The sequence below is a fragment of the Anolis carolinensis genome, chromosome 3 (assembly GCF_035594765.1).
Source record: "Anolis carolinensis isolate JA03-04 chromosome 3, rAnoCar3.1.pri, whole genome shotgun sequence".
In the NCBI taxonomy this organism is placed as follows: Eukaryota; Metazoa; Chordata; class Lepidosauria; order Squamata; family Dactyloidae; genus Anolis; species Anolis carolinensis.
In genome coordinates, this window is record NC_085843.1 from 154,208,545 (window position 1) to 154,280,633 (window position 72,089).

The 72,089-nt window shown below is 40.2% G+C and overlaps 1 protein-coding gene across 1 annotated transcript; it reads right to left on the bottom strand.

The window, feature by feature from the left end:
* Nucleotides 1–7,293: 7,293 nt before the first annotated feature.
* olfm4 (olfactomedin 4) lies at nt 7,294–52,363 on the bottom strand. The gene is made up of 6 exons (XM_003218641.4): nt 52,239–52,363; nt 48,661–48,723; nt 39,627–39,779; nt 32,837–33,049; nt 30,909–31,059; nt 7,294–8,638 (listed from the first exon to the last, which is right to left on the bottom strand). The coding sequence occupies exons 1-6, from the start codon at nt 52,332–52,334 to the stop codon at nt 7,836–7,838; spliced, it is 1,479 nt and encodes a 492-aa protein (XP_003218689.2). The 5' UTR covers nt 52,335–52,363; the 3' UTR covers nt 7,294–7,835.
* Between the last annotated feature and the right edge of the window lie 19,726 nt (nt 52,364–72,089).

The window sequence follows — 72,089 nt, forward strand, 5'->3', positions numbered from 1 at the left end:
AATATCTCAACAGAAATTAAAGAATGTACTTGTTTTGAAAAATACTACTGTGATTCTCTAGAGTGCAAACATTATGTTAAAGAACTGGTTGTACTGAGAATTCAAAATGCCTACTATGTTTAGCTTATCCAGTGCCAAGTGAGCAAAACACAAACTATGGGATCCAGCCATTGCAATCCAGAACAAAACAAAGGGTGTTTCAATCAATTGAAATGCATGTGTTTAAGACCTCATTTTCCATTGCATACCGGATTAGATCATGATGACATTCACAAAATGAATGACAGGAAAGTGGTTAAAAAAGGGTTAATGTACTAACCATTAATAATTAGTTAACCGTTAATGAACTACAAAATCAAATCCAATTGCATTTACTTAAGAGGATTAATTAGCTATTATCTGTATGTCAAACTGCCATTAAGATTTAAGTTAAATGCCTGAATACCAGAATTAATTTAAATTTAAATTAAGTCCCTGCTTCCCAGAATTAAACAAAAAAAAACACCACTCATGATTTTACTCTCTACCTCCTTTGCCTCTTTCTTTTCTCATCCTTCCCATCACAAATTACCTTGCTTTTTCCTTTCTTCCTCTCTTATAGCTCCATATGCCCACCTTTCATTGAGTTTACTGATTCCCAGATGGATCTCAGCAAAAGCCCAAGGGTGAATTTTCACCTTGAATTACTGGTATTAATGAGAAATCTATGTGTAGAATGTGAAGGACCATCCAGATACAAAGAAGCCAACCCCTTCCCAACATACCTTACAACTTCTTGGTTTGGTCTAAGTCAATGGTTCTCAAACTGTGGGTCCCCAGATGTTTTGGCCTTCAACTAACACCGGTAAACTGGCTGGGATTTCTGGGAATTGTAGGCCAAAACACCTACAACACCTACAACAATCCACAAGTTGAGAACCACCAGTCTAAGTTAATAGTTCTTATCATGAACCTGATCAGATACTGTAACACCAAAAGTGGGATTCTTCAACACTGGGGGAGTCTCAGAAAGCAAGATGACCAAAAGCAAAATGAGATAAAGCAGAAATTTGGGGTGAGGAGAATGGAGGCTCAAAGAGAATTAGCTTTTGGCTTAAAAATAGTTGGGGAAATAGCTCTTTAGCTCTGTCTGCCATTTAATTAATTAATCACATATTTATGGGATCAAATTAATTGTGACATTCCAACTTAGGTCAATCATTTTAATTTTTAAAAATGAACTTTTAGTTAGAAAATTTCCAACATAATTGATAACATCATCGATTTTAGCTTGTCAGTTTCTGCCTGCACAAGAGACTTTTCAGACAGAAAAGCTTACGAATCAGAATCATTTATCAGAAGAGATATTTTCATCTATCAGAAAAGATATTGATCCACTTCATCTATAAATGTAGCCATGGCTTTTACACCGCCTTTGGCTTTTACATTAATGACAAAATAAAATGAGTTGGGGAGGGGAAGGAGAGACCTTTTTGTGTAATGACATATCTCTGATTATACTTTGTGGACGGAAAGGTCTGAAGAAGCCCTGTGGAAATGTGACCCCCATTCGTTTCTCTGTGTATTTTTATGTAGCTCCCATTTTATTTCAGTGGTGCTTTTACAGGAAGGTTTCTGTGAAATGTTCACTAAAGATGCTTGTGGGAGGTGATGCTTTGCTACTTCTTAAATTACCATTTTGTAAGATATTTAATTCAACACATTTAGAAAGTACCATGTTGTGGGAAACAAACGTTACAAAAAGAGCCCATTTGAAGGAACCAATAATAAAATCAGCTATGGGGGCAACAGTGAAAACCAAGCATGGTTTCATGTCTGTCCTCAGTTCTGACTGTCCTATCTATATATATAAAAATGTTCCGACCATTTCTAACTTAAAGTAAACAGTGAAACTAAACACCCAAAACCCACGAAACATGGCCACAAAAGACATGGTCATCCTCGCTGTGTTTAGACATTTTAAAAAAAGAAAAATAAAGTCCTAATTAGAGGGAGAGGAATAATTGTTTGTCTCCTAGCAACCCACTCAGCTATTTAATGGCACCCAGAGCCACTTCAATCAGGCCTCTTCCACACTGCCTATAAAATACAGATTCTCTGATTTGAACTGGATTATGTGGCAGTGTAGACTCAAGGCCCTTCCACACAGCTATATTACCCATTTATAATCTTATATTATCTGCTTTGAACCGGATTATCTTGAGTCCACACTGCCATATAATCCACTTCAGTGTGCATTTTGTACAGCTGTGTAGAAGGAGCCTCGTATAATCCAGTTCTAAGCAGATAATATAAGATTATAAATATACAGTAGAGTCTCACTTATCCAACATAAACACCCCGGCAGAACATTGGATAAGCGAATATGTTGGATAACAAGAAGGGATTAAGGAAAAGTCTATTAAATGTCAAATTACGTTATGATTTTACAAATTAAGCACCAAAACATCATGTTATAAAACAAATTTGACAGAAAAAGTAGTTCAATGTGCGGTAATGCTATGTAGTAATTACTGTATTTACGATTTTACATCACAATGTATTGAAAACATTGACTACAAAAACATTGACTACTAAAAAGCTGACTGTGTTGGATATTCCAGAACACTGGATAAGCGAATGTTGGATAAGTGAGACTCTACTGCAGGGGTCCCCAAACTAAGGCCCGGGGGCCGGATGCGGCCCTCCGAGGTCATTTACCTGGCCCCCGCCCTCAGTTTTATAATATAATATATTGTATATACATATAATATTGATAATAATATTATAATGTAATACAATATAACACTAATAATAATACCATATAATAATATTAATTCTATATTCTATATTACATATAATATTACTAATAAAATTAAAGTATAGTGGTATAGTTCAATATAGTAATAAATAATACTAATATTGTGCTATGCTAATAATATAATATATTGTATGTACATATAATTTGTAAGCCACTCTGAGTCCCCTTTGGGGTGAGAAGGGTGTGATACAAATGTAGTAAATAAATGCAGTAAATAAATAATAAATAAATTTTAGACTTAGGCTCACCCAAAGTCTGAAATGATCTCATTGGCCAGAAGCAGGACCACACTTCCCATTGAAATCCTGATAAATGTATGTTGGCTAAAATTGTTTTTATTTTTAAATATTTTATTGTTCTTTCATTGTTCTTGTTGTTGTTGTTTTTGCACTACAAATAAGACATATGCAGTGTGCATCGGAATTCGTTTGTATTTTTTAAAAATGATAATCCAGCCCCTCAACAGTCTGAAGGATTGTGGACCGGCCCTCGGCTTAAAAAGTTTGAGGACCCCTGCTCTACTGTAATATGAAATAATTACTGTGGTATAATAATACAGAACAATATAATCTCTAAAACCGGGACAGTAAATAAGGAGCAACACTCTGAAAACAGGGAAATTGGGAATTCCAGAAAGGAAACAATCAGGGCCAGCTAACACTTCCCAACAAAGTATTCTCGCAGGCAGGAAGCAAACAGGCTTTGAAGATGCAAGGCCATTAAATGCTAATCAAGGTGGCTAATTGCTGCATTCATACCTGCCACATTGAGACTATTAATTGCTCTTCAAACTGGCCAACCAAGGATTCCGCAAAGTAGAGAGCACCCAGACTTGCAAGCAGCAAGGCTATTCAGTGCTATTCAACCTGTCCAACCAAGATTTCCCCTACATAGAAAACCCCAAGCTCTGTAGCCACGAGGCTACTCCGTCTCATTCAACCTGGCCTAGCAAGGATGCCCGACGTAGAAAGCGGCCAGGCTTTTAAGCTGCAAGACTATTCAGTGCAGTTCAAGCTGACCAAATAATGATTCCCCTACAAAGGAAGTAGTCAGGCTTCAAAGCGGCTCTTTGATTGAGGGTGCTACTCCAGCTACTCCAGAAAACGGCCAGGCTTTGAGGCTGCAAGGCTATTCATTGCTATTCCACCTGATCAACAAATGATTCCCATAAGCCACAGCAACGCATGGCCAGGCAAAGCTTGTGTGTGTATGTATATGTATGTATATGTGTGTGTGTGTGTGTGTGTGTGTATATATATGTATATATATAGTTCTGGCACAATGTAATGTAGGTGTGCACCATTACAGTATCTAATGTCAGGACTTGGGACAAAGCCTCTGAAAAGAGGGTGATTGTGCTTTCAACATTTCAGAAACTTTGTAACGCTTGTGTTTAAAAGCACATCATGCGGCAGGGTGAAGGCTCCTCTTGTGACTGTAGCCATCATCTCATTATTGGAACTCCGCCTCACTATTTTCATAGCATATCCTTCAGCATTTCAAAGATTAAAGAGTGAGCCATATGGGTCTAATTAGGAAAAAATCAGAGACTGTTAAGAAGACGAAGACATGATGTGGCAGAATTAATCAAGACCAGAACAGGACTTGAATGGTTAAGGTATGCTATAAAAAGGATGATGGGGACCAGAAGATGGAAATCTGCAATGTGTCAACAAATAGAAATCACTGCAGGCCTTAAACAAAGTTGCAATAGACCTGTAAATTTTCTGCAACTTTTCTGAGACCTCTGTTTTCCTAGGGATTATCAGGTGTTGCTCCAGTAGTCAGTATGACTGTCCAGGTGTTTTTACCTAGTCCCCCAGTCTTTCACCAATGAGCCAATTCTTTTAATTTTATGGTCAATTCACAGCCTTGGGCTTCTCTTACAGAGCTTTGGGGTGAGGCCCATTCAATAAGCTCTTTTCCTTTTTTTTTTCTTCCTATAGCTATATAACAGCCAAACACTATGAGTAGTGGCTTAGGTAGCTGGGTATGATAAGACTGGAGAAGAGAAGGTTGAGAGGGGACATGGTGGTCATGATAAAATATTTGAAAAGATATATTGAGGAAGGGTCAAGCTTGTTTTCAGCTGTTCTAAAGATTAAGACATGGAGCAATGGATTCAAACTGCAGGAAAAGATATTCAACTTGAATATCCTGATAGTAAGAGCTGTTTGACAGTGCAATATGTTTCCTTGGAAGGTGGTGGAGTCTCCTTCTTTGGAAGTTTAAAACAAAGGCTGGATGGCCATCTGTCGGGGATGCTTTGATTCTGTATTCCTGCATAGCAGGGGGTTGGACAGGATGGGCCTTTAAGACTCTCCCACATCTATGATTCTGTTTCTGTATCCTAACTGCCTGCATATCCTTTGGGCTCAACAAGATTTTATCATTTTGGAGGAGTTCAAGTTTTGCCTGCAAAAGATCCTGGGCTTTGTGATGTGTATTGTGATATTGCCATTCGTTGTCTGCAGCCTGTATGTTATGATCCCTTTAAGAGGACATGGTAGGAAGAAAGAGAAAGAAAAGATCCTTTTGTACAAGGGCTTCAGACTCCCCCCTCCCCTTTCATCACAGGATAAGGAGAAGCTTGATATGATGGTCATTTGTATTGTATTTTATGAATATTTATTTTAATTATATATGCTGTTATTGTGTTCTGTTTTTATCTGTAGATTCATGAGCTCGGTCCTCATGTGAATCACTCTGAGTCCCCTCGGGGAGATGGAGGCAGGTTATAAATAAAGTTTTACTATTATTGACACAAAGACATAGTATGGCACAGCAAACGAGATCTATATGCTGGATTTCATATCATAAAATCAGAAGTCAAACACATCCCAAGTGTTTAGGACTGTGTGATGTATTTCCGGATGATGCGTGCAGATCCAAGTAAGGTGAGCTTTTGCAGTTGACAGATCGTAATTTTGTCAATGTTTGTTTCCAAATGCCGGCTGAGATCTATTGGCACAGCACCCAGTGTGCCGATCACCACCGGGACCACCTGTGCTGGTTTATGCCAGAGCCTTTGCAGGTCGATCTTGAGGTCCTGATAATGGTTGAATTTTTCCTGTCATTTTTCATCAATCCGACTTTCACCTGGTATGGCGACATCAATAATCCAAACTTTTTTATTTTCCACAACCGTGAGGTCTGGTGTATTGTGCTCCAAAACTTTGTCAGTTTGGATTTGAAAGTCCCACAGTATTTTTTGCATGCTCATTTTCCACTACCTTTGCAGGTTTGTGTTCCCACCAGTTCTTTACTGCCGGCAGGTGGTACTTGTGACATAGATTCCAATGGATCTACTACTATTTATTATTATTATTATTATTATTATTATTATTATTATTATTATTATTATATGACACAGCAAACAAGATAGACATGCTGGATTTCTTATCACAAAATCACAAGTCGAACACTTCCCAAGCGTTTAGAACTGTGTAATGTATTTTTGGATGATGTGTGCAGATCCCAGTAGGGTGGCCTTTTGCAGTTGACAGATCGTAATTTTGTCAATGTCTATTGTTTCCAAATGCCAGCTGAGATCTTTTGGCATGGCACCCAGTGTGCCCATCACTATTATTATTATTATTATTATTATTATTATTATTATTAGTCATCTGGAATCATATGAATGGGCTATGTTCTGTCAGTTTTCAGAGGGTGCCAACTAGGAAGTTAAATAATGAAGAGTAATGACTAGTCTGTAAGTTCAATTTGAATGGCAACTCCTGAAGAAAACACACAGCATCTACGACATCTGTGCTTGTACTTCAGATGACTCCAATTATGAATTCCTAGAATAAGATCTGTGGTCCCCCTTCTCTATCACTCCTGATCCTTAGAATGGTGACTTTGCAGCATGTCTTTGAAGCTTACTATATTGGGGTCCATACAGAATTACTAATACTAGCCCTATTTGGCCTCTTGCTGTCCAGCAACATTTTGGGGTGGTACTTGTGGAGAATCATTTTCCACCAGAGGCAGAACTGTAGTTCTATATTTTGCTGTTATTGCATATGCGTCATCTGACCTCCCACATACCAGGCAAATTGGACCAGTTCAAAGCAAATTGCCATAAATCAGAGACAGCAAGGATAACAACAGATCATCTGATGGTCATCTAAGTTTGACTTCTCAGGGGGCACCTCGACTGTAGAATGAATGCAGTTTGATACCATTCTAATGGCTATGGCTCTGTGCTATGGAATCATTGGAATTGTAATTTTAGTCTTCTCTGTCAAAGAGTACTGGTGCCTCCCCAAACTACATCTCCCAGTATTGTACAGCTCTGAGTCATGACAATGGGATGTCAAACTGCATTCATTCCACAGTGTAAATGTACCCTCAGTCTCTCTCTTACACAAATTGAATTGCCTTGCTTTATCCATTTGCCTTTCTAGTTAATCTTAGTAATTGCTCCTAGTTGTTACTAGATACCTGGTTTGCTTTTTTCATTGATCCATTTTTCAAAACCATCCTCTGTGTGCCATTTTGGTTTGTCAACAAGCAAATTTATTTTCTCCACAATGATCATATAATTTATCATTACATTTTACATTCAATTCATATTGTGAAGCAAAACATTGATTATTTGATTGTTATGCTGAGTAAGAAGTTTACTAAATTTATTATTACACTTGATCATTAATTAACTTAATCAATGTTGACGTTTCTGTTCCATTACTAGAAATCTCTTTTGAATAAATCTTGACAGAAAAATCTAATGATTGGGTTGCACTAATCTGGAATCATCTTAAAGGCACATAACAAACAACAAAATAAAAATCCACATAGTTGCCTTCATCTCCAGAAAGACCTTGCAGTGAAACCCTCCAGTAGCACTCATTATCCAAAATCTTCAGAAATTCAGACTATAGAAACAAGCATTCCACAATTAATAGTAATTCCACATACAAAGTGACACTGTGATACTCATACACTGAAAAAATAGTATAAAAATGAATTTTATCTTTGCTTTTTCTTTTCCTCATGATGTGTTGGTTTATTTGTAAACATATATAGAAAACTATGCTGGTATAATAGGCTGGAAAGTGAGGTCATGTCGAACAAGGTATCCATCATTGTACACATACAGTCTCCGATCTATAGGACTATAGTCAGCACTCTGAATAGTTTCCATCATTTTATCAATAATGATGCTTACTCTCCCTTCTGTTCGAGTGTTTGTGTCATACGTGTAAAAAATTTCCTCTTTCCTAGTATTAACAATCCTCGTGGCATATAGCACCCCACAGACCATAAAGGCATTAGACACCGAAGGCCTGTACTGTCTCGTTTCCCATGTATCAATCACTTCAAGATTTGTTTCATTAATTTTACTGATCACAATATTCCCTGTGCTGGCTTCTGTTGAATAAATAACCCACAACCCATTCTCATCCACAGCAAAATCCAGATCTTGCCAGGAAACACCAGCATATGAGAACCGATTGTTAAAAGCAGCATTTGGGAGAGCTCTCCTCAGCACCAGGGTGTTTGTATTTAGATCTAGTTTACCAATATCTCTGGAATTGTAAACATTAAAATACATGAAATTGTTGTAAACAACAGCACCACTGCCATCACCATACTGATATCTGTATTCCTTTGAATATTTGAAGAGCAACAAATCATCGAAGGACTCATGAAGCCTGTAGTATTCTATGTATCTTGCACTTGTCAGTGGAGCAACCCAGTAGAGTTCCTTTCCAGGGGCAAGAGGAGAGGAATACCTTCCCCAGCCACCTTGTTTGAAGCCAAATCCTCTCCAGTTCAACTGAACCATGTACGGCTGACTGACGTTCACAATTCCACCATGGCTGCAGGTTCCTTTAACCAAAAGAAAAGTGAATTAAACATTTGGGAAAGGCATTCCAAAATTATAAACTTTCAGGCAGAGAAGGTTCTCAAACATCTAAACCTCAAATGCTCACCACCCACTAAACTTCTCCACCTTAAGCTGTCATCTACACATATACACAATTGTCTCTTCCAATTCTTGGCAAATTCTCACCTTCCTTGATACTCTGATTAGACCAGGTATCTGGCCAATGCATCAGTCTAAATAAAAGCTACTGCAAAATGCTGTTCATTTTCACAAATTAAAAGCAACATTCTAAGCAAAATGGAGTAGACTGTCTTCCCTGGAAAAGAAAATAGTATTTTAGAGTGTGTACTACTTCTTGTTCCTTTTGTACTGTCCAAGAGATGGGCCAATAAAGGGAAAATATGGCTGTTGTCTAATGACCCTTGCTGTAACTTCTTCGCCGTGAGAATTGTATTTTATATACAACATTTTTTATTCTGCTCCTCTGCCAAAGATGTTCCCAGAGCTGATTACACAGAATCAATAAAAACAAGCAAGCTTTGCTTACAATACAGCACAAAGGGAAACAGAAATAGGAAGCAGGGAAGGTGAGAGTAAGTGACCTTTCAGCATTGGTTCCCCACCTCATCTCTCTCATGGCAGCCGTCTCCTAACATGGCCACTGGCAGTATGTAGCTTTCATAACATGAACCAAATACCGAACAAATGTTTTTGCTTTGCAAATAAGACAAGGTTTTAAACATTATTAATTTATTATGAGGATTTATACATTGCTTTTCTATCAAATGGGCTCCTGGTGGCACAGTGTGTTAAAGCGCTGAGCTGCTGAACTTGAACCAAAAGGTGCCAGGTTCAAATCCCGGGAGTGGAATAAGCGCCCACTGTTAGCCCCAGCTCCTGCCAACCTAGCAGTTTGAAAACATGCAAATGTGAGTAGATCAATAGGTACCGCTCCAGCGGGAACGGCGCTCCATGCAGTCATGCCGGCCACATGACCTTGGAGGTGTCTACGGACAATGCTGGCTCTTCGGCTTAGAAATGGAGATGAGCACCAACCCCCAGAGTCAGTCACGACTGGACCTAGCATCAGGGGAAAACCTTTACCATACCTTTCTATCAAATATTCGTATGTCTACAGCTGGATCTACACTGATACATAATGCAATTTTAGAATACAGATTAACTTAATTGAACTGGATTATATGAGTCTGCACTGTTCAAAGCCATTGCATTCTAAAATTGCATTATATGGCAGTGTAGATTTGACCTACAGCTTCTTCTAAGTCAAAGTACTGATTGTCCTTGGCTCTTGGACAGCAACTAAGTCCTTTTCACACAAGGTTTTTTGTAGTGAAATTGAGATGAGTTAACATCAGCAAGCAAAGTAGCTTTCTTCACATAATACTGCTCCTATCATGTATTCCTCCCAATGCAGTCCCAGGGGTTTTTGCCATCAGGCATAATCCATTTCTCCACTCTCTCCAACTATCCAAATTTGGCTAGGAAAGTTCCAATTCATCTTTTACCATCCCACTTTCAAAATGTCCCAATTTTTCCATTTTCCCCATTTGTGCTTAAATTTCTGCGAACTGAGTTCAAAATGCAAAACTAGCTTGTGTTCAATTTGGCAGGAGAGAAAGGAGAGTAGGCTCAGTAAATGCAAAACGCTCCAGTCTGTCGTAGATTGTCCTTTCTTCTTCAGTAATAACTTTTGCCATGTGGACATGTGTGTGTGTGTCCTGCAATCAGTCAATCAATAAATAAATATATCAATAAATAAATATATCCCCTGCAGTGTGTGTGTGTGTGCATCCTGTTGTTTGACATCCACGCATTCCTCCCCTGAGCTGTGGCCATCAGTCCCTTTGGAAAAACATGCCTCTATATCAGCTGCACAAGCATGGCCAGAAGGTTTAATTTAGAGATTAAATTATTTAATGCCATGGGTATCTAAATTGGAGCCTGAGCTGAACTTTCATTCATCTGTCCAGCCAAGGAGGGCAAAAGTAAGCAGTCAAAGCAGATGGCTGAAATGATGCCAGGTATAATACTGCTACATTTCTCCATCTTAAAATGCCAATCAGGAGGTTAAGTTCCCACGCAGACGTTCCCCTGGCACTAGAGAAACATGTGCGGCTTTGATGTGTGTATCAAAAGGACAGGTGCATTATTGGCATTTTATTATTTCAGCAAAGGTCATAAATAAAACTGTCAGGTTTTCCCTCTGAGGATTTTAAGTCTGACATTCTACCACAATTAGGTAACAGATTTTACAGTGATCAGAATCAACAGTTGAGAAAAACAGAAATGAAACGGATCTGTACAGTCAATTGCTTTCGGTGTACACAAATGAACAGCCCACTGCAGCTGTCTAGCCAGTCTGGATTGGTCCCTGTTGTTAGGCACAATAGCCAACAGGTAAAATACCAAAAGAGTTGTCATGGGAAAGTTATCAGTAAATTGCAGTATTAGCTTCAGGGCTTTCTTCGTTTCCAGTATGAGTCAGGTCACTTCACTTCGCACTTGTTAACAGATACCTGTCTTGTCTTATTCGTAGCAAATGCAATTGCAGAAATATTTGTGACAGGTCACACAAAAAGTGTGAGGTATAATCTGGACCAGCCTATCCCAACCTCATTAATATGCAGAAAGCTAGGAATAATTTTCAGGGCTCAGGGAACCCCTGCATAAAAAAATATATCTACAGCTCAACATGGTGATTTCAGTCATGGTGATGTTTTGTGGAAACTTAGGGTACATCTATATATAGAATGAATGTAAATTGACACTTTTTAAATGCCTTGGCTCAATGTAATGGAATCATGGAAATTATAGTTCTGCAAGGTGTTTAGCCTTCTATGCCAAAAAGTGCTCACCAAGCTACAACTCACATGATTCTATAGCACTGAGTCATGGCACTTAAAGTGGTATCAGCCTTCATTAATTCTGCAATGTAGAAGCATCGCTAGGGTTCTAGATAACCCTGGTTAAGATACTCTGATCTAGACCATGAGTAGGCAACCATCCAGAACTTGGGACCCACTTTGCCCCTCTTGAGGAATCTGGACTAATCCTCCTACTGACACTGTGTGGGGGCAATCTTGCCTTATTTTCAGCACTGCCGGGGCATTTTAGCATATTCTCCAAGATTTCACAGGGACCCATATGACCAAACAATGTTAAAGTGAAGTCAATACTTGTCCTTCCTCTCCTGCCACCAACTAGTTAAGGGAATACAAGCTACAGTAGAGTCTCACTTATCCAAGCCTCGCTTATCCAAGCCTCTGGATTATCCAAGCCATTTTTGTAGTCAATGTTTTCAATATATCGTGATATTTTGATGCTAAATTCATAAATACAGTAATTACAACATAACATTACTGCATATTGAACTACTTTTTCTGTCAAATTTGTTGTTAAACATGATGTTTTGGTGCTTAATTTGTAAAATCATAACCTAATTTGATGTTTAATAGGCTTTTCCTTAATCTCTCCTTATTATCCAAGATATTTGCTTATCCAAGCTTCTGCCGGCCCGTTTAGCTTGGATAAGTGAGACTCTACTGTACTTTTATACTTTGAGCTCGGTTTAAAGATAAAGGGAAAAATGAGAAACCAGACGGATAATTTTCAAGCAACTGAAAAAGACAACCAAGGATGGATCAGGGTTGTCCCTATCAAATTGGGATAGATAGAGAATGTGGCTTAGGCTCAGTAGGTTCTCTATTTTCAATAGGAAATTACCTAGAATTCATTTTCCAAGTCACTGTAATGGCCTGGGGAAAATGGAGCAACATTGTTCCATGTGTCCGCCCCCCCCCCCAAAAAAAAAAAAATATAGGGGAAATTTGAGGGCATTTTAAGAGTGACACTTTCCTCATCCTGAGCTAGATTTAAGATGCTAAAGTATGGTAGAAGCAGTTTGAAGCCGAATCTCTACTTGTTGCATTCTGAATCTCAAACTCTACATTTAACACCTAGCTTGCAGCAATGGCTCTGCTTTTCCTTTGACTAATTAGAGGCATGGGAGGTATTTTTAAAAGATCACAGAATTAATACATGCAGGGAGGCAGCCTCAAGCCAAATCAATTCCCTCTGTCCGCAGGAGGTTTTTCATCTAAGGGAACAGTCAGAAAGAAGATTCCCCTCCACCTCCGCCTGAAGTGGTACAACCCATTCTCTAACACCTTGTTCAATTGCACATCTAGCCCACAGTTTGCAGGCATTTGTTCTGGGGAAATAAAATTAGTGTGAAACACTTCCATTACCCTTCCAAAACAGGGCTATTTTTAACACAACTTTATCAAACTCCTAGCAGACTATTCTGCATGATTAATGGGTTGCATTTACCAGTGAGTCACAACTTCTGGAGACCTGATTTACAGTCTCTTAAGGTGGAATGACAAGATGGGATTCCAGCTAGTTCCATTGTATGTCATATTCTAACCCAAGGAACATAAAGAATACATGCCATTTTTCACATGCTCACAAAGAAAGGGTGAGTTGACCTATCAAAGTGTTACTTCAAAAATGGTCAATTGCTGCAAGATGTTTCACATCTGGGCAACGTCTTGTAAAAGTTTGTTTTAAAATGTTTGTGAACAAATGAAAATGTCATAAAATGTATGGAATCCTCAAATAATGTGCAAACTCTCACAGTATGCAAAGGGTTCCTGTAGCACATAACTGAGAGAATAGTAGTAAGTTAGTACCCTGTTTCCCCTAAAATAAGACATCCCCAAAAAATAAGACCTAGTAGAAGTTTTGCTGAATTGCTAAATATAAGGCCTCCCCTGAAAGTATGACCTAGCAAAGTTTCTGTTTGGAAGCATACCCACCAAACAGAACACCAGAGCATGCAGGATCAGTAAATGTATGTACCATAGAGTATTGTACATGGAAATATTGGTAGTAATAAGAAATTCTTGATAGGATTCACAATTTGTCTGGTTATGCTGGTTTGTGATGACAACTACTGTACAGTATATAATAAATGTTCTTTTTTTTGTTCAACAATAAATGTGAAATTTTCTTCATGGAAAAATAAGACATCCCCTGAAAATAAGACCTAGCACATCTTTGGGAGCAAAAATTAATATAAGACGCTGTCTTATTTTCGGGGAAACACGGTAACATAAGCATTTGTAGATAAAGGGTGCATCTACGGTGTAGAATTAATGCAGTTTGACACCATTGACATGGCTCAATGCTATGGAATCATATGAGTTGTAGTTCTACAAAAATATTAAGCCTTTCTTCTAAAGAGTGCTAGTCCTTCACCAGACTACAGAGCCAAAAATGCCATAGCATTGAGCCATGGCAGTTAAAGCAGTATCAAACTGCATTAATCCTATGGTGTATATTCACTATTCTGCTTACTTAGATTGAGAAAATAATTTTAATCTATGGAAGCCTAAGCTACTAACATTGTTCTTTTACTATTTACGGTGCTACAAGAACACTTTGCTGATATACAGCAAGGATGGGAAAATGCAGAATTTAGCAACATCGTGCTACAAGAAATGACCGTATAGTTAACAAGTGAGAGAAAAATTGCCAAGGGGAACTTTCAGATTCCACTATCGTGTTGCACGTTATGGATTGCATTAAACTATTTCCTTCCACTCATGTGAGGACTTGCTCCAATGATGGCTTATGTAAATGGGGAAAGAGATGATTTTTCACACTTTACCCCTGCTTCCTACAATTATCCAAGCCACATCCCACTCTGTTCAAAGCAGTCCCGAAAATGCCTAGAGCAGATTTGGGAGTGGCAGGCAATAGTATACCTAGGACTGGATCCCAGGACTAAAGTTCTACACCTTTCTAGTGATCATCCAGGTCTCCTCAAACTATCAGAGCAGCAGAATATAGATTGAGTGTCCTTTTCCTGGCAATCCAAAAAATCCAAAAATCAAAACATTTTGTTGCCACCTATATCTGCCTTTAAGAAAAGGAATCTAGTTACACATCCATGTTTTTCTCAAGAAGCTGTTCATCCACCATATTCAGAAATTTGACAAATGAAAGGAAAGGAGGGGGGAGCAGATATCAGGAGAGAGAAAAGTCCAAATGCTTCAAGCTGTTACAGACTTAGGGAATGTTATGAAATTCCAGATGCCTGGCTAAATGATGCTATGCTCATGTCCCATTTCCTGGACACCTGCCCCGCCATTAACTGGACAAAAGGAAATCATGACATGGATTGGCCAGGCAGCCAGATGTGTAACTAGCCCCCATTCCCACCATCTATCATTCACTATTCCGCTTCCCGCACACACAACAACAAAAATCTGAAATATAAGAAGGCTCTGGTTCCAAACATTGTGGGTAAGGGCAGTGTATGGCCAACACTGCTTCCCCCAAATAGCAGCAGTAACATATAGAGATAGCATCAGGGCTAATACAAGACTGCAGGGCTAATACAAGACTGCAGAGCACCCTTATCTTTTACAACATCCTTATCATATTTTGCAAAAAAATATATAGCCATTGCCAACACACCTGACATTCACATGGTAACATACAAACCGGCTTTTTTCTATTTAAAGCATCTCAGCTGAGAACTGTATATTTGGAGTTGATTGGTGTAAATTGTAGGGGTGATGCAGATATTTGATCTGGTTCAGGGTCTTGATAACATCTTGTTTATTTTAACTTTGGCTGTAATGTGGGTTGTATGTGGTATGTGTTAAATGTGTTTATCAAATGTTTTGATAAGACCAGTAGGTTAATCAATAAAATGTATGTTATGTTACATGGCAACAGCTACTCGTTTTATTAATTCTATTCTTAAATAGATCACTTTCCTTCTACAACAAATGATGCCTATTTCCTATATTTTCTGGCATTACCAGTTCCAGAATGGGTATTAGCGTGACTGTTTTACTAGTTCTGGAGAACAAGAAGCATCCTGTGATAATATATTTCCATTCTTTACTCAGTCTATAAAATGGATACAAAAGTAGATCCAGGATAGTGCCAATGGACCTGGCAATCTGGAACCCATCTTCTGCAGAAATACTTGATCTTTATGCTTGCTGAATTCAGAAGGCTAGTGCAATGTGAGCTTATGGTAAAAGCAACTGTGGCTGTTCTAGTGAAGGGGATAAGCAAAAGAGGTTCTCTATTCTTGGTTCCAGGAGCTTCTAAAACTGACTAACCAAAGAAATTAAGCTGAACATAAGGACTTTCTTCCTTGAAGCAAAAGAGGGTTGCTAGGACAGGATTCTCATTTCTAGATTCAGCAATGCATTTCCTCATCCAGAAATGGATAGTAGTGCAATAGTTACTATTTCTATCACATGTTAGAGAAAAATACTACAGTGGGACCCACATATACATGGGGAAGCATTCCAAGCTCCCCCCCCCTTCCAGTGTATACCTGAAACTGTGGATAATAATGAAGCCTCTATTTTGCCTAAACTTAGGCTAGAAGGATATCATAGAATTGTAGAAGGATATCATAGAATTGTACATAGAGGGTCCCATAAACATTTCCAAGGGGAAATATTTTTGGAGCGTTAATAAATAAAACCATGGATATTGAATTTGTGGATGAGGGGGTCATACCGCATATACAAATCTTGGTCTAAATCTAATTGGTCATATCTGGTCATTTAAAATACAGGCATACTTTAGTTAACAAAGCTTCTGACCGCTCAAATCCTTTAAATATGGATATTTTATACCTGCCCACCCTAGATCTCTAGGTCTTTGAGCTCCATTTCCATGTGCTTGGAAACAGAGCACCACGGAGTCCCACCGGAAGTCCCTTACTACATCTGATGGCCTCTGAGGTATTCCCGTGGGACTCAAGTGCAGGGAAACGGAGCCCGAAGACCATCTGATAAAACTCTTAATTGGCATTGGGAGGGTAGTAAAGGAAACATGAAAAAAACACAGACCTTTGGTGTCAGGTTGCAGCAGCATATCTGCAGTAAGCATGCAACAAACAAAGCTCAAGATGGGAAAGCATAGAATTCAGTTCTCTCTTCCCATAACTATGTGTGCCTAGCTACAACAGGCAAGATGAATAGCAGCTGCTTCCAGAATCCCTTACTAAGCATGCATGAACAGCAAAATGAAGGGGAGGAGAAACCAGATAAATCTGCATCACTAGCTAAACCTAGCATGTAAAAGTGTTATATAGCTCCAATCATATTTCCTCCATTGGGAAGTATTATTCGTGATACAACTTTTTGAACATGCCCAGATCCTTTCCTGGTATGTTTTGTTCTCTTTATTTTTTATCATCCTTATTACCCTTCTCCTAAACAGGTCCAGCTTTTCTTTATCTTACAAATCTGTATCTGGTGCCCTGAACTGAAAGCTTTGCTCCAGTTTTGGCCTGGATATAGAAGGACTATTACTTTGAATTGTTTGACTATTAATTTGAACTGGAAACTTTCCAACTTGCTGTTCACATTGTGAATCACTATATAATCAGAATTATCTCAGCCCTTGGCATATATATACTTTTGTACTTAGAGTTTTATATATACCATGATCAGTACAATAAAAAGAAAACCAACACTGATTGTAATGGTTTTATGAGTCAGGTTTACTGCTAAATGCCTTGCAGCTCACCAGCTCTCTCAATCAATGGGAGCTCTTTATAGATGAGAGATGTTGCCATTGTAATTTACAGTTCATCCCTAACTGTCAACACATTGATGGAATTAGTACACTCAAATCAGTAATGTTATCTTCAAATTAAATGCTTATTAATGGCTTGCATAAATCTTCACTATTTTGTTTTTTAAAAATAAAACTATACCAAATTGTGAAGGTATTAAAGTGTCAGAGTAAGTCACACAGATTTAGCTAGAAATAATTCTTCATGTCATTAGACCAAGTACAGATGAGCTCCGAGGTTTAATAATTCATGTGTTGTTTCATAAATAAAAAAATGTGTATTCCTGCCAAGAGGGGTTTTATTGTACAAAAGAAATCGGGGAAAAAAGTTCTTTTTCTTAAAGAGTTCAGTCTCCCGAACACTTGTTTGTCTTTTATTTATGAAATAATGCATGAATTATTAAAGTTAGAAGTGGATTTGGCTTAATAAAATAAAAAACGGTCTCAAGTTCAATATTCCATATAAGCTTTTCTCTTTTTTATAAAAAAAATCAAATCCTTATGAATATATTTTTAAACCAAATAACAGTACAATGCTCAGCAAGGGTTATCTGTATCTGGTACAAATTCTGAAGGCTGCATTGTGCTGAGACTCTTTAATACAAATATGCTGGCTACTCCCACGATGGGGTGAAGGGGAGTGAAAGAAAACAAAGCATCATCTGATTCTGTAAATATCAGAAGGCATATAAAATAACTGTGCATCAATTATTCAGACTGTACCTTCTTTTCTCTGGTTAAGTCTCTGTTTTATTGTAACCTAACCATGGCGGATATCTCGCTTGGCTCAATGCTTCATTATGAAATACACAGATCATCAATACAGGAGCCGCGGTGGCGCAATGGGTTAAACCCTTGTGCTGGCTGGACTGTTGACCTGAAGGCTGGCAGTTCGAATTTGCAAGATGGGGTGAGCTCCTGTCTGTTAGCTCTAGCTCCCCATACAGGGACATGAGAGAAGCCCCTCATAGGATGGTCCCCTGGGCAACGTCTTTGAAGACGGCCAATTCACGCACACCAGAAGCGACTTTTCTCAATTCACCTCTGACGCGATAAATAAATACACATATATGAGGAATGCCCCATGCACAATGGAATAGAAGTCTGCATGGAGGTAGCTAGGTAAAATAAGCAGTGATTTGTAAACAACTCCCTGTTGCAATAACTAAGGCATAAATATATTACAATATGATTGTCACATAGTAAGTGGAAACCTGACCCCCTTTTCAAATTTTCATTATGTTTATTTATACATGACTGTGGCCTCGGTGTGGTTTGTACCATAGGCCAGGGTTTTCTTTACATTGAGTTGTGTTTGAAAATATAAAAATTACCTATTTCAGTTACTTTTAAATGCAAGAAAATCATAGTTGCTTTTGCCAAAAAATTATACCCACACAAAAAATCCAAAAATCTACAGACCCACAAAGAAAATCCAACATATGCTACAGTCAGTGAAGGACAAGAGGGATCCTCTCTCCTCTGCATGAGTCTACCGGATACCATGCAACTGTGGACAAGTATACATAGGGACCACCAAACGCAGCACCCAAACAAGAGTCAAAGAACATAAAAGGCACTGCAGACTAATTCAACCAGAAAAATCAGCCATAGCAGAGTACTTGATGAACCAGCCTGGACACAGGATATTATTTGAGAACACAGAAATGCTGGACCACTCCAACAACTATCATGTCAGACTACACAGAGAAGCCATTGAAATCCATAAGCATGTGGACAACTTCAACAGAAAGGAAGAAACCATGAAAATGAACAAAATCTGGCTACCAGTATTAAAAAAAAACCTCTAAAATCAAAACAGTAGATGGGAACCAACACTCTGAGGGCAGAGGGCAGCTAATGACTGAACAAAGGATGCCCCCAGGCAAGAGACAAAACCTTTCCAATGCTAATTAGGGTGATAAACTGAAACATTAATGCTGGCTTCCCAGTGACAAAGGACTCTTGCCACACCCTGGACTCTACACAGATATATATTCTTTTCTTTCCTTACTTAGTTTATCCATACCTCACAACCTCTGAGGATGCCTGCCATAGATGTGGGCGAAACGTCAGGAGAGAATACTTCTGGAACATGGCCACACAGCCCGAAAGACATACAACAACCCAATGAATTATACCTATTACTATCCACATTTTTGCCCTGTAAATGTAAATAACTGCCTTTAAAAAAAATAACTTGGCGAGAACTTGTTTCTATCCTACACAAAGCCTACGTAGTCCCCTAAATATACTGAAGAATGTTCTCCTTTCCTTGTCTATAACTCAAAGGGAACCAGGGTATATCGCACCTTCCCATGGTATGCAAGTATTCAAGTAATTGGGGAAATATCAGCATGGTTGTTACATTTTCCGAGATCATTAAAAATACATTTTACTCAGTCACATACCAGGTATGTCTATACAGTAATAATGACGATTTTTATTCATACCCTGCCCTTTCCCCAAAACTAGGACTCAAACTGGCTTTCAAATTAATATGATTACATATGATATATTCAAGCCACAAAACAACAAAAATCCCCCAAATCACTTTGTAAATAGTGTTACCCCCCACCCAAAAAACATGGCAATTTCCAACTATTTTTCTGTAGCTGGATGAGCTTCAAGGATGTCAGCTGTAGAAACATCCAAAGGACACCCAAACATCTCTGATGCCTATTGCAGTACATCCAAGAAGATAGCTAGATTTCTCCCCATTCTTTTCCCTGCTCTACGCAAGCATCAAAATTTACAAGGTGCAAGGGACTGTGCTACTTATAAGGTGAGTTTTTTGGATGGTAATATATGAAGACACAGCTATGGAGCCATTGTCATATGATAGATATATAGCTCTCAGTGTAAGGTTTTGTCTATACTTAAAACAATTTAACACATGCACTTAAAAAAATAAGAGAGGAGTTAAAGTTAAATTTCAAATAATACTATGCCTTTTCAAAGCCCATAAAACCTGTCTGAATTAAAACTGGAAAGACAGCAAGGAGGGAGCTATTCCAGCCTTCTTAGAAAGGGAGTTCTAGAGCCATGGAGACACCACCAAGAAGGCTTTGTCTTCACCAACATGGCCATACAGCCCAAAACACTCACAGCAATCCAATAATGAGAATGGTTTGGATAAAGTTAAAAGTAAAGGTTTTCCCCTGACATTAAGTCTAGCCATGTCCGACTCTCAATTTCTAAGCTGAAGAACCGGCATTGTCCGTAGACACGTCCAAGGTCATGTGGCTGGCATGACTGCATGGAGTGCCGTTACCTTCCTGCTGGAGCAGTACCTATTGATCTACTCATATTTACATGTTTTCAAACTGCTGGGTTGGCATAAGCTGGGGCTAACAGCGAGAGCTTACCCTGCTCCCCGGATTCGAACCGCTGACCTTTCAAGACAGAAAGTTCAGCAGCTCAGTAGTTCGGTTTAACCTGCTGCACCACCAGGGGCTCCATGGTTTAAATACACCTATTTTAAAAAAGAAGTCTCAAAATGCATATGAATTTGGGTATAAATCACTTTCCCTCACGTGTGACAACCCACAAGATCTTAGTGTGCAAAGATCTTTTGGCAGGAAGCCTGCTTTCAATGGGGAGAATCCCTATACAGTCTGTACCTCTGCACCACCATCCCACCATCTTCATCTGCAAGGCAGAAAATATTATTCCAATACAGATGTGGGATAATTCCTGAAGCACACCACCTGAACATGTGCAACTCATGAATAAGAATGAATGCAATAGGAATAGAATTTCCCCTTTGCTATAATCAGGGACCATCTTCACGATGTTCCTTTTTATTAAGAAGATAACACCAATAATCCGTTTGTGGCATTATTACCATCATATTTATACTATATTTCCAGAAGTATTCCATGGAGATATGCAGGTCAGATACATACTTAGCACTGTTCTAAAGTGAATTAATTGTGCAGACAAGGCAAATGATTATTAGGGGCAAGGGAAGATGCATGAAACCAGTGAAAATGTCAATGAATTGCCAAAACATTCTAACAGAAAATGAGACTACATTTCGGTATCTGCCAAATGTTTTTTCTCTCTCCGAAGGAGTTCTTAGCTAGAAATGTGTAGGCAAAATGGAGGGCATATTTTGCTTTAACGTTCTACTGCAAAGTAGGCTAATCCATTCTATTGAGCACAGCCACAAGAGAAGCTTTACAAGAGTGCATCTCATGAGGTGACTTTCGAAAGCTCTGCTGTAGCCGTTAACTTTATATATTCTCATTAGATTCATAAATGGAGACAGCTCTGGGATTTCCTAGGCACTCTTCACGCCCACCACAAAATATTCAGGAAAGAAAGAGGGGGGAAAGAAAAGCACTGGAAACAGGACAAAAAATATCCCCAGTTTAATACAAACATTATAAATATAATATGAACCCAAAGCAAATGGAAGCCAAATGGGCTGGCAGCAATACAGGTGCATCGAAGGCTGCTGGGAGAATGCACTTAACTGTCTCCGCACCTGCTTTAATGGGTATAATGGGGGAGCAGTACCACTTTCCAAAGTAAGTCCCTTAGGAATTGAGGCACAAGACCTCCCCCTGTCTTCCTGTATTTCCACTGAAAAGAAATATTAATTCAGTAGTGATTTCCCAGAGAGGTTTTCAATAATAAAAGAATCAAACATGCTATCATTATTTCATGGAGGCATCATGTTGCAACACTACTATGGCTGCTTTGTGTATTGCATATTCTTTGAATTACTTCCTATCTAGCACCAAAGTTGTGCAGGGGGATACAGCAAAACAATGGCAGTAAGTGGTAGGATGGTTCACATGAGCACTTCCCCATGCTAGGATTATACAGAAGGACGCCAAGTTATACTGAGGATAAGCTCCAACATTATATTCTTTGAAGCAGGAGATGATAAAACTGTGGGCTTCTGGACAGAAACTCTAATAATCCCCCACCTTTAAGATTACACTGGCTAGTGTAGGCATGGGCAAACTAAGGCCCATGGGCCGGATGTGGCCCCCTTGGCACCTACCTCAGGCCCTCCTCATTTTTCCTGTCCTCTCAGCATAAGAACGTGGTGGCATAAGGACAGTGAAGGAAGGCACGCAGCTGAAAGCCCACTGGAGCAGTCTCAGTCACTGCATGTCTCGCCCTTCTCCTGCATAAGGACAGTGTGAGTGGTCCCATCCTAATGCTGGGAGGAGGGCCCGAGGAAGGCACACAGTAGCTGAGAGCTCTTCTGAGTGCTCGTTGCCATCGCCTGTCTTGCCCTCCTCCCGGTATAATGCTGAGAGGACAGCCTAAAGATCAGGGGAGAAGGATCAGGAAGGAAGATCGAGGCAGTTGCTGCATGTCTCGTTTTCCTCCTGACATAAGGATGATGATGATGATGATGATGATGATGATGATGATGATGATGATGATGATATTGCCCAGGAGCAAGCCATCAGAACAAATGCAATTAAGGCCAAGATCGAAAAATCAGCTGATGACACAAAATGCAGACTGTGCAAGGAAACCAATGAAACCATTGATCATATCCTCAGCTGCTGTAAGAAAATCACACAGACAGACTACAAACAGAGGCACAACTGTGTGGCCCAAATGATTCATTGGAACATATGCCTCAAGTACCACCTTCCAGCAGTAAAGAACTGGTGGGATCACAAACCTGCAAAAGTATTGGAAAATGAGCACGCAAAGATACTGTGGGACTTCAGAATCCAGACTGACAAAGTTCTGGAACACAACACACCAGACATCACAGTTGTGGGGGAAAAAAGGTTTGGATCATTGATATCACCATCCCAGGTGACAGTTGCATTGGTGAAAAACAACAGGAAAAACTCAGCCGCTATCAGGACCTCAAGATTGAACTTCAAAGACTCTGGCAGAAACCAGTGCAGGTGGTCCCGGTGGTGATCAGCACATTGGGTGCCATGCCAAAAGATCTCACCCAGTATTTGGAAACAATAGATATTGACAAAATTACGATCTGCCAACTGCAAAAGGCCACCCTACTGGGATCTGCGCGCATCATCTGAAAATACATCACACAGTCCTAGACACTTGGGAAGTGTTCGACTTGTGATTTTGTGATACAAAATCCAGCATATCTACTCAAGGTGAGCAGCCCCATCCTTATGCCAGGAAGAAAACCTGAGGATGACCCGAACCCTGCCCTGCCTCCTCCGGGCCCCACTCTCTCCCAGGCTTTCTCCCTCCTGGGCCCATCCCATCCAGCACATGCTCGGCCACCCTTCCTCCCGGCCCGGCCCTCTCAGTTTGTCCCACAATGTGGCCCCAAGGCAAAAAAGTTTGCCCATGCCTGGGCTAGTGGCTACTAGTGTTAATGAGAACACAGCCCGAATCTATCTGAAATGTCAAAGTTGCCCAAATCTGTTATGATTAAAATGCTTCTACACATGTCTACATTCAAATGCATAGGCAACTACTCTATTGTATACAGGTTGAGTTTATCTACATGACGAGGGAATCTAATCACATGTGTTTCTTTTCATCTATGTTAGCACACATAAATAACCCATCTCATGCCATTCAAACACATAAGGTCTGGGAAAGTATTTCCAATGAAGGCAGGAGGTGCCATAAAGAAGAAAAAACCTAACCTTGCACAAAAAATAATAGCAGGCAGTTAGAATAACTTCTCCAATTTGTTTGCTGCAAGGAAATATCTTCTAGCTGTCTATTCCATCAAATGTCAGAAAGCAGCTGAGGTATATAACTGGTGGGTGGGGCAATTCTTGACATTAAGGGCTATGTTGGGAGAGATGTTATTTTTTTGTAAAAGCAACTCATTCTGCAACTCATTGCAATGTCCTCTAAAAAGGAACTCAGCCCCATTAAGACTGTACATTTTTTTCTTGTGCCAATGTTTCTTTACCCCCAAAGGAACATATTAGAGGTAACACCGCTATCTGTAATGCATTACTGTCAAATTCTGGTTGAGGACCAAGTGGGAAGAACCCTGGGTGCCGGATGGAGGACTTATTTTTTCCAACCAAACCGGGGAGGGGGGAAACCATGCCATTTCAAAACCTCTCAGTAGATTGTTACTTCAAATGTCTGGTAAAGGAATCTTTGCAACCCGTTGAATGAGGATGAAGAGGGAGAACGGATTTTTTTCAAAGAGGTAGAGAGAGACAAAGAAAAAAAGGCATGGCAGAAAAAGACAGCGGGAAGAAGGTTTGCCTTTTTGTTCATTTTGCTCTGGCCCTTTTGCTGCCAAAAGCAAAAAGATTCCTCACCCCAGTGGAACTGGGTTTCCTGTTTCCCTTGTAAAGAAAGCAAAGCTTTTTTATATTTCATAGATTTCGTCATCTGCATTGTTTGTTTTGTTCTCGCGTGCAAGAACAAAAATATTCAAAACCTTCCCCACTCCCACTGTGCAAGATAATAAGAGATTTTTATGTTTCTGATCATTTTTCACATTTGGGGATGGGTTTTTTTGGTACATATGCACAATTGTTAACGCAAGGAAACATTTTCTTTCAAAAATGTGGGTCTTTTGTCTGAATTATTTTTTTCACAAAACAATCCCAGAAATGAAACAACAATCAGCTTTGCAGTACAGTAGGTATTTTGATATTTTCCCCATGTGCTGTCTTGATACGTTGAGGCACCCTTGCTTATTACGGCTGAGAACCTTTCCTAGGATTCTATGTATATGTACATGGATTGCAAAATCGTCTTGTTTTCAAACTGACTTCCTATTACAGCCAAATGAGATGTAAATGCTAGTAGTAATGCAGCTGTTATTGCTTTTTCCCATTAGTGGCAACCTTGGAACTATCACACTTCAGGAAAGGAGTAGTAGTGGGATGTTCTTCCCATTCTCCCATAGCTGTTTTTCTGTTCAATGTTATCCCTTCAGATACATTTTCTTTTTCAGATGCATTTTGATTATTCACTAGCTTGAAGGCCTGGGTTATTTGCAAAGGACCTTGTTTGTTTTTTGATGTTAGAAGATCCGTCATTGGTGGGGTTCAGAGGGCTCAAGGAATATAAGTGAACTATAACTCCCAGAGTTAAAGGTCAATCACCCCCAAAGTCCACCAGTATTCCCTGTTGGCCATGTTGAATTTGGTGCCAAGTTTAGTCCAGATCTGTCATCAGATGGGTTCAGTGTTCTCTGAATACGGTGAACTCTAACTCCTGGATGTCAAGGTATGTCAACCCTGCTAGTATGCAAATGTGACCATGTTGGGTCTGTGTGGCAAGTTAGTTCCAGGACCATCATTGGTGCAGTTCAGAGTGACCATAGATCGCAGGTAAACTATACATCCCAGTCCCTACAACTCCTATAAATCAAGATGAATTCTCCCCAAACCTCTCCAGTATGTTCAGTTTCTGGTCAATTCCTCTGTTTGCTGTGTGTCATAGGAAAGGATAGGAAATGGTTAAGGGAGAGGCAGTGGGAGGAAATAGAAATGCAAATAGAAAGAGAAAGGAACACTGCGATGTGCACACTGTAACCTGCAGTGTCCTTGGAGAGAGTGATGGTGGGAAAAAGGTTTTCACCTGACATTAAGTCCAGTCATGTCTGACTCTTGGGGTTGGTGCTCATCTCCATTTCTAAGCTGAAGAGCCGGCGTTGTCTGTAGACACCTCCAAGGTCATGTGGCCAGCATGACTGCATGGAGCGCCGTTACCTTCCCGCCAGAGCAGTACCTATTGATCTACTCACATTGGCATGTTTTCGAACTGCTAGGTTGGCAGGAGCTGGGGCTAACAGCGGCCGCTCATTCCGCTCCCGGGATTTGAACCTGGGACCTTTCGATCTGCAAGTTCAGCAGCTCAGCGCTTTAATACACTGTGCCACCACCAGGATGGTGCGAACTATAGCCTGTTTGTGGAGGCTGGATTTTCACTTTTATTATGTGTGCGGATGTCTATCTAGATATCACTACAAACAACAATTAACTGAGGTAGAGTAATTTTGAAAGGGAAAGAGGCTAGTGAGGAAAGTGCTGAATCCCACCCTGATGCTCCATGTCTCTCCATTGGTGGGTGTAGTATAAATGGGATGACCTATCCACTTTAAATTTTAATCTGAATTTTTAAATGAGCTACTCAAAAGTGATGAGCTTGTTTAAGGACAGGGTTTAGGACCCTGGATTGCTCCATTACAGTTCAGAAGCCTAACGTAGATTCACAGTCCCCCAGAAATGGAAGGCAATAGCTGTGCCTACAGGTCTCTTCCATCCAAAATGGCAGCCTTCTAAAGTGCTTTTCATTAACCTACCTGGGCCACCTCACACACATTTGCATTTAACATATAGTTCATGAAAGAGACCTGACATCTCTCCCTGTTTCTCGTCTTGTCCCCTCCCCCACTTCATTCCTGATACTAATACTAAAGTTTAAGTACTTTCAAAACGGAAGGAGATACTTCAGACAGAATCAAAGGTCTCTTTTGGCACACTGTCACCCACAATAAATCAAAAGGTAGCTTTCAAGTGTATTTTCAAACTCTTTAAGTATTCTAGAAAGAGTTCAATGCCCTTTAAACCCTTTAAAGGTTTAGAGGTGTTGTTTCTGGTCTTGTGGATTTTTAATGCTTTTTTTTTTCTTCCCCACCTGACCTGACAGACAAAAGGTTTCTCATCTTCCAGACAGAAAATATAGCAGCTGCTACCAAGACAAGAAAGTTCAAAAAGGTATTAGGAAAAAAAGGAAACTTCATTTTCTGCTGCTATTTACCTAGACTCCCAGAAGGCTTTTGACAATCAGCTCTTGCAAACTACACAACTGTAGTACTACAACACAACTTTTAATTCATATGGCTGCATCTTATGTAATCCTGGGATTTGTAGTTTAGTGAGGCACTAGAGAAGCTCTCTAATCATTCTAAATATCCTTCTATGAATTGTACACCTCAGGATTCTATAGAATGTTGTCATGGCAGCTGAAGTGAAATCATAGTGATATAACAGTGTAGTGTGAAAGGGCGATTTCTTAAAAGCCTTTTGCAAGTAAACAGTATTAACTGCCTCTGTGATAATGGGTTAGATCAGGGGTCCCCAAACTAAGGCCCGGGGGCCGGATGCGGCCCTCCAAGGTCATTTACCTGGCCCCCACCCTCAGTTTTATAATATAATATTTTTATATCAGTGTTAATAATATAATATATTGTATATACATATAATATTGATAATAATCTTATGTTATACAATATAATACTAATAGTAATACCATATAATAATATTAATTATATATTAGATATTATATAATAGTATAGTGGTATAGTTTAATATAGTAATATATAATATTGTGTTATGCTAATAATATAATATATTGTATGTATATACAGCTGCTCTGAGTCCCCTTCGAGGTGAGAAGGGTGGGATATAAATGTAGTAAATAAATGCAGTAAATAAATAATTAATTTTAGACTTAGGCTCGGCCAAAGTCTGACATGACTTGAAGGCACACAACAACAACAACAACAACAACAACAATCCTAATTAACTTGACTATCTCATTGGCCAGTAGCAGGCCCACACTTTCCATTGAAATCCTAATAGGTTTATGTTGGTTAAAATTGTTTTCATTTTTAAATATTGTATTTGTATTGTTCTTTCGTTGTTGTTGTTGCACTACAAATAAGACATGTGCAGAATGCACAGGAATTTGTTTGTATTTTTTTTCCAAATAATAATTCGGCCCCTCAACAGTCTGAAGGATTGTGGACCGGCCCTCTGCTTAAAAAGTTTGGGGACCCCTGGGTTAGATAATGGGTTAAAGGAAGAGGAAGCAGAGAGTTACGACTTCATCAGATGGGCTGGTTTGCCCTTCATACACTGCTTTCACTATGGAGCCCATTACATGTTGTCTTTGGAGCAATATGGGAAGCCAGGCAGGGGACACTGCCCCCATGGGATGGGGCAAGCGGTGTGTTGGGCAATGTGGTGCATGGGGTGATGGGTTCTCCACGCGCCCCACCAGGACTCCATGGATTCACCACAATGCATACCGAATCTAATACTCCATCTGATAAGGTCCTAAGAATGAACTGACAATTATCTCAGTGGAGAAATAGGGGCCCTGTGTCTTGACCATGTAAACAGTGGTCAAGAAACAACAAACTCGCAGAACTTGGAGAATAAATAGCGATAATCCCTCGGTCACCTCCAAGATTTACATAAGGACAAGTGCATAAATTATCTAGAGCTCAGAATGAGCCGTGAGATGGCCAAATTCTCTGATGACCTGATTATCCAGTGTGATGAAAACAAAGAGAGGAGAGCAAGGAGAGCTCCAAAAGGATCTTTCTGAACTAGGGAGATGGGCATAAGAATGGTAAGCATGGCTTAATATAAGCAAGCATACTGCAGTGAAGGGAAGTCATAGGGAGGAAGGAGCAAGCTAATTTTCTGCTGCTCTGGAGACTAGGATGCAGAACAATGGCTTTAAACTACAGGAAAGGAGATTCCACCTGAACATCAGGAAGAACTTCCTCACTGCGAGAGCTGTTCAGCAGTGGAACTCTCTCCCCCAGACTGTGGTGGAGGCTCCTCCTTTGGAGGCTTTTATGGTGTTATTTTATTGTTGTTGACTGGGCTTGGCCCCATGGAAGCTGCCCCGAGTCCCTTCGGGGAGATGGGGCGGGGTATAAGTATTATTATTATTATTATTATTATTATTATTATTATTATTATTATTAGCAGCAGAGGCTGGATGGCCATCTGTTGGAGGTTGGACTGGATAGCCCATGAGGTCTCTTCCAATTCAACTATTCTATGATTCTATGATTCATTCCACACAGTGAGAGGGTCTGAATTTGTGTGGCAGACCACAAAATGGTTCTAGAGATATGATTGAAAGCGCTGGTCAAGACAAAGGGCCCCTATTTTTGGTACTTAACCCCTGAAGAGCTCTGCCTTTTCTAATTATTGGTAGCCATTCAAACCAGGCTTGTAGTATTCCTATATCCCTATCCATTACTTTTGTTTCTACCGTGTTTTGCAGCTCTATCCCTAGTGTATCCACACTACACAATTACAGTGGTTTCACCCCAGTTTAACTGTCACAGTCCCATCCTATAGGGTTCTGGCATTTGAAGTTTTGTAAGGAGCCCCCGGTGGCGCAGTGGATTAAACTGCTGAGCTGCTGAACTTGCTGGCCCAAAAGGACAGCAGTTCAAATCCGGAGATTGCAACTTAGGTAAAACATGTACAAGCCAAAAGACTGCCTCTTGGGGGCAAGGAGAGAAAGAGAGCATTGTGAAAAGAAAAGAGTTGAGAGTGGAGAAGAAGAAAGATGTGAATGGATTGGTGGGAGGGAGAGAAGCAATGAAGACTTGTAGCTTCCATGGCAGTGGGGCAATAAATCCGCTCCAGAAAAGGAACTATTCAATGTGCTGAACCTATTTGGATGGTACAGTTTAGTCACTTGATTGACACCTTCAAAGGATCCCCTGGTGGCGCAATAGGTTAAACTGCTGAGATGCTGTAATTGCTGACTGAAAGGTTCGAAACCAGGGAGCAGAGTGAGCTCCTGCTGTTAGCTCCATCTTCTGCCAACCTAGCAGTTCGAAAACATGCAAATTGAGTAGATCAATAGGTAGCGCTCTGGTGGGAAGGTAATGGTGCTCCATGCAGTCATGCCGGCCACATGACCTTGGAGGCGTCTATGGACAACGCCTGCTCTTCGGCTTAGAAATGGAGATGAGCACCCACAGAGTCGGACACAACTAGACTTAATGTCAGGGGAAAACCTTTACCTTTATCTACCTTAAGGGCCCTTCCACACAGCCATATAACCCAGAATATCAAAGCATAAAATCCCACAATATCTGCTTTGATCTGGGTTATCACACTTCCATATATTCCAGGTGAAAGCAGATAATGTGGGATTTGGGATTTTATTCAGCTTGTTTTGAAGGGGCCTGAGTTACTGTTTTTAACGTTACAGAGATTTTGAATTTCTCAAGGTTCAAAAAAGTACCTCAGAATAATGATTGTATGGAAAAAAAATAGAATAATAGTCACTCTATCTTTTGTCCTTCCCCACAAAAATCCTTTATGTCTTTCTTCCAAAATATAACTGGGGAAAAACTCAGCCAGCTTTGAGATCATTGAACAGGCTGAGAAATGTTCCTTGTCAATTCTGCACAGCCCTGGCACAAACTGAAGTCGCTTTTGTTTACTCAGCCTTTAGATGACATTTATATGTGATGATTTTTATATAACATGTGTAGCTGTTTTCTTCTGTTTGTTATACTATTTTGAAGGTTTGGGGGTGAATGCTTTTCTTTATAATACTGATGCTTTCCATAGTATAGCGAGATGCCTTGGAACACACTGCTTGGATGAAATGTGTGAATTAAATCTTTCAAAATAAAAAGAATCAGTTAAAGTCTCTTCAGTAACATCCTCCTCTTTTATATGCTTATTGTTTCATTCAGTTTGATAAAGTGTGGCAATGGCCACAGAATGCTATACTGGAAGCAGGGAAAATTAATAATGCTGGTCATCACTTGAGGATGAGTATAAATACATATTTAAAAAGCAAAGCAGTTATGAGGAAAAATTATCAGGACGAATGATAAACTATGTAGACTAAGAAAGAATAACAAAGAAATGGCTCTCTGCTATACAAGCATTTCCATTTAAAATAAGTGCTTACCGGGTGGAAAGTAATGGTTAGTGCTCTGGTTTCTGCTTGCTTCACAGTCCTGCAATTTCCTTTGTAGAGATGCAATTTCTCTGCGGACTGCAAGGATGTTATGTTTGTCGAGTGATTCCACTTCAGTCACCATAAGACTCAAATTCTTAATCTAGGCAAATAAAGTGGCACAAATGACTTTAGCTTACACGCATGTTCATTTAGAAAACTCATGTTTGCCATGTTTCTTTTCCCTTTATTAATGGCAAAAACATCAAGAGGAAAGGTGGAGTTTCTATGAATACATTTCCCTCCGCCACCAATTATGGGACAGATGTCGGGCAGATGCTACACTTCAGAGAAAAACATTTGGTTTTACAAGTGGTTGTTTTTGTTCCCAGTATGGTGCTATTTCTTTTAATTCCCTGGGATTTTTTTTTAATTGTGTGATTTCATTTCTTTCCTTGCTATAGTTACATTGTGAGATGACTTTAAAGGGTAGGCTCAACCACTCTCTTTCTGGTCTCTTTCTGTTTCTTTCTGGTCATTTATAATCTGCAGGCTGATCTCATTTCTGTCTCAATCTACTAATTCAAAAATGCACAAAATTGCAATTTGGAGTGTGGCTTTTAATTTAAAACATGCCCTGTGCCCATCTTCTTACTTCTCTATAGGTTCACTATCGTGGCCCATTTGTTTTTAAGGCCTTTGGAGTTGGTTAGCATCAGGGTTTGCCCTTTATTGATTTTTAAACTGTGAAACCACCTCTACCACGCTGAAGTTTTTCCCCTTGGCCCAGCTCCGTGTTTTTAGCCCTGTTTTTAACCATTTTATGCCATGCGCTGACTTTTATAACTGTTTATTGATGTTATGTTTTTATTGATGCAACATTGTTTTATTGCCAATCTTGTTTTATTGTTTTATTGTTGTTATTGTATTGTTGTCGGGCATGGCCCCATGTAAGCCGCTCCGAGTCCCTCCGGGGAGATGGGGCAGGATATAAAAATAAAGTTATTATAATATTATTATTATTCTATGAGGTGTGGCCCTCAGGTAGCAGTGGAAAGGGGAAGCGAACACACCACCTCTCATTGCCACTGCTTTTATTGATACAAGTCCAAGACAACCTTTTCTGCTTTGGAGAATGGCTACCATGAGCAGCTCTCCCTGACAATCTATTGGTTTTTGAATGTCTGGCTCCAAAGCCCTATGGTAGTGCTGAGATGGAAAATCACCCATGCCATGTGCACCAGTAATGTGCATACACGGGAGGGTTCACTTTCATACAGTGTATGTCAATGTGACCTCAACTCAAGGTACAGGTAGTACTTTTCTTCCTACCTCATGCAGTTGGGGCTCCTCTACTAGAAAGGACTACTAGAAAGAACTATCTTGCACATTTTCAGGAAGATCACATTAAAGCTATAGGGCCGGGCTGTGGCGCAGGCTGGAGAGCAGCCTGCTGCAATAAATCACTCTGACCATGAGGTCATGAGTTCGAGGCCAGCCCGTGGCGGGGTGAGCACCCATCAATTAAAAATAAAAAATAGCCCCTGCTCGTTGCTGACCTAGCAACTCGAAAGATGGTTGCATCTATCAAGTAGGAAATAAGGTACCACTTATAAAAGTGGGGAGGCAAGTTTAACTAATTTACGACATTGGAATGAGGAAGTGCTGTTACGACATTGGAATGATGAAGCAACTGCTCCCCCCTGTGGCCAGAATCGAACATCCCCTCAGGAGAAGGTTAAATTGCCTCTGCGTTTGTCTGTCTCTGTCTCGGTTCGATGTGTTTATGGGCATTGAATGTTTGCCCTATATGTATATAATGTGATTCACCCTGAGTCCCCTTCAGGGTGAGAAGGGCAGAATATAAATACTGTAAATAAATAAATAAATAAATATTTGAAATAGAGAGAAATGTCCACAGGGAAAAGATTTTACCATACCTCTATATATAACTGTTCGACAATCACGTTGTTCCCAGATAGAGATACTTTCAATTGAGTCACCAGTTTCTCCATTTCTTGGATTTCCAGTCTGATTAACTGGAAGTCCAGTTCAGTGTAAGAAACGCTGGTCTTCTCCAAATACTCGATCTTTTTTGTCAAGTTCAGAATCCTTTTTTCATACAATTCAATGTCTTTGGTGTATTGGCTAACCTATAAATATACAAAGGGATGCATTCCATTTTAGAAAATGTATTTAAGGTACCTTTTTCAAAGATAAGTTTTGCCTCATTGCACCTCTGCAATCTCGTCGAGATCAAAATATGATTACATGGGTATAACTGAAGCACAGAGGCTTATCTAACATTGTCTTTATTTTTAGACCAGAATACATAGCGAAGTTTACAGATAAATGACATAGATAAAGTAAAATGTCTGCAGGATAGGAAAAGTGTAATCGCTGATCAGTTACATTCTTCTCAGTGATTTTTATTGAGTTCAACAGAAAACTGCATCAGAGTACAGCGGAATGACACAAAAATCCTTCTCCAGATCCTACAAAAATGCTCTGATGAAATCAAGCTTGTTTTCTGCTGCCCTGCAGACTAGGACACGGAAAAGTGGCTTAAAATACAGGAAAGGAGATTCCACCAGAACATCAGGAAGAACTTTCTCACTGTGAGGGCTGTTCGGCAGTGGAACTCTCTCCCCCGGACTGTGGTAGAGGCTCCTTCTTTGGAGGCTTTTAAGCAGAGGCTGGATGGCCATCTGTCGGGGGTGCTTTGAATGAGATTTTCCTGCTTCTTGCAGGGGGGTGGACTGGATGGTCCATGAGGTCTCTTCCAACTCTACTATTCTATGATTCTATGATTCTATGATTCATTCCAAAATTACTTCCAAGAGGAAAAAATACGAAAACCTTTAGGCTCAATAATCTCTCCAGTACTGTTGTTTCACACCAGTTTAACTGTCATTATCAACTAGGTGATGTTGTGAAGGTCTATATTGATCCAGCAAATATCCACCTAAACCCTGTTGGCATTTTTATAAGTCATGTTGGTCTTAACTAGCAGCACCTCCTAAAACCGAACTCGGAAAAAGAGTTGAAATTTCAGTCAGATTTGGTTAGGCATTTGAAGCCCTTTGCTATGATTGAAAGGAGAATTGGGGTGGATTGCACCATAGGAGGAAATGAGTAATATTTTACAATTTTAAAATGTTTATCAAATAAAATACATATCATGACCATAATTGAGTAAAATGAAATTAACTACATCCATTTCCTTCTTGGTTTCTTGTAATTTTGCAATTTCCTGAATCCAAATGTGTACAACCAACCAAAAAATACTGCATCTCTTCAAAGGTTACTCAAAGAATTTGCAACCATACACGTTCTTCCCCCCTGGTTTTCAGCTCAGTTTAACCACCAATTAGTCTGTCATGTTGCAAAAGCAAACCACAGAAACTGATATGTGTTAATGGACTGATGTGTCAAGGCAACAATTTGCATAAACCAAACACTCACTCAGAAGAGTGACCCCAAAAAGAAATTCCAAAAGAAAGAGTTTGTATATGGCACAAGAACGTATCTGACAGACGCTCAGAAGTACAACCTTTATGTCGGGTATTGGAGTACCTATCTTTCCTTTGTCTCTGACTCATTTTCAAGAACAATAATGCATTTACAAGCACCATCAATCATTTGACAGTGGGAAATAACAAGAGTGATGTTTATATGGAACAATTACATATGGAGCTGTATTTATTTTACTTTTCTACCAAATGACCTCAATGTTGAAGACTAAAGGACATTCCTGACAAAGCTCTTTATTTTTTCTCCCTATATATATATATATATATATATATATATATATATATAACTGTCATAAGTAAGCTAGTATCTTTAACACCCCTGTAGTGAAGCTCTGTTTTCATGTCTGACCTGATGTGTTATCTGACAAGCTCATGTCGGACGATATGTCACTTTGTATCTAGCTTGATGGTTGCCACCCTGCTAGGCTGAGCTGCCCAGACATACCGCAGTGCAACAGAGGTTGGGGTTAGGGGTTTGGCGGAATTGATTTCCCAAGATTCATTACTTTAATCAGACACTGGTTCAAAGGAGAACAACAGTCGTAATTCATAGTCAAAGTACCAACTGAGAAGATTACTCTTTCTGTATTCACTGATTAGCTATTAGCTAAAAACATTCCTTCAATAGGCACAAAGGAATAGGAAATGCTTTGGAAAATTGACCAATGGTAAATTGGAGGCAAGTATTTTTCCCCTGTACAAATGGGAGCTCAAAAATGGAAAGAAAGAGTTCATTTATTCCCTGGGTGGACACTCTTCCAAACACCTGCTGGAAATCTATACCCGGGAAAGGTAGGCTGCACTTATTTATTTATTTATTTATTTTATATATCGCTCTTCTCCCCCAGGGAGACCCAGAGCAGTCTTACATAATGGCAAGATTAATGTTGTGACTGCGCCTTCGGGGATTATGGTTGATGGGGATGGAATTCGAAGAGGAAGAAAAAACCCTCGTGATGAGGGTTCACGGGAGGAGTTGCGCAGGAAGCGACTTAGAGAGTTATATGGGGGATCTTCTGAGGAAGATTCAGATGGGGAGATGGATGCTGAGGAACAGGTGGTGGCTGGGGAAGCGGGCACTGAATGGGCACAGCCACCGGAGATGTTTGGGGATTTGGGGTCTATGGATACTTCTGAACCTGGGGTTTCTGCAGGAGCTGATCCCAATTGGGATGCTTGGAGAAGGGAGGATGGTTCTTTAAGTGTTCATGGGGCTAAGTGTGGGCAGGATGATTGGGACTCCGACGAATTGCTAGGTACTCCAGATCCACGAGCTCTAGCTGTGTGGAGCTCAGACTCTGAGTAGATTTGGGACACCTGGTGTTTGGGTGTGGGTGTTTGGTCACCCAGGAGGAAGGGGAATAAAATGGGAATGTTTGGCCACTGCACTTTGCGTGTGGCAAGGTGTTGCTGAGGCGCCATTGGGATCTCTGTGTTTCCATGAAGACTGGACTTGGACTATGATTTGAATCTGCTGTTATCACCTAGCTTGGCTCTCGCTGTGTCTTATCGTGGACCTGTTTTGGATGACTGCACCCTCTTCAGACCTTGGATCGGAATTTGACCTTGCTACTGCCTTCGCCCTGTGATTGATGACTACTATCGGCTTTTGACTCCTGGCTTGCTCTTTGGACACTGCTGTTATCTCCTGACCTGACCTTGGAATCCCGGACGACGTCTTTTCACCATCCTTTTGGAGCCTTCGGCTTTATCCACATTGTGGAAGCAGTCTACTGCATTCTTAGTTTGTTTGTTTGTTTCCTGACCAATTTGGTGTTTTCTTTTGGGAACTGTTCCTTTGAAAACTACAGAGCCGGCTGGCAGGGCTTGGACTCGGAAAGTGCAGTTTGCACTAAGTTTGTTTAGCTTTGTTTTTACCTGCTTGTGTTGCTGAATTATATTTTTGTTTGAACTGCTCTTGAAGCACTGATAGTGAAGTGTTTCAAGGTTTTTTCTGTGTTAACATTACTTTTTGGCTTATCTGCTGAATAAACTCTTTTTGTTCGCTAATTGGCGTCTGACTCTTGACAATTAATGCCACATATAATACAAAATATAGCAAAAACAAACAATCGTAAAAACACACTTAAAAACCAATATCATACCCCATTAAAACAGTGAAACACAGTGTGACCGTTACAACAGGGCCAGTAGCATTGGGCCAAAAGTCAGAGCAAGTCTGTATTCAACTTCACATTAATCCAAAGAATACATCAGATGATATCAACCGTATCGTAGGATGGGCCAAAAGCTTGGTCCCACATCCAGGTCTTCAGCTGCTTCCTAAAAGACATGAGTGAGGGAACTTTCCTAACGTGCACTTCCAAAAACCCTTCTTGCAGCACAGTTCCTTCTAAGCATTGAATTACGGGGAGCAGATTAGGCAAAAAGAAAGCTTCCTTCAGAGATGAGTGGACCACCTGTGGCACCATGAATACTGGTGGACTGGAATTCCCATCATCCTGCACCACTGCCTTGACATCCTGAGGGCAATGAGTTTCCTGACCTTGCATTAAGTTCAGCCAATCCTTTCAATAGCTTCCTCGGGAATCAATGGAAAAGCTTGCTTTTTCTTTGCCATTAGGCTTGTGCATTTGTATAGAATCGCTATCCATTTCTGTTTGTTTCATTTTTGGAAATGACATGGTTTATCTTGGAGCAGACATCTTGGGTTCTAGCTCTCTGCTGCTGCCTTCCTCTCCTTCTCCACCTCCATCTCTCGTGCAAGGAAGGTGCATCCAGCCCCCTTCCTCTTCATCCTTCACACCTCTTACCCTCTCCTCCCCTCCTCTTCAGCTCTTGGAGTTGTCACCCTGGGTCATTGCTGCTGCTGCTTCCTGGCTTACTCTAGAGTAGGAGAAGCAAAGGAGGAAGAAAAGGGGGTGTGAAGTAAGAAGTAAAAAGTGCAGAGGAGGAAGATGAGGGAGAGTAAGAGGCATGAAGGGGGAAGAGGAGGCACCTTGCTTGCAAGAGCGATGGAGGCAGAAGCAGCCACAGCCCAAGGTGGCAGCTCCAAGAGCCAAGGAGGAGGGAGGAGGAGCCATGCATTCTCCAAGGCATTTTAAGGAGGCTTCCCACTTCCAGATAAGGAAGAGTTATCACCTCCTGGAAGAGGAGAGTAAATGAGGGTTTACTTTTTGTTTGCTAGTGGATTAATCAAAAGGATTAAACTGTGCTCATGAAAAGCAGGCAAGTAAATGATAACCACTCCAGCTTTCTTTCATTTCAAGCTAATTTTCATGGGGGGAGGTATTCACATTTTATGCTCCTTCCCAAAATGAAAAGAACAAAAGAACTAATGAAATGGGAGAAACGAATACTGCACACATCTCTATTTGCCACTAAAATAACCAGTAGGAGAAGGATGGCACCTGGAGGCATAACACCAAAGGTAAGCACTTCCTGAACCTAGATCCTCCAACACTAATAATAATAATAATAATAATAATAATAATAATAATAATAACAACAACTTTATTCTTATACCCCGCCCCATCTCCCCGAAGGGACTCAGGGCGGCTTACATGGGGCCATTCCCAGAAACAACAATATAAAAGCAAACAAAGCAATAAAACAAATCAATCAACAATAAAACAACAGTAATTGATAAAAACAATCATAAAAGGTCAACATATTAGTCAGGTGTTAAAAACATGAGTTGAGTTCACGGATCAGGGCCAAAGTGCAAAATATGTCAAAATCATCAGGGACGGGTAATTGCCCAGCTGACATAGTCGTTAAAGTGCAATTAAATGTAATACTGAGAAGGCAAACCTATGGGTCTATATTAAGTGGGCAAATAGGTCAAACCTACAAAGGTCAATCATTGAAGGTTGTTTTGAAGGCTCCAGACCCAACAGTGTTCTACATAAATTATTTCCATTGACAATTCCTTTCCCTGTTTGTGCATAAAGGTGCAAGGAAATTTCAACAATATCAGAGATGAATACAGAGATAACTCACAACATGAGTAGCTTGAAACATTTGTGAGCAAATGCAGGGATGCCCTCACTATCCCCCACTACATTTTTCCTGCCAGATTAGGGGATCTGTGTATCATACTCCAATGAGTTCAAAGAAAATTGTTTGAACAAAAACAAGTGTTTCCAGTGGACTGCCTCAGTCTCCTTCACCACCTCCCTGTTGTGAGATTTTTTTAATGCATAAACTTCTTATCTCTTTCTGATTATACTGTGAGAAAGTTTATGAATATTTATGGCTAGAATTTATAATTTAGTGCTCTGTCTTTCCTCCTGATTAATTCAAGGACACTTCATTTGTTACGACGTCTGGTTCCTGAAGCAGTCAAACCATTTCTCCTGGACACCTAATTGAAACCCTGCATATTTTTCATCAAGCAACCAATGTCAAATGCTGGATCTTGGCTGTGTAGTAGTTTTTTCCGGTTTCCTGGAGATTATAGAAGTTGAGGCTTATTTATGGGTGTTTTCTCTCTCTAGAATTTTGCAAGGGAAATGGGATCTGAATTCCTGCAGCTAACAACCCAAACAGCACAAGGAGCTTCGTCTTAATTAGATGCACCCCCAACATTGTGAAAATATTTGATTGTCAAACATTTTGACATATTATGGAGAACTCTTGATCCCCTTCCACCCCTTCTGACAATATTTTAAGACAAAGGGGAGCACATCAGGCTATTATTGCTCCTTTTTATAGTGTAAGATGATCAAGAGACCACTTTCCATTTGATTTTCGCCATACGCTGCCTGCTTCCCTTTCTAACATGAGCTTCCCCTGAGGTTACAGCAGAAGAAAGACTAATAAGGGAATTTTATATCCATAGACTCTTAAAAGATTCCTTTGCTTATTTTTCACAGAGGTGTTTTCAGATTTGCACCAAAAAGAAGGGTAACATTTAACTACTTTATTTACCAATTATTTCACAAAAATATAATAGATCATGGAAAAATGACTTACAAATAACTAGTTGCTTGTCTTGTAATTAGTTCTTTTCCAGCAATACTTATATGACTGTATTACAAAGAAGTCACAGATCTGTTGGAAGTCCCAGTTAAAGTAAAGCCATTGAATAAACTGCTGAATGGTGAATAAATCCATAGGTTTTTTAAATCATGTCAGAGACAAATGTATTTATTTTTCTCATGTTAGACTTGGCAATACATGTCTGTTAACTACAGAAATGCATTGTCTTAAAAAAGTTTTTAAAATCACTTACTTTAGAGATCTCTATGTCAAATTTCACAGAGAGCTGTTGAGCTAAGATTTCAATTCTCTCGACCCTATCCACAGGAAATGCGGTATCTGGGAGGTACACAGAGCACTGGCACACACCATGGTCATCCAAAGAGCCAGTCACATTGGCAAATGGCTGTAAGAAAATTAGAAAGAGGGGAAAAAAATCAGTGACATACTTAGGTGACATTTTTCTGATGATACTTGCAAAGGGAAGAAAACATACACTGTATAAAATTATTTATAAAATTATTGTTGTTACTACTACTACTACTACTACTACTACTACTACTACATTCTGAACAATTTTTGAATTGAACCCATGTTCAGATATGAATGGTTCGTATTTATTTATTTACCATATTTATATCCTGCCTTTCTCAACCCCTGGGGGGACTCAAGGCAGCTTACAAATGGTACTATATAGTGCCTACAGCATAAAACATGAGAAAATTACATTAAAATTAAAATAAGCATAGGTAAAAAACATATGTTAAGACACAGCATCCAAAAAGCAAGGTCTAAGGCCGATCCAGAGTCAATTGCACGATTTCAAGTAAACTTATTGCACAACTACTTGTAGGGCTGAGCTAATGAAAAACAACTGGAATATTGTCTAAATTGACTGCTATATTAACAATAAGCAAGTCAATCTTTTTCCCAAAATTAGAAATTACTTAATCTACAGCATCTGGACTACTTAATTGCTATTTGTGCAGCTTTCTAAAGAACTGGTGTGGTTTTGGGTGCTGGGAAGCTCTCTGTTTAGACAACTGTACTTTTATAACGTGTTCATCTGTGTCTACCTCAAGCTCCGTTTGACACACTATTTGCAATATATTTATATTTACTTAAACAATGAGTGTCCTAGACTGAGTCCAAATCACAGCTCAAGACCACGATGGTAGAGACTGGGCAGATTGAGAGGTTAATTTCTTCAACTGGAAGATTCCCTGCCCTTGGTATCTATGATCCCTACTCCATACAGGGAGTTTCTGAGAGAATCACGAGAGATAGGGCTATTTAATCATCCATATTTCCAATTTACCGGGGCTCTGTCTTTTTGCAGCTCTGGTTCTTTTATGCTCATACTCAAAAGACTGTATAGACCCCGAAGGTGTGAACTGTAAAGACTTCACATCATTTTTACTTCAGCCTTCTGTCTGAATTGCTTGTATTATGAGTCACCAGCCCCATACTATTATTATCTTCCAATTGCTCATTATACATATACCAATCTGTTTAGAGGTTCCACCAGCATTTGAAAGTTGGTTTTTCCCATTCTTGTTATTGTGTTTTCAAGGCGGAAATATGTTCAAAGTAAGGAAAAGGAACTTGGATATTTAGGTCAGCAATTCCCCAAAGTGCTCCCTAACTCATAATTTTATAAACACCAATTGTTGATGTTCCTGTGTTATTGTTGCTTTCTTCTTTGTCATAGAAAGCCCCAAATCCCTGTTCCCACAAAATGAACATGACCTCCACATTGGAAGGTAGAGGACTTGCCTGAAAAATTAAAGCACAACAATCCTTTGTCCATATCCTAAAAACTCTTGAAGAAAGCAATCTTCTTCATTCTAATCCCAAAAGTGTACCATGTTATCTGGAAACAGTTATCCCCACTTTCTAAACTCCAACTTTCAGGCCCCATCTACACTGCCATATAATGCAATTTTTGAATCCAGATTACCTGCTTTGAACTGGATTATATGGCAATGTAGACTCATATAATCCAATTCAAAGAAGATAATCTGGATTCAGAAACTGGATTATATGGTAGTGTAGATCCAGTCTCATCTGCAAATTTCCCTTCCCACTTGGCTGTTGCCTCTGTAGTGGAGAGTGGGAGTGGGGTATGGATGCACCAATGTCAAAAACAGAGCCCGGCACTCCTCTCTGCCTCTTTCCAAACTCTGAGGAAATACCTATATTGGAATATGACATTTGTGTTTGGAAGGTGAGGGGGGATGGTACTTTTCTCCAACTTCCAGGAGCTTTATGGTACCACATCCACTCCAAAATCCTTTAAGCAACAAGAATAACCCAAATTAGACCTGGCTATCAGATCTCTATGAAATGGATTATCACTGTGGTTTTGCCTAGAGATAATGCTTACATGAAGTCCTGGAGCCAATTTATACTGAACATTTAGGTTGGTGTAGAGCTAAATCAGCCCCCTGGCAGCTAAATACTGTATGGGGCTGATCCAGGGTAATGCAGAGCAAAGCCACTTTAATGCGGCATTTCCCTACATTAACCATAGTTGGGGGAAATTCTGAATTCTGAACCAGAATCCAAGTTTTCCCCCAACTTTGGACCTATAGGAATAGTTGGACTGGCAGAACCCACATCACAGCTGGAAACCATCATGTCACAGAGGCTAGAAGGGACAGGAAGGGTGGCTGCACAGCTTGGCATTGGGGACACTCTGTCACACCTCAACGTTGCCCGGTGGGTGGGTACATAACATACGAGGGTTATCCAGGAATTAATTACATTTTGGAATTAAAAATGAACAAAGTATAGGAGAAAACATTTGCAGTTGAAAGCCACACCCAAATACCACTTCTCAACATAGTCGCCATTCAAATCTAGACACTTATCATAGCGATGAATAAGCTTGGCAACTCCTTCCCCACAAAACTCTGCCGCTTGCATTTTAGCAACGATGCACAGCTGCGGGAAGGGGTGACCGGCTGGTTGAGGATGCAAGCGGCAGAGTTTTGTGGGGAAGGAGTTGCAACGCTCATTCATCGCTTTGATAAGTGCATAGATTTGAATGGCGACTATGTTGAGAAGTAGTATTTGGGTGTGGCTTTCAACTGCATATGGTAAATGTTTTCTCCTATACTTTATTCATTTTTAATTCCAAAACCTAATCTATTTTCTGGATAACCCTCGTATACAGTGTTCCCTCACTTATCGCTGGGGTTAGGTTCCAGGACCACTCGCAATAAGTAAAAATCCGCAAAGTAGGGACACTATATTTATTTTAATATTTACACATTATTTTAGTAGTTATACACTATTTTAAGTCTTTATCAACCAATCGTGTGTTGGTAAATTGCCTCCTCCTCCCGTTGCCGCTTGGGCCCCTTTTCTCTCCCTTTGGCTTCTCCTGCCTCCCTTCCTTAGGCTGTAAAATGTATTTTTCAGGATTTATAATAGTCTTTTAGAGTTTATTGAAAAACCATGAAACAGCAAATCCGCGAAAAGTGAACCGCGAAGTAGTGAGGGAACACTATATACACATATCCAGCATGGGACACACCAGATCAGTCCCAGATTATGGATCAGTGCAGATCTGCCCTTGGACTTGACAAATGAATGAGAATAGCTGGACATATTCAGGTCATATCCTTTGCTAGAGCTAACTGATAGACAATATATTTTGTAACACAGAAGTGGTAGCAAGCAGGCACGCCCTTCTCCCACAATTTCATGTAATTTAGGAATAGACCTGAGAAAAATGTATAGAAAGTTTGGAGATGAGAACTAAGGCGAACTAGTGAAAGGGTTAGAAACAGAGAAAGGAGACAGAACCGGAATTGGGGCATTCTATAAGATATCTGTATCAAAGGATATAAAGGTTTAATGTGGGACAGTGGAATTTTCTTCTGGTGTTCAAACTGCCTACTTGTATTTAATATTAAACCTACAATATAGCTAAAACAAACTATTAAAAAGTGGTGTGCATCTCTAAAGACCCCTCCTTCCAAAATGACCAAAGCTACTGTTTTCCTACAATGCTTTTTTGCAAGTAGGAGGCATTGCAGAGAATAATATTATGGTCTCCCTCCCTCCAAAAAAGAAAAAACCCAGAGAGAACTCTGGAAGAGATGAGACAGCACCTGACCCCCTTCTTCTTTCTGTTTTCAATTTCCAGGGGACTCTTTATTGCCCTCTTGTTTGTCTCTGCTTCATCTTATCTTTCTTTCACAGATAATTACTGTCTCTGCTCTCATATTAGAAGATAGGCAGAGATAACCAAGAAAAGGAGAAATGCACCAGCAGCTCAGCCATCCTTTTCAGCTTTCTCTGCCAGGTGATGCTTTCAGAATTCTCCACAGTCAGAGCATGGCTCTTTTCACATAATGAGACTCTGCATAATCAAGATTTCACTGGTGTCATTCAGTAGCAGGAAGGAAGCACAAGCCATTGCATCTTTACCCAAAATTGCAGATACAATTCTGGTCTATTTATTTATTACTTTTATCCAAAGATCTCAGGGCATCTGACAATAAAATTCATTTAAAATAAAAATTAGTTTATGATTTAAAACTGGTTAAAAATGTTTTAAAATAGGACATATGCATCTCTACAACTACAAACCATAGGACATATGCACCTCTACAACCAATGTGCCACTTCAGGGAAGATACTTTCCCACAATGTATTTGTTCGTGGTGGGACACAGAGGGGAGTCTCTCCAATAGATCTCAGTTATCAGGCACGGATATATAGAGATAAGGTCACTCCCTCAAGTATTAAGGTCCCAAGCAAGGCTTTAAGTATTATCAGCATCACCTTGAATTCAGACTAAAAAAAAATGGCAACCAATACAATTCTTTCAGAACTGCTGTTGCATGGTATATGAATGAAATCCTGGCACTAGAAGTCTAACTATGGCATTTTCCACTAGGTGCAGTTTCCAAGTCATTTTCAAGGGCAGCCCTATGTAAATTGCATTGCAGTAATCTACAGCTGGTGGTCAAATCAAAGATGGCCCAAGCATTCCAAGGCACCAAATTTAATCTAGGTTTTCAATGACAAAGATGGTTCTAAGGCCCCTTCTACACTGCTCTATATCCTAGAATCTGACCTCAGATTATCTATTCATCCCAGATTATCTGGCAGTGGTGACTCATATAATCCAGTTCAAAGCAGATAACCTGGGATCAGATCCTGGAATGTAAGGGCAGTGTAGAAGGGGCCTAAGATCTAAGGAAAGTGCAATTTGTCTTGTTTCCCCACCTCCAAATTTGTCTTTTCTCAGTTATAACATACCCTGTTTCCCCGAAAATAAGACATCCCCAAAAAATAAGACCTAGCAGAGGTTTTGCTGAATTGCTAAATATAAGGCCTCCCCCGAAAGTAAGACCTAGCAAAGTTTTTGTTTAGAATTATGCCCGGTGCCCGCCAAACAAAACACCAGAGCATGCAGGATTGGTAAATGTACATACCAGTTGTACATGGAAATAATGGTAGTAACAAGAAATTCTTGACAGAAGTCACAGTTTGTCTGGTTTGGTTATGTTGGTTTGTGATGACAACTACTGTACAGTATATAATAAATGTTCATTTTTTTTGTTCAACAATAAATGTGAATTCTTCTTCATGGAAAAATAAGACATCCCCTGAAAATAAGACCTAGCACATCTTTGGGAGCAAAAAATAATCAAAGACACTGTCTTATTTTCGGGGAAACACGGTAGCACTTTATTATCGATCCCCTCTGACTCCTAATCATGCACTCCATGCACCTTTGCCCAGTCTTTTATTATTTTAATTTGCTTTTCTTTTGTTCCTTATGGCAGTTCATTATTGTTTTTTAGTACTTTTAATCTGTTTAAATATTTTACTGCTGACAATGTTTGTTTGTTCTGATTGTATTTTATTTGTTTTATTGTGATCATTTGGGTTTTGCCGCATGTTAGCCACCCCGAAATGGATATAAAAATAAAGTTATTATTAGTATATTATAACCCCATCCAGGGATGGTAATCTACTACAGGGCTTCTTAAACTTTTTCCAATTGCAAACCATTTTCGTCTGAACTTTTTATTTATTTATTTATTTATTTGCAGCATTTATATTCCGCCCTTCTCACCCCGAAGGGGACTCAGGGGGGATCACATTACACATATAGGCAAACATTCAATGCCTTTTAACATAGAACAAAGACAAACAAACATAGGCTCCGAGCGGGCCTCGAACTCATGACCTCCTGGTCAGAGTGATTCATTGCAGTTAATTGCAGCTGGCTTGCTCTCCTGCCTGCGCCACAGCCCGGGCCCAACTTTTTACATGGCTCTAGGTATACAAATATCAAACCTTTATTGATAATAAATCAGCATTTGCAAGGCTTGCTAAGCAGGCTGATTTCCTTTTTGTGGAGTACAGCTGAAGAAGATTCTGCACTATAACTCCTGTATGTTGTTGCTAACATGTTTGGTTAAATGGGTGGTGTTCAGAAACCTTTAACTGTTGCCAATTATTGTGACACCAACATCAAGCTAAGGGGACCCCATTTGGGAGCCACATTTTAGGAACCAGTGGTCTACTCAACTACTCAATGATAGCCATGGGGCTGAGCAGGAGTCCACAATGTAACTCTCTGGGGCTATTTCCTCTCTACAAGCCCCTTCCTAGATCCTGTTTTTTAATATGAGTTGAGATTAAAAAAACAAAAAAAACAAAACAGCAGTGGCAACAGCAAAGCAAGAGGTACAGTATGTCAACAGCTGATAAGTCCTTTGCAAAGCATGCAGCTGCATTCAGAATGAGTCAGAAGGTGGCTTTGAAGTGACATCAGTGTCTTGCTTCTTTTTTTAACTGAAATCTTCACAGGTCTGTGGATTAGGTGAACAACTTACATACAGTAGAGTCTCACTTATCCAAGCCTCGCTTATCCAAGTTTCTGGATTATCCAAGCCATTTTTTCAGTCAATGTTTTCAATATATCATGATATTTTGGTGCTAAATTCGTAAATACAGTAATTGCAACATAACATTACTGCATATTAAACTACTTTTTCTGTCAAATTTGTTGTATAACATGATGTTTTGGTGAATAATTTGTAAAATCATAACCTAATTTGATGTTTAATAGGCTTTTTCTTAATCTCTCCTTATTATCCAAGATATTCGCTTATCCAAGGTTCTGCCGGCCCATTTAACTTGGATAAGTGAAACTCTACTGTATTTGCAATAAGAAAGGATTCATCAGATAACTATACTTCATCAGATGGGGCTTACTTCGGCAGCATATGCTGGTTCCATACTAGTTGACAAACAGAGCCCTTCTAGAAGTTCCCTTGTGTCATGAGATGGGATCCAATGGGCTCCATGGGTCAACTAGGACTGAACTGGCAAATGCCACCAAAGTAAGCCCCATATGATGAAGTCTTAGTTCTCTGAGGAATCCTTTCCTATTGCATTTATGTAAGTTGCTCACCTAATGGCTTCCCGTGTTGCACCACAATGAACGTGGGGAGGCCATGCAGTTGACACTTCCCTTAAATGTAAGCCAGGTGATGTGGGGCATGGGTCAACAGGTGCCCCATGCCCCCTCTCCCGACAGCAGTTGCCAGATTCACCACGATATGTGACAATTCCAGCAGCCCGTGTTAAGAGGTCGCTACTGCAGAAGCAGGTTCTTTCTGGTGACAGTTCACTACAGAACACAGGGGAGTCCTCCAAATTGTCCTCCAAATTGCTATTAAGTGTTTAAGGCACTCCATGGCAAAGATCCCTCTTGCAGTGATAGTTGTTGGCTTCCATTTCCATGGAACAGTGAATCTCCACTTTAAGGGAGCTATTTGTTGAACCTATTTGGGGGACAGACAGAGCCGGTCCTAGGTATTTTTCAAGTGTAGGCAAACAGAATTTTGGCACCCCCCCCCCCCCCAAACTAATCACTGAAAAATAAAAGCGCTGGATAAGCGAAAATGTTGGATAATAAGGAGGGATTAAGGAAAAGCCTATTAAACATCAAATTACATTAAGATTTTACAAATTAAGCACCAAAACATCATGTTTTACAACAAATCAACAGAAAAAGCAGTCTTGACTGTGCCCCCGTATGTTTTGCGTCCGAAGCAACTGCTTAATTCGCCTATGGATTTAGAAGCCACTAGAGGTTACTATGATCTTGTGGTTCTATTCCTATCCATGATTGCTGGTGGCAGAGGAAGTAACAGTGACAGAAACAGCAGAACTAAATAAGTTGATAGGAGTTGCCATTTAAGTTTCACACAATATTACTGATGACACATTGCCCTAAAGCAGTGTTCCTTAAACTTTGGTCCTCTAGATGTTTGTTAGTTCAGTTCCCAAAAGCCCCAAGCAGTATAGCAAATGAATAATAATAATAATTAATAATTAATAATTAATAATAATAATAATGAATTTATTACCACATCTCCCTGCGGCTCAACATCATTAAAACAAGAGATAAAACACTATTAAAAGATATACAACAAGATACACAAAGTTAAAATACAAGTTAAAATCCACTGATAAAATGCAGATTAAAATTCACAACTTAAAATTGAAGGATTTTGGCAGCTGAAGTCTAACATACTCAGAGGACCAGGGCTTGAGAGCCACTCCACTAGAGCATTGTAAAGGATGTAAATGACACCTTCTGGTATCCAATGCTTCTCAAAGTACCACCTGTTGGTATAACACATTTTGAAGAAAATTTTATATGACTAGGTGGAATCAGAATGGAGAAGTTGAAATGCCTTTCAGCAAAACTTACATTTTCCTAACTACCTGAAATACCCAGGGTGTGCTGATTTGCTCTTTTGCAACCAACCAATCTACTATAGTTGTAGGGATATAAATAATTGACTATTATGTCTTCACATTTAAGGGAAATATACAGTAGTTTTTCTCTATTGGAAAAATGAAAACCCAATTGCAATATTCTCATCATATTTAAATGTCCCAAAGTGCTTTAGACAAATTATTATGTAGGGGGGAAAATGTGTGTTTATTCCTGCAAAAAATGCCCTTTTGTTTTATACACAGATAATTCATTTTCAGTGCAGACATTTTTGCAGGGGGTTAGAAACATTGTTTTCTCTGAATAATCCTTACTCAACACTCTGGGATGTCAAATACCAAAAGAATATTGTGCAAACTTCTCTCTGCTTTTCATGTCAAGAAATCTGTTTTCCAACCTGGGAATGAATTCCTTCCGTTCTATTACATGGCTTCAACTATAAAATAAATTACAAACAATGCAGTTATACTATTAATACAAAGAGGTGAATATCAAAATACTTTACCTCCAGGTGACTGGTTGGCTTCAAGGGACCAGCAGGTGAGGGGATGTCTGGAAGAGTAGTAAGCTAAAAGGGAGATAAAAGGGAGAATATTTAAAAATAGCTCCTTAATAATGAATTTTAGGGCATGAATAGAAGTTAGTGTGAGCTACAGTACTGTGTATACTCAAGTATAAGCTGACCCGAATAAAAGCCGAGGCACCTAATTTTACCACAAAAAAACTGGGAAAACATTGACTCCAGTATAAGCCGAGGGTGGTAAATTTCAGAAATAAAAATAGATACCAATAAAATTACATTAATTGAGGCATCGGTAAGTTACATGTTTTTGAATATTTACATAAAACTCAAATTTAAGATAAGATTGTCCAACTCTGATCAAATCATTATTCTCATCTTCTTCAATGTAAATGTGCTTATGTATTCTTTTAATAATAATAATAGAGTAAAATAATACATGTAATAATAATAATAATAATAATAATAATAATAATAATAATAATAATAAATACAGGAAAATAATACAAGTAATAATAAATAGAGTAAAATAATAAATGCAATAATAATAATAATAATAATAATAATAAGATCAGAGTGAAATAATAAATGTATTAATAATAATAATAATAATAATAATAATAATAATAAAATAGAGTAAAATAAATGTAATAGTATCAACATTAATAGAGAAAAATAATAAATGTAATAATACAAATAATAATAGAGAAAAATAATAAATGTACTGTATATTCTCGAGTATAAACTGACCCAAATATAAGCCAACCAGGACCCTCACCCGAGTATAAGCCGAGGGGGGCTTTTTCAGTCTTAAAAAAAGGGCTGAAAAACTAGGCTTACACTCGAGTATATACAGTACATTTCTGCAGAATTTGGAAACAGTGGCAGATTGTATCCCCTGACACCCATGTACATATGCAATATGTGCATGCAAACACATTTATATACATGTGGATAACCAAATGCAAGGAAGCCCCAGTGGCATAGTGGGTTAAACTGCTGAGCTGCTGAATGTGCTGACTGAAAGGTCAGCGGTTCGAATCCAGGGAGTGGGTGAGCTCCCACTATTAGCCCCAGCTTCTGCCAACCTAGCAGTTAGAAAACATGCAAATGTGAGTAGATCAATAGGAACCGCTCCAGTGGGAAGGTAATGGCATTCCAGGCAGTCATGCCAGCTACATGACCTTGTCTATGGACAACGCCGGCTCTTCAGCTTAGAAATGGAGATGAGCATCAACTCCCGGAGTCAGACACCACTAGATTTAATGTCAGGGAAAACCTTTACCTTTTTACACACATAAAAACAACACATACAGAAGCACTTCCAGAAATAGGAACTACCTGGTGTGAGGCTGGAAAAAATCTACAAGGCTTCATTGTTTGCCATCAAATTGAATAGCAATGGTTACTTTTGCAAGAGAAAGTAAAGGAGGGGCAGTCGAAGACACCCTGGAAGCAAACACAATGCTGTCCTCTCCTCCAGATGTCTCCGGCCACTGAAAATGTAGCCTACTCTAATCTTCACAGCTTCACCTCTTAGTCTGAAAAGGGTTATCTTGGATTCTTTTGATTGCTCACACTTCTGTCTGAAGGGTTGTTGAATCTGTTAAGTTAGAATGTTAGGAACTTGCTTTTATACTATCTCAGAATAGTTAACCAAGAGTTCTTCTGAAAGCATCTATGAAACTTTTTTAAATGCCAAAAGGGTATAACTACGTGCACATGTAGACTCCAGCCTAATGACATGTGCAGAGGGCACCAGGAGTCACAAAATGCTAAATGTCAACTTGCAAAGAAAAATGGAAAATGGACAGGAGACTAGTGATTTGCTAGAGCAGTCGTTCTCAACCTGTGGGTCCCCAGGTGTTTTGGCCGACAACTTCCAGAAATCCCATCCAGTTTACAAGCTGTTAGGATTTCTGGGAGTTGAGGGCCAAATCATCTGGGGACCCACAAGTTGAGAACCATTGTGCTAGAGCCTCTAATGCAAGGTTTGGAATTGTATGGCCCTTCAGACAATGTTGGACTGCAAATCCAATCCATTGCAGCCCAACACCTTCTAGGGCTGTATGATTCTTACCTGAGTCCTGGTAGCATAAAATATTTCAGGAAGATGTGGGGCCAAGACTCCTTCTACACTACCCCATAGCCCAGGATTTGATCCCAGATTATCTTCTTATCCCAGATTATATGACAGTAACCCAATCCGAAGCAGATAACCTGGGATCAGATCCTAGAATATAGAGCAGTGTGGACCCAGCTTGATTGGCATCTTAAACAGGAAGGGGTGGGAAGGACACACTGCAACATTTTGTTGGCAGGTCCCACTGTTGATACACTAGTCTTTGTCACCTGTCTATGTGCATGTGAATATGTAGAGCAGGTGGCTCTCCATCTACAATGTCAAACATACGCCAGGAAGACATGTGAGGTCTCCTTTGCTGTTTCTTGGAACCAGTCCATAGCAATTAGTGACAAAATTGTTACCTATTAGTGTTAAACTGGTAAGCCTATGTAAACTGAAATAAAGACAGGTTTTTCACCTTTCAAGTCCTATTGCCTGCTCTGTGTAAACTGTAAAGCCCTTGGGGTAGAAAGCTGTCCTTTTGCAGTTTTTGGGAGTAATAAAGCATAATGCACAGTGACATTTATGTATAAACAAAAAGGTGTAATAGGAATCCCTGCCTCTGCTTCCTTCTTCCCTCAAATCCATTTCTAAAGTATTTGTTTCCATAATGAATTAATGAGCAAATCAGTTCTCTTTCTACATTTAAGACAGCATCCTGACCTTTTCTTATCACCTTTTGAAGAATGCTTCCCTATGACCTGAACACAGCAGTGGTACAATGCTACAGGCGTTTATTTTACATTAGACTCTTTTGAAATCTGCCATCCCGCTAAACCTGCCTAGCTTTGAGCTTTGCTCATGGAAGAAGGAAGATAGGAATGATAGATGCACCTTGTAGCAAACAGCAAGAGTCATCATGGCATCGTGAATTGGACTAGGACTCTGGAAGACTAGAGTTTGAACCACCCACTGGGTGACTTTGGGCAAGTTCTGTTTCTCACCCTCAGGCAAAGGCAAAGGCAAAGAAAAAAACCCCACTGAATAAATTATATCAAGAAAATCTAGTTATAGAGTCACCTTAGTAAAAAGGTAAAGGTTTCCCTTGACGTTAAGTCCAGTCATGTCTGACTCTGGGGGTTGGTGCTCATCTCCATTTCTAAGTCGAAGAGCCGGCATTGTCCATAGACACCTCCAAGGTCATGTGGCCGGCATGACTGCATGGAGCGCCGTTACCTTCCCGCCAGAGCGGTACCTATTGATCTACTCACATTGGCATGTTATCGAACTACTAGGTTAGCAGGAGCTGGAGCTAACAGCAGCCGCTCACGCCGCTCCCGGGGTTTGAACCTGGGACCTTTTGGTCTCCAGCTCAGTGCTTTAATGCACTTCGTCACCGGGGCTCAGAGTCACCTTAGAATCTCCATAATTTGTAATGACTTCATCGTACAAAACAACAATATAACAATCCTACAACATTGCCAACAATCAGTCTTACCCTTCTATTTGTGGGTGACGGCAGCACCGTTGAGGCATTTACAGCAAGTGCCCCTTGCAGGAGAAGCAGCAGCCCAGTTGCTTTGAGAAACTGCATCTTGCCAGCCTAGATAGATATGATGAAGAGTGGGAAGGGAAGCATTTTTATACTGTATACTGGGGATTTCCCTGGCATGAATTGTCCTAAGAAAGAGGAACTTACACAATTGCTATTGACTTTAGTACTCACCCAGGTATACAATGAACCATTAGATATTTCTCAAGGCATGTGAACAAGAACATTTACTCCATTGTTTGTTCCCTCTTGCAAAAGCCAGGGATTGTGGTCATTAGGTCATCAAAGTGATAGTAAATGATTATGAAACATACTAGGAAATATGAATACAAGCTGCTGTTTTACTATATAGGTCTATGTAGTACGTATTTTATTGTTCTAGATTTTTTTAAAAAACAGACATCCACAAGCTGTTCTTTTTATACTCCCAGAATTAAAGCTAGCATCCCTATCAATTCATTCTTGGACATTAATATAGGTAAAGGTAAAGGTTTCCCCTGATGTTAAGTCCAGTCATGTCTGACTCTGGGGGTTGGTGCTCATCTCCATTTCTAAGCCGAAGAGCCAGCGTTGTCCGTAGACACCTCCAAGGTCATGTGGCCGGCATGACTGCATGGAGCGCTGTTACCTTCCTGCCTGAGCAGTATCTATTGATCTACTCACATTGGCATGTTTTCGAACTGCTAGGTTGGCAGAAGTTGGAGCTAATAGCCACAGCTCATGCCGCTCCCAGGGTTTGAACCTGGGACCTTTCGGTCTGCAAGTTCAGCAGCTCAGTGCTTTAACAAACTTTGCCACCGGGGCTCTTGGACATTAATATAGTTACAGTGATATTAAAGTACCCTATATACTCATGAATAGGTGGAGAAATTTTGGTTAAAAAATAAACTAAAAAACTTGGGATAACTTATCCATAGGCCAATGTGCATACTGTACCTTAACTCTTTTTTTTCTTCTTAAAGGAGCAGTCCCCTTCTCTGAGTAGAGTGGGGGTACGCAAGAGCTTAGGCTATTCTGGGGGAATAAAGCACCAACCTTTCTATTCTCATGACTGCTTCTGGGCTTTTTGAATGCCTGGGTGGCAAAATGACAGTAGATAGGGACAAGGGGTCCCCTAAGGCTCCCCTTCCCTGTAGAATGACCCTCAATTTATATCAAAATCCATAATTTTGTCCTCAATTTATACCTGATGTAGACCTATATGTAAGTATGCACGGTATTACAGTCATTATATCCACAATAAAAGAAAGTTCTTATGAATGGAAGTGTAAATTGTCTACTAGCAAAAAGTGCCCAGCTTTCTTCTTCTTCATTCACACAGTCGTTTCTAACTCTTTGTGACCTCATGGACCAGTCCACGCCAGAGCTCCTTGTCGGCCACCGCTGCCCCCAGTTCCTTCAAGGTCAAGCCAGTCACTTCAAGGATACCGTCCATCCATCTTGCCCTTGGTCGGCCTCTTTTCCTTTTTCTTTCCATTTTCCCCAGCATCATGATATTTTCCAAGCTTTCCTGTCTTCTCATAATGTGGCCAAAATACTTCATCTTTGCCTCTAATATCCTTCCCTCCAGTGAGCAGTTGGGCATTATTTCCTGGAGGATGGAATGGTTGGATCTTCTTGCGGTCCAAGGGAATCTCAGGATTTTCCTCCAGCACTAAAGTTCAAAGGCATCTATCTTCCTTCACTCAGCCTTCCTTATGGTCCAGCAGGACCGGCCCGAGGAAATTTGAAGGGGTACGCAACTTTTTTTTTGCGCCCCCTCCCCTGCGCCGCAGGAGGCGTGGCCAGGACTGCCCCCGCCCCCCGTGCCCTAACCCCGCCTCCAACGCCGGGCGGCCACGCCTCCCGCGGCGCGGGCAGCATGGGAGGCGGGGCCAGGGTGCGCGGCGCGGGAGGCGGGGCCAAACGTGGCCCCGCCTCCTGCGGGGCGCGCCCTGGCGCAGCCAAGCTGCGGCAGGAGTTCTTCCATGCCGCAGCCTGAAAGGACTCCTGCTGCAGTGGGCGCGCGCCGTGGGAGGCATGGCTGGTCCTGCCTCCCGCGGGGTGCGCCCTGGCGCAGCCAAGCTGCAGCAGGATTTCTTCCAGGCCGCAGCCTGAAAGGACTCCCGCTGCAGGGGGCACGCGCCATGGGAGGCGTGGCCGGTCCCGCCTCCCGCGGGGTGCGCCCTGGCCTGGCTGCACCATGGCGCGCCCCACAGGAGGCGGGGCCAGAGCTGGCCACGCCTCCACGTCACATGGCCCCGCCTCCGCCAGGTGTGGCCCCGCCTCCCAGGGGTTCAATAGCGCCCCTGGGAAGGTGGCGCCCAACGCGGGGGAGTGGCCAGCGTGCCGTGTTGGGCCAGGCCTGTGGTCCAGCTCTCGCATCCATAGGTTACTATGGGGAATACCATGGCTTTCACTATGTGGACCTTCATTGCCAGTGTGATGTCTCTGCTTTTGCCCAGCTTTACCCAATTTGATTTCCAACCCCACATCTTAGTGCTCCCTCAGTCCCCCTCTCCTCTCATGCCTACCCTTTTTTTTGTGTACATATGTCTCTTATTTCACCTAAGTTCTCAGGTACCTTGAACTAGCTTTGTCTTCCTCCCAGATTTTTTCTCAAATGGTCTCACTTGGGGGACTCACAGCATGATGGTCTCCTCCTTGATGTTCTTTCAGCTTTTCCAAGCCTGTTTGGCACATTCTCTGATTAATATGAGTCAGTTTTGCCCCTCACCCCTGCTCTTTCTGTCTGAGTTAACATATTCTAGGTAATCCAGTTCAGCCAGCCACATCTGCATATTTTGTAAGTTAGTTGCTCCTTATACAAATAATGCTATGGAATAGCATCCACATATTACTAATTTCCTACTCATTAGGATTCCTTTCAAAAGTACTCTGAAAATGTGAAACTAAATATTGGGTTGTCTTAGGATGCACCTACACTTTAGAATTAGCTCAGTATTATGGAATCGTTGAGTTTGTAGCTGGCTGAGGCACCAGCACTCTTTGGAAAACAACTCACATATTTCTACATTGTTGATGCACCCTTGGATTCTTCTGTGCAATATAGAGATACACAGCCTGCCACCCATTGTGTTTTCTACACCTGTGAACCCCATTTCAGCTACATTTATTACTTCAGATGTCATACACTTTTAATAAGAAAAGTGCAGCTATTCAACAGTTATAGCTTTACCGGGAATAGAGATTCCACCGAGGTAGGAGTCATTGTTTGGATCATCTTAATTTAGCTTTTTGCCTGTGTTGAGCATCATAATGAGAAGCATCAAGTGTGGACATGTATATGATTAGCTTGTAAAATGACTTTTTTAAAAAGAAGAATTTTTGGTCTATAGTGTTTATAGTCTTCTATACATATTCAGAGACAACTGGTTGACACATTAGGTTTTTTTGAAAACACAAGCTAATTTGTTTCTGAAAGGAAATACTCTGGACAGGAATTGTTTGATTTTGTCATTATTATTATTGTATAGTATTATTAACACATGGTTTAAGGTGTTTTAAGCATGGATTGCACTTTTTCTACAATAGTTCAGAACCTTTATATATTCCAGCCATAAGAGCTGCTATTTTTTTTCTTTCTCTTTGATTTTTTCTCTTTTTAGTAGACATTTGTGTGAATTATTAATGAACTTTTAATTTCAGTACATACTTCTTACTCTAATTTGCTTATCATAATGTATGATTACATGAATCTTGAGCTGCAATGGATGTTGAATGATTTGGAAATGTTCTATATTTTGGTATCATTATTGAGCATGGTTTTACAGAGGGGAAATTGTGTTTGTATGTGTGTGTGTGTGTGTGTGTTTAAAATAATGATGACCACTCTCAACACAGATTATTCAAGTAGGATCCCAAATCTTTGGAAATCCTCACCCAAGGAAAACTACAGCCAAAATCCTATATGGTAGATATGTATGTATTGTATAAGCTGAGGTCTCTTCCAGCTCTATGATTCTATGATTCTATGTATTTTTTTCACATTTTCTGTCACATTTTAAGTGTATTTTAATCCATAAAATTATATGTGGAAGTCTTATTTAAGAGTTTGGGTGCATTTCATTTGAACTGGTCCAAACAGGATGAATGAAATCTATGATGTATTTGAGGACTTTCTGTGTATGACACAACTGTTCATCTCATAAAGGCAGTTGCAGAATGAAAGTCTTTTAGGCAGTCATTGGGAAATGTACGGGGAATCCCCTGAGCAAACAAAATAGAATTTTGTGCTTGCCTTCCTTCTCCCTCACCACCATTATCTCAAAATATGTTTTAAGTGAATGTCTTCTTTGTTTCCAGTTGTGTAATCCTCCTTATCAAGCTTTGATAGATTTCAGATGATATTATTTTCTTAATATAAAATATTTTTCAGTCATTAAAGTAATTGGATTTGATAAGACTTTGTGGCAGCTGGTGTCTTCCATGTTAGTGGGGCAATGACTTTAGACTGAATTTTGAAGGTGTCAGGTAAAGGTAAAGGTTTTCCCTTGACATTAAGTCTAGTCATGTCTGACTCTAGGGGTTAGTGCTCATCTCCATTTCTAAGCCGAAGAGCTGGTGTTGTCCGTAGACACCTCCAAGGTCATGTAGCCAGCATGACTGCATGAAGCACTGTTATCTTCCCACCGGAGCAGTACCTATGGACCCACTCACAATTGCATGTTTTTGAACTGTTAGGTTGGCAGAAGCTGGGGCTAACAGCGGGAGCTCACCCCACTCCCCGGATTTTAACTGCCAACCTTTCGGTCAGCAAGTTCAACAGCTCGGTGGTTTAACCCACTGTGCCACCAGGAACTCCTTTGAAAGTGTCAATCAAGTGACTAAACCTTACCACCCAAATAGGTTCAACACCTTGAATAGTTCCTTTTGTGGAGCGGATTTGTTATATCCCAAGGTTGTGAGGGCACCTTGAAAACTACACTGGTGCCAGGATCATAAACAAAGCGGTTTATTGAAGGATATGCAAGCAAATAGTGTTTAAAGTCAATAGAGTGAATAGTCCATAATATAATGTCCTTAACTGTTCAGAAGCAAGTCCAATAAAGTCTTTCAATATTGTAATCCACAAACAGAACTCGTTAGTTCCACCAAGATGCCAGAGTTAGACTGTAAACACCGTCCAAACAGGATCATCCAGAAGTCGCAAGGAACAGGAACAAGAGGCTGGAAATCCACAAACTGCACTCCACATGGAAAGCAACCACCAAGGAATCGTAGAACCGAGGTTAGCAAGGCAAGGTATACTCTAGAATCACATGGCACGAACTTGGCTTGGAAGTCATGAAACAAGGCACGTGAACAAAGCAAGGAGCAAGGTACTGGAACATAGATTCTTCTTCCATGGATGGCAAAGTTGACACCGCAACGAGAACAAAGAGCTGTGCATCTTTAAAGAGTTTCCAAGGTTAAGGCACAATGAGAGTCAGAACGGGCAGAACTTCACATGGGAAACTTACTCATTAGTGCGCCTGAGAGCCAAGCGCCGACTTCTTCTCACATCCTCCCTTTGACTCCTATCCCTCACGAAGGATTCTCTCCGATCAAAAACAGCACTCTCTTCTGCAACAACAACATCTGGCAAACCCGACTTTGACTGGTCCTCAGAATGTTCCCCAATTACTGGATCCTCTGTAAGCACAACTTCAAGCACTTGCAAAGCCAACAGGCTTCGATTCAAGTCTTGAGCAGGTCCAAAATCCAAATCAAACTCTGAATCAAACTCTATTTCCTGCTGAAGAGCAGGCCGTGACAACTGAGCTACAACAGGATTCATTGCCCCACTGTCATGGAAACTACAAGTCTTAATTGCTTCTCTCTCTCCCACCAATGCATTCACATCTTTCTTCTTCTCCACTCCCAACTCTTTTCTTTTCACATTGCTCTCTTTCTCTCCTTGCCCCCAAGAAGCAGTCTTTTGGCCTGTAAATGTTTTACCTAAGTTGCAATCTCTTTTGTCCCCAGTATTGTTTCTCTTTTCTTACTCACATTCTCGCTGCTCTATTCTTCCAAGCTTGCATTTGTTTACCGTTTCCATGCAGATATTCAACAACTTGGCAATAATAATAATAACAACAACAACAACAACAACAACAACAACAATTTTATTCTTATCTCCCAAAGGGGCGACTTAGGTGAAGACCAAGCCTGGCATAAAACAAGGAATTCAGTATTACATCGTTAAAGCATATAACATACTACAAATAAACAATAGAATTAAAACAATAAAACCAGAAAGTAAAAACATCATAAAAATACATCAACTTCACAACCAATGCTGGAAAAAATTGTCATATTCGGAATGAGTGGGAGGGCAAGGCTTGTGCAAAATGCAGAGCAATAGGGCTTGGGCTGAGAATAAAGTGCCGGAAAAAAACACTAAATTAGGGCTGGGTAACCATGATCGTGAGCTAAACCATTATTCAAAGGCATGTTGGAACAACAAAATCTTCACGTCTTTACAGAAAGTGGACAGGGTGAGGGTCAGTCTAATCTCCCTGGGGGGAGAGACCTCAGGGGCCATCCAGTCTAACCCCCTGTCAAGAAGCAGGAAATCGCATTCAAAGCCAAAGCCTCTGCTTAACAGCCTCCAAAGAAGGACCCCCCACCACACTTAGCTTGGATTGGGCCTGGCTTATACATTTTCTTGGTGAGCTACTGAGCCTGGCAAGCCTCTCCAACATACCCCCCAGCTAATGGCTTGCTTTGAAGATGCAAAAGGTGAAACACATCTATGGGGGTTCCACAATGGTTGAAAGTTACTTTCTAAAAAGGTAATTTGTAGCCATTACTCATTGCAGTGTTCAGAAATTAATTATTGTCATCTTTTCTTACAATAGAGAACAGCATGAACCTTAAAAGGATTCTGGAAATTCTTGAAAATTACATCTCTAAAAGGCTTAAAACTCAAAAGCAACTTCCAAATGTTAAAATTGTAATTTTGTTCTCACTCATTGTCTTAATTTTGACTATTGTTAAGCCATAATTGGCTGTTTTTAAAAAAAGCCACTACATTACTCTCACGTCTTTGCTTTTGTGCCCTCACTCCAATGGCTTATATTCTGGATTCAAGGAACATACTACATTAAGTTTATCACAGTGACAGAAAAAAGACCACAGCTAATTCTGTATTTGTTTTACAGGAACAGGACATTACCCTAACCTTTTGCTTCTGTGATGACATGCCTAATGTGCTCATACTTTGGATCCCACACAGTACAATAAAAATACTTCACTAAGTTTATCACAGAGATATAAAAAGACGACAGGCTAATTTTGTATTTGGTTTACAGGAACAGGACTAGTTTTAACATGAGGCAGAGTGAGATTCTTTTTTCTTTGTTTGCTTGTTTGTTTTACGTCACCAAAGCAGACTGAGAGCAATGCCAGCCAAGTGCTACATGTGAAGGTAGCAGGGCAGGCTGGTGTGTGGAGGGGGAAATCCATCATTGTTCCCCATGTGAATAATGTGTATATATATACACACACATCGCCCCTCCAGGTGTTTTGAACTTCAGCTCCTAACAGCCAGTAAGCTGGCTGGGATTTCTGAGAGTTGAAATCCAAATCCCCCGAAGGACCAAAGTTTGCCCATACCTACTGTAAACCAAATCCAAAATTATCCTGTGGTCTTTTGATGCCTCTGTGATAACCATAGTGAAGCATTTCCATTGCACTGTGTTGGATCCAGATTTGTGTGTGTGCAACTGTTTATTTAAATTATCTCCCACCTTTCTTCTTACATAGTTTCCAACTAGGCTGTGAACATTCCCTTTCCAGCTCTTCCTCGTGGCAGCCCACTGAGGCCACTTCCATACAGCTGTATAAAAGCCACATTGAACTGGATTATATGGCAGTGTGGACTCAAATACTCCAGTTCAAAGCAAATATTGTGGATTATCTGCCTTGATATTCTTAGTTATATGGCTGTGTGGAAGGGGCCTGAAAAGACAACTTGGAGAACAGAAACCCTTTCTGAATGGGAAAGGCTGTGAAATAGATGGAGGATATCTCACAAACTGAAGTGGAGGCATTTATCAGTGAAGTCTTTTTCCCATGGATGAAAAATCCCAGGCCCAACACATTCTATGTGCACTTTATTTAATTTTGGAATTTAGCAATGCCTTTCTAAAAATGTGCAAGTGACCTACCCCTTTCAAATATTTTTTAATCAAGTTCAAAAGGAGACACATTCTTTCTTCTCCACATAACCAAGTGATCAGGACGTGCAGATTTCTGAAGACATTTTTCTGCCCAATCTGATTACAAAAAGTTTCTTCTCTGAAAGGAATTCTGTAATCATTACAAGATCAGTTCATTGCAAAACAAGGAAACGTTTCACTCTTGTTCTAAAACATGCAGCATACTCAATAGGCAAGGGCAGCCCACATTCCTTGTCTTTATTATAAATGATGCTTACTCTGAGATTCTGATCTCAAAAATCCATCCTTGCCTAGAAGACAACTTACAGTCTTCTCACGCTTGGTGGTGGTTATGAACAAATGGGTTTTAAGCAGAGAAGCCCAGCTGCCCTTGTTGGCTAGTTGGTGATTTGATTGACTTGACAATCAAATAGAGTCCAGTGAGCTAAGCTTGATCTTCCATACTCCTGCCCATAATCCCTGGTGTGATCAAAGCAACAATTTTTTTTTTCAGATAAGTGGGAGCAGTGATTATCTCCTTTAGAAACATCACCAACTAAACCAGTGGTTTCCAACCTTTGGTCCATGTACCACCAGTGGTCCCCAAAAACTAAAATATGTTCCGCAATCTCACCGTTACTACACCATTGCAAGGAGAGTGACTGCTCTCGCAAAACCTTCTTATAGTGCCGAGGCAACAGGGATGTCAGGAGGGCAGTGTCTGACTACCCATGAAAGGTGTGCCAACAAGCCTCCTGACTACTGCTTCTCCTCTTCCTCCCCCTCCCTTCCCCTTAGAGGAGCTGTTCCATGTAGCACCTAGAAACAGAGAATCCTTGGTGTCTTCATTTTTAGGCCTGTTCCTGGGGTTATTTGGAGTGCTGATTCATAAAATTGCATTTGATAGACGACGTCAACTTTAGATTATTAAATATGGTTTTCTGTGGGCTAGCAGATAGCGACTATTGGATGGCATATGTTCTGTATCAGATACTAGAGCTGATGTGGTCTATCCAATGCAATTTTCTGACTCGGCACCCCAAATAACCAAACCGAATCTAAAGTTGACCAAAAACTGATCCATATTTTGTAGAGTGGCCCCTGGTCAAAGTGGTCCCTGGTCTAAAAAGATTGGGAACCACTGAACTAGACAATGACCTCCAAGCATGTTGGCTTTTCCTTTTTTTACTTTCTAGATCCTATCCACAGCCCTCACTCTGCCTCTATCTGCTTCTTCTTCTTCTTCTTCTTCTTCTTCTTCTTCTTCTTCTTCATTCACACAGTCGTTTCCGACTCTTCATGACCTCATGGACCAGTCAACGCCAGAGCTCCCTTTCGGCCATTGCCTCTCCCAGTTCCCTCAAGGTCAATTCAGTCACTTCAAGGATACCATCCATTCATCTCGCCCTTCCTATTTTCCTTCCATTTTTCCCAGCATCATGATCTTTTCCAAGCTTTCCTGTCTTCTCATGATGTGGCCAAAATACTTCATCTTTGTCTCTAGTATCCTTCCCTCCAGTGAGCAGCCAGGCATTATTTCCTGGAGGATGGACTGGTTGGATCTTCCTGTGGTCCAAGACACTTTCAGGATTTTCCTCCAGCACCAACGTTCAAAAGTATCTATCTTTCTTCGCTCCGCCTTCCTTATGGTCCAGCTCTCGCAACCATAGGTTACTATGGGGAATACCATTGCTTTTGTTGACAGTGACCTGCTTCATTGACCTACTTCATAAGGTCTCCTTTTTCAGTCTTCCACCTCCACAAAACACTCCCACTATTTCCTTCAATCCCCATCAGTTATCTTGGGCTGCCATACTTCAACACTCCAGGCACCCACTTCCATCAGTTTAATTACTGGATGTGTTTCAAAGCTGTCTCCAGCTACTACAAACATTGAGTTTCCTTTACCCTCCAGCTGAGCTGGGCAACCAGAGCAAAGGACACTGCTCATTATAAATCCCATGGTTGCCTGATCCTGTCACCAGCCTTTGTATGGCATGACCTCTGAGGGAAGTCTTCAACTAGAATCTGCAGTCCTCTAAGCAAGTTTTATAGAGATATAGTTTTAAAAAACATTCTCCAATTTAGCAGTGGTCTGTACCTTGACTACTACTGCCATTCTCCTTCAGTTTTCTGGTGAGATCTGTCAGTGTTGGCTCCAGAATTTGGGAAAGGGGGGTTGAGCAAGATGCTCTCTGTGCTTCCTCTTCCAACCAGGGACCAGAAGCTTGCATTTTGATAAGGATTTACCATCACCACCTCCACCACCAATTTCTTCATGAATAGAATGGAAAGAACTTGAAATTTAAAACCTCTACATGCTGCAAGAACCAGAATTGGCTGATATAACCATCTCTATATCTATCCATGACTTCCCTGCCTCTGTCACTGCAACTTTCTGGGTTACTTGCTCTACACCACTGCTCAGAAGAAGAGAGTGAAATCAATAGAAGTTGTTTCTGTTTCTTGTTCTTGTCCCTATTCTGTGTGTTTGGAGCAGCAGGTGAGTGAGCGGCATCATCAAGGAGGAGCAGGAACAGTAGGTCAACAGTGTGAGCCCCGCTGTGCTAAGCACCATGGCAGGTGCTCCAGATTCCCAGCTTTTAACAAAGCTGATGTGTCCCTCCTTTCCCCAGAGTTCCACCTGGTTTCTCTTAAATGAGAAATAACTTATTTAGAATCAATAAAAGTAAAGTTGAAGGAAGACTAATTACTTTTCAAACAAACTGCAGCAGGCACATTTCCTTGAACAGAAAGTGACTTAAACGGTTTCCATTCTGTATAGATAACTATTTCCCTATATGCGATTATTGTACATCATTTCATGCCGGCTGTTTACTTCCTTCTATGTACTTTTCTATGTGCTCAGGAGATTTGCGTATTTTGCAATATGTACTGTGGCATTTATTATTAAGTCTGATAAGCACATTGAAGCAGAGCGAGATATTTACATTCCCACATGGCTTTTCACATTGAGGTCAGAGTTACTGCTTTGGGGGGGGGGGGGGATCCATTGATGTCAATGCAATTCCCTGGGCAGGCTGTAGCCCCAAGACAGCAAAGGCAAGCATGATTATGGCTGCAATCCAAAACAAACTTAGTGCCCATTGAACTTACTTTGACTCATAGATTTCTATGCTGAGGATTGCAGTATACTGCATCTCCCCTGAAAATGATAGAGGAAATTTCTCATGACTGTGATGTTTCTGCACTTGTTCTCTGCTAAGCATATAGTATGGATGAGGCAAATGCTCCACTCTCTGTTCTCAACATTGTGCACCATGTTGACCCCAGACCTCGATGGTTGTTCACTGAACACAAGCATATTCATTGGGTGAATATGTGAGGAGCCACTCTTATACAGGGTCAGTTTTCCAGATATCTGTGTTTCATGTACAGCAACCAGGGGCTGGCAGAGCTTGAAAATTTCTCAACCAACATGGCCACTTGTCATGGTGAAGACCGGAGGATATATCCAGGCAAGAAAACTTTCTATGCTGAAGAGGATGGAACCAATAGAGTATTCATGCTCAGGGGTCTTTCTACCACCACCATCCTGCACACATATACACGTGCACACACCTTAACTCTTCACATAGAGGAGACAAGTGTACAGAACCTAATATAAATCCCTTGCTTTCTCTGTGACTGAGTTTCAATTAACTGTAGCTGTATGGAGGCCATCCTATTTACATCCAGGGTGTTAGACTAATAGATGAAACCAGATATCACTTACAGCGGAATATCAGGTATCACATTTGCTTCTGCCTACCCAAATGGTGAGGAAGAATATTTTCACACTTCACCTGCAAACTGTTCAGAGGCTCCAGGGCCTATCCTGAAAAGCCTCATTTTCTCCCCTCCATTTCTCATGTGAAAAGTAGACTAATCTGTATTTAGCACTAGCTTTTGAATTCAACAACTAACTATGTGGGAGAAAGGAAGCACTATCCAAAGCTCTCACTACCCACAATGGCTCATTACTGGCCATGGCAGGCTGCTATTTTCTCCTGGGCCACTCTGGTCGTGTCAGCGGTGGCATTTGGCATGCTGGTACTTCAACACAAGAATGACTTTCCAGCAGACAGTTCTGGGCTTTTTGAAGCTTCAATGAGTGCTCAAAAACTCTGGTGGGATAATTCTTGGAGATAAAGAATCAGGCACTTCTGTCTGAATAACATGGCATTGAAATGAAGCTTCGTTTCTTTTCAGTTAATACAATAACTACATCTAAGAGTTGTAGATTTTCCCCATATTTATTCATTTCTGTTCTTTTTGTTACTTGCCGTCAAGCCAGCTTTTACCTATGGTGTCTCTCTGAATGCGAAGCCTCCATCATGCTCAAACTCAGAGTTGTGACTATAATAATAATAATAATAATAATAATAATAATAATAATAATAATAATAATAATTGTATATTTTTGTGACTGTTCATTTGTATTTTGATTCCGTAGCTCACTTGTCGATGGATGTCCAGAATCAGCAGCATCCACCGCGGTCCTTTTTATCCTGGGCGACGACCGAGCCAGTATAGACTTCATTTTGGTTTGATTCTCCATAATGCTAATGGGTTAGGTGCTCTTAGTTCCACTCCTCAGCTGAGGCCTCTCTGGCTTGGTTGGACCTGCCGGTACTTACACTACCACCAGCACAGGGAAGAAGGAGACAGAAGGCCTGATCCTTGCAGCCCAGGAGCAAGCCATCAGAGCAAATGCAATTAAGGCCAAGATCGAAAAATCAGCTGATGACCCAAAATGCAGACTCTGCAAGGAAACTGATGAAATCATTGATCATATCCTCAGCTGCTGTAAGAAAATTGCACAGACAGACTACAAACAGAGGCACAACTATGTGGCCCAAATGATTCATTGGAACTTATGCCTCAAGTACCACCTCCCAGCAGTAAAGAACTGGTGGGATCACAAACCTGCAAAAGTATTGGAAAATGAGCACGCAAAGATACTGTGGGACTTCCGAATCCAAACTGACAAAGTTCTGGAACACAACACACCAGACATCACAATTGTGGAAAAGAAAAAGGTTTGAATCATTGATGTTGCCATCCCAGGTGACAGTCGCATTGACGAAAAATAACAGGAAAAACTCAGCCGCTTTCAGGACCTCAAGATTGAACTTCAAAGACTCTGGCAGAAACCAGTGCAGGTGGTCCCGGTGGTGATCGGCACACTGGGTGCCGTGCCAAAAGATCTCAGCCGGCATTTGGAAACAATAGACATTGACAAAATCACGATCTACCAACTGCAAAAGGCCACCCTGCTGGGATCTGCATGCATCATCCGAAAATACATCACACAGTCCTAGACACTTGGGAAGTGTTCGACTTGTGATTTTGTGATATGAAATCCAGCATATCTATCTTGTTTGCTGTATCATAATAAAATAATAATAACAATAATAAAACTTTATTTATACCCCACCACCATCTCCCCATGGGAACTCGGGGCGGCTTACATGGAGCAAAAGCCCGAACAACATAATTGAACAAAATAAACAACATAAACACAATTCACAGTATAAAAAGATAAAAACAGTAATACAATGTAAAACAAGAATATTATAACAATTAATAATATCAGTCAACCACCAGGCACAGTTCTATCATAATAAATTAATATGTATTGGAATCTTTTTCTTTTCCTATTTACTTCTACTTTACTAAACATAAACATTATTGTCTTTTCCAGTATGTCACATTGTTTCAGGAGCCATCCAAAATAAGACAGCTTCAGCTTATTCATTTAGAATTCTAAGAGATGTTAAGCTTGAATTACTCTGATCTATTTGTTTGTCCTTTTACAATACATGGAATCCACAGAATTCTCATCTAGCACCACATTTTCATTGTCCAGCTTCCACAACTGTCACATAGAAATTGGAAATACTATGATATGGACAATACTACTGTCTACATTTAATGATTTATTTTTACACTTGAAGGTCTAGTTTCTTCATGGCTCTGAGGCCCCTTCTACACTGCCCTATATCCCAGGATCTGATCCCAGATTATCCGATTATTCCAGATTATATGGCAGTGGGAACTCATATAATTTAGTTCAAATCAGAAAACTAAGGATCAGATCCTGAGGCATAATGGTCATTCTCAATTTTAATTAGTAGCTGGGACAAGATATAGAAAGACTTTTAATCTCATCATATGGGCCTATTTACCGATCATATGCTGCTTCACCTCTCTTTTCATCATGGAGCCCATCACACAATGTAAAGGAACTTCTGGCTGGGTTCCATGCTGAAAAGGGAGGTGAAGCAGCGTGTGCCGCTGCAGCAACATGGGTGTCTTCAGTAACATGGGATTCTTCCTGTATTGCCTTCCCTTTGATGGAGAGAAGCCGGATAGTGACTCTTCCCCACATGGGATGTGGAGGAAGGTAAGGCGGACGATGCGAGGCATGGGGCAAGTAGGAATCTAACTACCTCTTTATCAGATCAGAATGAAGTGATTGTCAGCCCAGCCAATAAGATTGACTCACTCATCCCTAACGAGAGGCCAAGTACCAAGCAACCGGGGACAGAAAAGACATGCTGTCAGTGGCATCACTATCCAACCTCACAACTGCTCCAAATAGTAAGTCATGCGGTTTAATTCTTTCTGAAATTCTATGTGTTTCATATCCAACATATTCAACATATATTTGCACTATGATCCCTAGGGCCTCTTCATTTTCTTAGTCCTGCTTGGACAAACTGACATTTATTGTTTCATATATCATAGACGTGTTCATTGTAAAATCTTGAGCATCACTTTCCAAGGAAAAGGGATTAGTCTGATGGTTATTGGTTACTGTAATCTCTGTCGTCCCCTTACTTGGGGATTTATTATACTGAATATTTATGATCTGTGAGCTATTGCTTTCTTTCCTATATTTGTAGATGGGTTTTGTATACAATTTGGATTGATTCCATCTCTTTCACTCGAAAACCTTCCTAAATCTGGAGCTGTTTCGGGGTTAGGTTGTCTGGTATATACATGCCCTTAACTTATTTGTTTAGTTTTACTCTAAGATTTTCAGTTTCTCAAGTTGCTCCTTACATGAAAAAAACTCTAATGTTTGAATTTATTCATCTATATTGTACTCAGCTTTTATATCTAAAAGTAACCAAGACTGATAAGGATATAAAACATGGAATATGGAATGTTTATTAGAAAAGAAATACAGAATTACTTGATTTATTAAACTATTTTGATACAAGGAAATGTTGGAGAAAAACAAAGAATTTTGATGCCCAGCTTCGTTTTGATGGGAGACATTAAATAAAGACATTCAGCTCTTGTGAACCCATGAGACTCCTCTCTGTACACAGCTTTGCAAGCTTTGCTAGGGGAAGTGGGATGAAGGACAAACAGTCTGATATCAAGAAGCTTCCATTCTCATCCTCACTCAGTAAATGAAATAGAGACAGAACTGTACAGCTGGATGAGGTGGTAAATTTCATCTATCATATAACTTTGGAGAAAAATGTTAACTTTAAAGCTTTCTTTTTATACATATAAGACCGTGGCAATCGCAAATCAATGTTGTACACTCAATTGTTCTTCAGTATCAATTTGAAAATAGCATCACAATTCATGACATGCACTGTTTGATTTTGCTGACAATGAGAAATAGCAATAAATTCATGCTCTGAATTTATGTGGCCTTTATAAACTTACAGGTAGTACATTTTGAAATATCTCTAAAGCAAGATTCATGCATTGAGATTTACTCCACCTACAGTATAGGTAGACAACTTCAGTAAGTAGATTGCAGGCCAGTTTTGCATAGACTGCCAACTTTGGTCAGGGACCCAACATAGGGTGCATTTATGAGAAATTGCAAAATGGCTATGTTTTGTTTTAGGCGTTCTCAGTTAATAAGTAATGTCCTCTTCACAAACTTTGGCATCCATATCCATTTCCAAAATGCTGTGAGTGAGCAGAACTTCATTTCTCCTAGAGGGAAGAAAGCCTAAGATTTATTTATGCAGAGGAGAACTGTTGTTGTGGTTGTTGTTGTTATGAACCAAAGTGATATAATCCCCCATAGACCATATAATATCATTCCTACCTCTAATGAACAGGAACACAAGCTTAACTCAAAGATGTGCCCACAGTTGTATTCTGCATAGATCCATTGAAATCAATAGAACTTTAGTCGGCGATGGCTCGCTAAGCCCTACTGGATAGGATTTGCCAGCAGAAGAGCCAAAATGAGGGCAGAAAAACTCCAAGGCTATGGCATGACCTGTTATTTGCTAAAGGGCAGGGTAAAAGTATAGTAAATAAATAAATAAGGCTAGATTCTAATTTTCATATGATTACAAACGTAGGATATGTTCAATGACAGTGGAGTATAGAATATTTAATATGTCATGTTCCCTTGACATTTCCTCTAGTTCTTTCATGTGGTATGGCTTTGTTCCAGCTGCCCATGAGTACAAATTGGCTATATCTTTTGCAATGCTTTAGTTGCAACCTCTTTGTGGGGTAGATGATGCTGAAAGTCAGCAACTCACTCATGGTTGCTCAACAAGGGTTCAGATTGCTCCTTTCCTAGTGAATTTCATTTACTAGCAAGCAGAAAGGAAGACCCTTTATTATTTACTGCTGGTAAAAGTTCCCCCTTCTTTCTAGTGGTTTTTATTATGATTTTGAAATTTGAAATTTGAGAGACAAATTACAATATTTATATCCCGCCCTTCTCACCCAACAGGGGACTCAGGGAGGTTTACAATAAAACACACATATAAAACCTGTACAATACACTATAAATCAGTTAAAAAATTAACTTACATAAGATATTCATAAAACGCATTATAAAATACAGATAAGCGTGTTCAAGTTTAAAAGACTGGGTCTGTCAATTGAGTACAATAAAGTACAATATTTGGCATTGTAAGAGGAACTGAAATGGAATCTAAACAAAATAGTCAAAATAGTCACTGTTATTTCCTGTCAAAATTAAAGTCCATAATTTTGTGAGAGCATATAAGCATTGTATAAATGTTTCATTCTATAGACTATGAATCTCCAAATTGCCAGCCAATGCAGAGCTAAATTTCAGCATTCTTTATGGATGTTAACATTTTAATGAATTTCACAGGAGCTTTGAACCTTATTTTTTTTTCTCAGTCTTCATCTGATCCCATCAGCTCCTGCATTATTCTGACTCCTACATTTCTTAAATGTATAATATTTAAACTCTCCTTGCCCTAGCGCCTCTAGCCAACCAACATTTCACATTATAATTAATTATTTAACTATTTTCAAGTGATGTTTTACAAATACATCTGTGCAAAGTACTGGAAAGAAAATAATCCAAACAGTTAAACAGTAACACAATGCTAACTGAAAGATCTGCTGTCTGTCCTGGGTTAAGATTAGACTGAGGGGTTTTGTTTTGTTTTGTTTTTCTTTTTGCAATCATGTCTTTCCGCTGGCAAAACTCATAGAACTGCAACAGATCCATTTGCTGGCAGAACTGCTCTGCTGACTAAGACCTGTTGGCAGTAGAAACATAGAGAAGAGACAGTCTCAAGAGGTTGAAAAAGATGTTTTTATTTCTCCAATTAGTCTGATGCATTTCTGCCTAGTAATATTTAATAGGTTTCTTCAGGGACTGATGAGAAATGGAAGAAAAGGAGGCAATATAAAAAAACAAGTTACTTTTTGCTGTATCAGTTATATATACATATATCTTACATCAAAAGACCCAAAACAGGAATGGAGAATGAGTTGCATGATAGAGGAAGGAGATACAAAAAATGGATAGGTAAGTGAGTTATGAAATCAAATCTCTTCCCATCCAGACCCACAGCCACAATGCCAGCCACAGAATTAGGCCCAGAAAATAATATTATCAGGTAATCTTCAACACGCTATGCTAATACTGGCTTACATTCAGCATTTCCATCTGGCCTAGTATTGGCTCAGCTCTTGGTATGCCTGGCAAGTTAGGATTACACTGATAGAAGAATGAAATTTGTTGGCACTGACCAATATGTGTAACATGCTTGTTGGGTAATATAACCACTCCAGAAAGAAGCACATTCACTTGATTGGCATACTGAAGTCGAAATTCAGCTATCCACCCAAAAGCAGTGTGGATCCATTGCTCTGTATGCCTTGTTACTTTGGCAGCCAGATGAAAAGACACAGATCGGGTTTGAAGGCAACAAACAGAAGTGTATTAACTTTCAGGCCTGAAAGAATATCTGAGACAGAGCCTCCACTCAAAAGAAATCGGACATAACTATGCAAAACAGTGTAAGACATTTTATCCTCTTTGATAGCCATTCAGAGTCCCTGTGCCATATACTAGAGAACTTACTACATATGGGATATCTTTCAGAATAATGAAGAAACTAATATGAAGGGAGTGGAATGTATAACAAGGAGGGGAAATAGAGATTTTCATTCCTTTGATAAAGAATAGTCAACAGGGGATACATTCCAAGACAAAGACACATGCCTATGCATACCTGAAAATTTGGATAATAGTGAATTCTTTACTTTGGCTATACTTGGGATGGGGGGTATACAATAGAATCACACTGGAGGACCTAAAAAGGCTAGTCACCTCTAGACTGGATTATTGCAATTCACTCTACATGGGGATGCCCATGAAGACGGCCTGGAAACTACAATTAGTCTAACGTTCGGCAGCCAGTTGTTAATAGGAGCGAATTACAGGGAGAGATCTACTCCCCTGTTTAAGGAGCTCCACTGGCTGCCGATTATTTTCCGGTCCCAATTCAAGGTGCAGATTCTGACCTATAAAACCCTAAACGGATTGGGACCCGCCTGCCTTCGTGACCGTATTTCCCCCTATGAACCTGCACGATCACTTCGTTCATCCGGAGAGGCTCTTCTCTCGCTCCCGCCACTATCGCTGGCTCGGTTGGTGGGGACGAGGGAGCAGGCCTTCTCAGTAGTTGCCCTCCCGGATCTGGAACTCCCTCCCGGGGGAGATCAGGCAGGCTCCCACCCTTGCTTCTTTTAAAAAGCAGTTAAAAACTTGGCTTTTTCGCTGCGCATTTGAATAACTGAGTCCCCATGACCAAAAGTCAGATTAATACACCTTCTTTCGCACAGGTCCCTCTTCTCATAACAAATTGGCCGGCCGTCTACCACTCCTTCGGTCCAGAAACGTTTACACTTTGTCCTTTGGCCCCAAAGCACTTTAGAACTGTATTATTGCACCTTAGTTTAAGTGGCCCCTCCATGCTATCCCCTCCACCAAGCTGGTGGTCCATTTTATCCTACTTTATTTTTTAACTGATTTATATGTTAACTGAGTTTTATGGTTTAATGTATTGTTTTGTTTAAAGTAACTGTTTTGTATAAATGCTGTTTTTACTGTGTTTTTATTGCAATAATAATAATGACAACAACAATAATAATAATAATAATAATAATAATAATAATAATAATAATAATAATAATAACAACAACTTTATTTTTATATCCCGCCCCATCTCCCCGGAGGGACTCGGGGCGGCTTACATGGGGCCTTGCCCGCTACAACAATCATATGTTTTAACTGATCTACTTGTTCAATATGTTTTAACTGATCTACTTGTTCTGTATCTTCGGGCCTGTGTCCCGTGTAGCCGCTCCGAGTCCCTGCTGGGAG

Bases quoted from the DNA above. Each gene is read 5' to 3' on its own strand.
- olfm4 (XM_003218641.4), bottom strand. From the start codon at position 52,334: ATGCAGTTTCTCAAAGCAACTGGGCTGCTGCTTCTCCTGCAAGGGGCA. The intron at 39,780-48,660 runs GTAAAGTATTTT...ATTTTCTTACAG, and splicing joins AGCCAACCAGTCACCTGGAG to CCATTTGCCAATGTGACTGG. The intron at 31,060-32,836 runs GTATGGTAAAAT...TTATTTGCCTAG, and splicing joins TCGAACAGTTATATATAGAG to ATTAAGAATTTGAGTCTTAT.